The sequence below is a fragment of the Salmo trutta genome, chromosome 35 (genome assembly GCF_901001165.1).
Source record: "Salmo trutta chromosome 35, fSalTru1.1, whole genome shotgun sequence".
Classification (NCBI taxonomy): Eukaryota; Metazoa; Chordata; class Actinopteri; order Salmoniformes; family Salmonidae; genus Salmo; species Salmo trutta.
In genome coordinates this window covers 16674607-16746695 of record NC_042991.1, presented here as the reverse complement: position 1 = coordinate 16746695, position 72089 = coordinate 16674607, and the positions used below count along the sequence as shown (strand labels likewise).

The 72089-nt window shown below is 42.2% G+C and overlaps 1 protein-coding gene across 1 annotated transcript; it reads left to right on the top strand.

Moving 5' to 3' along the window:
- The first annotated feature begins 35110 nt into the window (after positions 1–35110).
- On the top strand, positions 35111–71850 carry ptchd4 (patched domain containing 4). The gene is made up of 3 exons (XM_029733542.1): positions 35111–36010; positions 38438–38918; positions 65517–71850. The coding sequence occupies exons 1-3, from the start codon at positions 35411–35413 to the stop codon at positions 67196–67198; spliced, it is 2763 nt and encodes a 920-aa protein (XP_029589402.1). The 5' UTR covers positions 35111–35410; the 3' UTR covers positions 67199–71850.
- Positions 71851–72089: the final 239 nt, after the last annotated feature.

Sequence of the window (72089 nt, the reverse complement as noted above, 5' to 3'; positions counted from 1 at the left end):
TCACGTTGTACCTCTCTCAGTGACACTATTAGCTATCTCAGATAACCCTCAAATGACTTCTGAAATGCCTCACTTCTCTAAAGAAGCATGGAAATGCTCTGTTAGAAAATGTATGAGGCCCTGCATCCCCTGATGTGTACATACTCCACTGATTGATGGTATTAGGAGTGCTAATGTATTATAGATAAGGCCAGACGCTATTTGTGTGTGTTTGTGCTTCAGCGGTGATGGACGCCCCTGTTGTGATGGTTTCTGATCAACGTGCACTGAGAAAGATAGTGCATGCACTCAGGACAAGCCATCTTGTACTCCCCTATGTAGAGGCGGGATGGACATTACCTCACTCACCACTGAACAATACTCTCACATTTAGTCTGGGAATGATGACCTTTATTGGTTCATAAACCAATAGTCTTCACAATGGAATTACGGTATATTGTACTGGATGGCAAAACTGCTGTGATGAATAATACTGTTTTGCGTTTGTTTGAAATTGCTTTAGTTTAAGTTTTCTGTTATCACTAAGCATTGATACTGTGCTGTATAGACTACCCTACTGTATGTCCTTGTTTAGGACCCAATGTCCGTAGTTCAACGACTAGGTCACCCACTAATGAAAAAGAGATTAATGATGCAAATGATCGGTTAAACCCTCCCTCCAGAGGATGGCATAGAGAGGGTAATAGAAAGTCCTCCATATACAGTATTTCTATGAACCGCACACAGCATCTCTAGCGGTGATTCTTAGAAGTGCCCAGAGATAGGTCAGAGCCAACGATATGGGGAGCCAGAGGCACTTGCTGCCCGGAAATGGGATAAATAGCCCATGATGGCTTTTTTATTGCAGTTTTATCTGCCCATGATTGAGTCAAGATGACAATTAGGATTCTGGATTTGTTCTAATTTATCCCCAACATTGATTTTCTTGAAAACATCCATCTCCACTGGCAGGATTGGTTTGGTGCAGAGTGGAATATCATATGGGAATGTTATCTGAGTATTGTAGGCTAAAGAGACTGAGTAGGATGAAATTGTGCCATAGGCACTGATTTAAGGCTAGTTTCATCCTAATCCGAATACCCCCTCAAATAGGATTTGGAGATGGTAAACTGATCCTAGATCTGTGCCGAAGGGCAAGCTCTATCTGAAGCATGTGGTCCTCACCTTCGATCCAAGTTATGCAGCAACTAATTTTGAACAAGTGTCTTTACACTGTGATGTGTTTTTGTTAGTTTTAGTACACAGTGGCAGAGATGTGGACTCGAGTCACAAACTTGGCGACTTGAGACTTGATTTAGAAAAAAAACACTTGCCACTTGACTGCGACTGGAGGATCTATGACTTGTGATTTAATAACTTGGACTCGAGCTGTATGACTCAAGAGACTCGATTTGCCATCTCGCGCACTGTGTAAGCCTATGTACAGTATTCATATCGGAGCGCTGCATGTTCTGTGCGTTCTGTTCTGTGTTTGACAAATCAGATTCACGGAAATCACAGGTTGCGCAGGCAAAGCACATCATCTTCTAGCAAAGCGTACTGCTCCACTGTCCTCTGGTATTTATTTAGCAAACGTGATAACACATCACATACTGTACACAAGCAAGAACTCTTCGCAGAAATGTTGCAGCAGCCTACATCTAAACTGCATGGGAAGAAAACAAGACAATTTCTCAGTCTGATCAACTAGGCTACAGATAACAACCTCAACCAGTAGCTTCATAGGCTACAGCTAATGCGCCATGTCCCCTCTTGCCCTCTGGCCAGGGGTATGTAGCCAATTAATAGTCCACTTATTTGTGTTAGGAGAAAATGTGAATGTGCTCAAATTTGTTTTGGGCTACCTTGACCTTTTCAATCCAAAATTATTAAGTGAACTGAATCAAACAACACAATACTGATTACAGTGGTGGAAAAAGTATGCAATTTTCATACTTGAGTAAAAGTACTCAAGTAAAGTGAAAGTCACCCAGTAAACTACTACTTGAGTAAAAGTCTAAAAGTATTTAGATATACTTAAGTCTCAAAAGTACACACCAACACTCAGAGATGACCAGGGTTTTTTCTCTTGATAAGTGTGTGAATTGAACCATTTTCCAGTCCTGCTAAGCATTCAAACGTAACGGGTACTTTTGGGTGTCAGGGAAAATGGATGGAGTAAAAATTACATGATTTTTTTAGGAATGTGGTTGAGTAAAAGTAAAAATTTAAAAAAATATAAATAATTATGTAAAGTACAGATACCCCAAAAAACGACTTAAGTAGTACATTAAAGTATTTTTACTTTAGTATTTTACACCACTGGTAAGTTGCTTTTTAATTGCAGTTGCAAAGGCCTATACAATGCAAACCTCCATAAAGCAAGCACAGCACTGTGAGTACTAGAGTGCAATTCCAATGGTTGTGTCTGTGTAAAGGAATGTCAAATTTGAAAATAAAATTAATATTAACAAGTACAAGGTTGCTGCAGTCTGACATAGTTTTCAACCTCCATAGGGCCAGGGTTTTTTTTTCAGAATTTCTTTAAAAGCATTTGACCTGTTTACAAAATATCTCTATATCTAGGTGGCAGGTAGCCTAGTGATTAAGGGCATTGGACCAGTAACCAAAATGTAATGGTTTGAATCCCAGAACCAACTAGGTGAAATATCTGTTGGTTTGCTCTTGAGCAAGGCACTTAACCCTAATTGCTCCTGTAAGTTGATCTGGATAAGAGTGTCTGCTAAATGACTAAAATGTAAATCTGTTCACATTTTATTTTATTAAGGATCCCCATTAGCTAATGCCAAGGCAGCAGCTACTCTTCCTGGGGTCCAGCAACATTAAGACAGTTACTCTACAGTTTAAAATATTACATGACATTACATTTCATAACACTACATTTAGTGTGTTCCCTCAGGCCACTACTCCACTATCACATATTTACAATACAACATCCATGCGTACGTGTGTGTAGAGTGCGTTTCTTTTCATGCCCTTATATTTACCTTTTTACAACTACTAATTAATCACTGTCAGACCCTATAGGGTCCTGATTCGAACCTGGTTAGTTTACCAGATTAGGAAAACTCCGGGCCCCAGAGAAAACAATTTGCCCCACCACTCTGGGACCTGTGGGGCCACCTGTGCGTCAGGGCTTCATTGGTCCCAAAAATCATTGCATTCGGTTTCAAAGACTATGTGGTAGTGGGGGGAAAAGGGATGCAGTTTGTAAAACGTGCGTCCAAAATCAAGGATGCATCGCAATTGCAATGAAATTGGCATAAAACACTTAACCATTGACATGAAGACTAGAAACCTTAAATTAGGGACTTGTGACTTGACTCGACCTGAGCTGTGGAACTTGGGACTTTACTTGAGACTTACCCATTATTACATGGGACTTACACTTGACTCGAAATACGAAGGTTAAGACTTGAAACTTGCTTAGGACTTGCAAAATGGTGACTTGGTCCCATCTCTGCACAGTGGTGAGGCATCATAATAGATGTATGGCCACCTAATGTAAAAACATCTCGAAGCCACAATGTCATCATCAATCACAATGAAGGTGCATGCTTGTCACCAGAGCTCAAATCACAACTGACATGTTGACAGTGGCTCACTGTATTTATTGATCAGCAGAGATGACAAGTTTGTCACATGGCTGTCGCTGTCATCTGAAATTAACCTCTCGTAGTTTCACCTGCACAGTCATTATAAACTAAAATATAAAAGTGTGACAATTCCCCTCAAGTTTCAGGTGAGTTTTTGCATGGTTTTAATAACGTAATAAATCAAAATTTTAGCCGTGGCCTTGCTCTTGGCAATGTCATCTATCAATGGCCAGGGTTTAACTAGAAATGGCATAACTGTAATGGCATAATGGGATGTGTGAGGCCAGGACCCTCTACTGTACCGTACTGTAATTAGAAATGTCCGATCCACAGCACCTAGCCTGGCCACCAACAGACCTTCACCTACACAGGACAGCCATCTGCACCACACTCTATGTGCTGATGTAGCATATTAGAAACATCGGCTAAAAATAAGTAGGATGATCAAGTTACTATTGACTATGTCCAGTACAGTAGGCCCACTCCGTTTAAACATCAGCCCGAAATTCACACTCTTCATGGATCAAGTCACTGTAGTAGAGTATACATAGAACACCTTGTGAGGTTTAACAATGGAGTATATGATGTTGGTAATATCAGCAGCTGGCTGCCTCTGAAGGGTATTTCCCTTGCTTGCTGTGTCAGGGGAATGTTCAGGTGCATTTTCAAAGGACCCAACATTATCTTGGCGGTTATGATCAAGGACTTAGCTATAATGGTGTTCATCATTACCAACTTTCTGCTCTGTTGCCTAGAACTACAGTAGTTACACTTATTTTCCAATTAGATGAATAGGAGCAGGAGCGACCTTAGACTCCACTCCTCCTCAATCTGGTCTCATACCATCCATTAGCAACAGTTAGATCTCTGCTAGGGGAACAGTACTGTTGTTTTGGAGTTTAATAATCAGCATCATTGGCTGCAATTACAGAACACTTTCTCGGAAAGTCTGCCATCCCTATTTTGATTATCTCCCAAGAGTTATCAGGTGAGGGGGTTCAAAGAGCCTCTTTCAGCCACTCTAGCAAAGAAAGGCATTATTTCCTGAGTGAAGTTAATGGAGATAATTTAAATGAGTGGTGGACTGATGATTCAGTACAGATTGAAGTAATGTTGGAGATGATTTGTCATGTGCCCTGAACGATTAACCTCCACAATGCGAATGTGTCACATCGCTAGGCTCGCACCATGCTGCTGTAGCTTGTGTGTGTGTGTGTGTGTGTGTGTGTGTGTGTGTGTGTGTGTGTGTGTGTGTGTGTGTGTGTGTGTGTGTGTGTGTGTGTGTGTGTGTGAGAGTGTGTGTGTGAGTGTGTGTGTGAGTGTGTGTGTGTGTGTGTGTGTGTGTGTGTGTGTGTGTGTGTGTGTGTGTGTGTGTGTGGGTTGGGGGGCTTGTTCATGTATTGTATGATAACGTAATTGAGAAAAGCAACCGGTGCGAATAGAGAGATACATCTCATTCTCCAGCTATTGACTGAGTAAATGACTGGCGGGAATGGTTTGTGTTATAGACACTCAGACAACCATGTCATTGTGTTTTACATCTATGTGGTCCTTATTAATAGAGCTGGGAAATTCACTGGATGGATGCCCATGAAGACCAAAATGAAGAAAGGGCCTGCTTTCATAGGTGTGTGTGTGTGTGTGTGTGTGTGTGTGTGTGTGTGTGTGTGTGTGTGTGTGTGTGTGTGTGTGTGTGTGTGTGTGTGTGTGTGCGCTCATCTGCGTATGTCTGTTTGACGGTAGGTCTGATGCTAACACCTGTGAAGTCCTAAAGCTCCTGAAACTCTTGGCTTGTGCTGGGATGTACAGCAGCTCCATGCAGCAGATGAATCAGCCCACCAGTGGAGTCTATGGGGAGCCATCAAGCTGCTCCTGGTTGGCAAGGACATGAGCGAGCACAGTAGCACCCGAGGCTACAACGTAATGACAAGAGAGGAAACACGTTCTGCAGGAGCAACAACAAAGCATTTTAATGTACAAAAGCAAATTAAATCAGTCACGTGATGTGGACCTCAAATGGAAGACAGTAGGCTAATATGTGTCATTCGGCAGCGAAAAGTGTCATTTGAGGACAAGGTGCTCGTCTGCATAAAGGGATTACAAAGCACTGGGCTGGTAGCTAAATGAAAGAGTTGTGTTAATCAAGCGTTTTATGGGATTCAGCCCATTCACAGCCCCAGTCCCATAACTCCAGTAGAATTAGATCTGTGGTCCACAGAGACTACCATCAGCTGTGTGTGTCACATTCATAACACACAGAACACAATGAGAGAGTGTGTGTGAGTCTGTGTGTGCGTGTGTGTGTGCCTGCCTGCCTGCCTGCCTATGTGAGTGTGTGTGTGCATGCATCAGTCTCATTGTGAACCATGTTGAAGTGCATAGGGAGGCCACTCAGTATCAATCCTGTGCATGTGAATGAGGCAATGACAGCTGGGCGATAATACGAATCCACACCGGCACAACCAGTCTCTATGGTAACCAGATGCCACTATTGTAACAGCACTGTTTGTGTATGTAGACTACATCATAGCATGCAAAGGCCTCATCTTATATACCGAGATTAGTAGCAGGGAGAATGTGTTAGAAACTATTGGACCAAGAACAGTTTGGGGAAATTGCTAAATGCCAGAGCGACTCCAAAAGAGGAAAAAGTAGGTTGCACTCAGTTTAGCTCATTGGGGCTGTTCATTTGGATAATCCCCAGCTAAATCATAGGAGAATCAGCCCTTAACACACCTCCGTGCTTCTCATGAAAAAGAGTGGGGAAAAAACAGATGCTGAATGCTCTCTCCTACAGTTCTCCTCTTATATCTCCAGGCACGTAATGTTTCATGTGGTGGCATTGCTTTCTTTGTGCTACAGAGACAAAGCAATAGGAGCTCAAACACATTTACATACACCCATACACTCACACGCATATACCCACGCACATAAGGGCTGCATAGAATGCTCTCCCAGGAGACCCCCATAGCATCTGGAATCATTCTCCATGTGCATTCTATCTATCTGGGCTAATTGTCATCCACACAGACCCAGATACGCTCTTTCTTCCATCTGATCTCACACAGAATGGAATGGCTGATGCACAATCACAGCCGTAATTAATCTGAGCAAGGTTTTGCCTTGGAAAGCACTCCACTAATTTCCAAAGGAAGAATCTGCCTGGTCCCAGTTTATCTTGGCATGAAGTTAATTTAATGTTTGATGTCCAGAGTCCATGCATTGTATCTGACTCGACTAGAATCTATCTGCTTAAGTCTCAAGGCATACAGCATATATTATTTCTGTCCGTTCTACCTATTGAGGTTTTACTAACAGTTCTGACTCCTGCTCATTCATATTCCTGTGTGTGTGAGTGAATTTCCACATTGTTGATTAGTACAGCCACTCATTGTATTTTTTGTGTTCCATGCCAGAGTTGTCACCATGGAACACTTATAAAGCCACGTACGGAGGCCGACCCAGCCGAACGAACCTTGCTCGGAAGAGCCGAACGAACCCTGCTCGGGAAGAGCTGAACTGTCACGCCCTGACCTGAGAGAGTCGTTTTTCTCTGTTTGGTTAGGTCAGGGTGTGACATGGGGTGGGCATTCTATGTGTTGTATGTCTATGTTGTTTTTCTTTATTGGCCGAGTATGGTTTCCAATCAGAGGCAGCTGTCATTCGTTGTCTCTGATTGGGAATCATACTTAGGCAGCCTTTTCCCCACCTGTGTTTGTGGGTTATTATTATTTCTGTGTGTGTACGCCACAGTTGCGTTGCGTTACGTTTCTTGCTGTTTACCTGTTTATTGTTTTGGTTTGGTTTTCTTCAAATAAAGATGTGGAATTACCGGCACGCTGCGCCTTGGCTCATATATGACAGGGAATTTGAGGAAAGTGAACGTGACACGAACAAACAAATGAATGTCAACCACATCTCTGAGTGAGGGAAGTGACTCTGCTGCTGTAATTTGTTCTAACTGGGCTCATAGTAATATTGTGTTATAGTCCTAACCTCTAGCCTCGATATACATTTCAATTTGGACTCTTAGTAGTTCTAAACCGAAACAATATCAAACAAATGCTTATTAAGATAGTGTACCGCTGTAAACTGAATTTATAATAAAGAACTTTTTAATTGTACATTTCCTCTTCCTGTGGTTGTGATTGCTGTGGGATCTTAGAACTATCCATCCCCATTTTCACAGAGCGTCCGTTTACCAAAGACACGCACCTCCAAACTATTCCATCCTCCTATAATGTAGTATCAACGGCAGATTTTTCAGAGCATCTGCCTCGCACATAGGCAACTTTGCAATTGAAAGGAGCCTAGTATTTTGTATAGACATGCACATGTAATGTTAAGCCTGCGTGTGCACACAGTGCCATGACACATGAGAAGCAATTTATGATATCATGCTTCTGACCCGATCCTATTTAGAAATATTGTTGTTGTTTTAAAAAACATTGTTTTTTGTTTAATTAGATTAAAAAACACATTTATTAGAAAGATTCACCGACCATGGGTTTATAGTGAGAACTTATATGGCTTGAATGCAAAGCAATTTCGTTTGTTATTTCTGGAGAAGTGCGTGTAATTACAATTGTACACTGTCCTTTTTAGGCCTTATCAAAAGCCTAGTAAATGTAATCTTTCTTATTGACTACATTTGGCATGTCCATGTCCAGACTTCAGTGTACACTAGGCTTAGCCCCAGGGCTTGACATGGACTGAAATATGTTCCTCTACACATTTTGGGTGCCGGCACTGTTTATATTTAGGTGCTGGAGCTCCTCAATACAAGTTAATTTATTTTTATCTCCCCAATTTTGTGATATCCAATTGGTAGTTACAGTCTTTTCCTGTCGCTGCAACTCCCGTGTGGACTGGGAAGAGGCGAAGGTCGAGAGCCATGCGTCCTCCGAAACATGACCCCGCCAAGCCGCACTGCTTCTTGACACACCGCTCACTTAACCCGGAAGCCAGCTGCACCAATGTGTCGGGAGGAAACACCGTACAGCTGGCGACCAGAAGTCAGCGTGCATGTGCCCGGCCACCACAAGGAGTCGCAAGAGCGTGATGGGACAAGGTCATCCCATCTGGCCAAACCCTCCCCTAACCCGGATAACACTGGGCCAATTGTACGCAACCTCATTGGTCTCCCGGTCGTGGCCGGCTGTGACACAGCCCGGGATCAAACCTGAATCTGTGGTGATGCCTCTAGCACTGCGATGCAGAGCCTTACACGGAACCCAAACCGGCTGCGCGCGTGCGCCATCGTGCATAAATGTATTTTGTTCCCCCACACAAAACGTGATCACGACATGCAGGTTAAAATATCAAAACAAACTCTGAACCAATTATATTAATTTGGGGACAGGTCAAAAAGCATTAAACATTTATGGCAATTTAGCTAGCTAGCTTGCACTTGCTAGCTAATTTGTCCTATTTAGCTAGCTTGCTGTTGCTATCTCATTTGTCCTGGGTTATAAACATTGAGTTGTTATTTTACCTGAAATGCACAAGGTCCTCTACGCCGACAATTAATTCACACATAAAACGGTCAACCAAATCGTTTCTAGTCATCTCTCCTCCTTCCAGGCTTTTTCCTCTTGACTTTATATTGCGATTGGCAACTTTCATAAATTAGGTGCATTACCAGCACTAACCTCGTTTGTCTTTCAGTCACCCACGTGGGTATAACCAATGAGGAGATGGCACGTGGGTACCTGCTTCTATAAACCAATGAGGAGATGGGAAAGGCAGGACTTGCAGTGCGATCTGCCTCTATTTTAGCCCTTGGCAACGCAGACACTCATTGGCGCGAGCGAGCAGTGTGGGTGCAATAATTGAATAACATGTTTGTCTAAATTTATTTTGTAGTCAACCTGTTAGACCGCTGCGCCACTCGGGAGGCCACTCCACAATACTTTTGAGCTAATATTCTATAAGTGGAACAGGAGCTCAAGCAGTAAAACATTTGAGGTGCAGGTACTCAGCTCTTGTGAGCTCCTACACAAGTCAATCACTGCCCAGCCCCTATATCAGTGTGAATGCTATAGCCTACGTTTTATAATGTATTTCCATATTGAAGCAATGCCATTGGAACAATGTGACATTTGAATGGGAGTTAATGACAATGTAATATACTATATAAAAGACTGTATGTACACAGCCACATATTTAACCATGGAGCCTGTTCTAATTGGCTAATTGTTAATTCATCAAAACCCAGGCCTTTCGTGCCACCGCCAGCTACTGCGCCCATAATTCCGGTAGTGAAAATAGCAAAATATTCCTGACACAGCCCCGAACCTATAACGTTACGGCCAGTACTAAAATCAACCTTTGTTTCTTTAACCTTTATGAAAGCATTGAAACCGGTTCCAAATAATGTATTAGAGAGTGGACATTTCCTAATTTGTTTCTGAGTGACCTTATGTCCATAAGCTGACCATTATGTACAGCAAAGGCTAAAACATGTGCTTTTAGTTTTCTATGAATATTCATGTATTCTCATGGAGAGACAGTGTATGCCCCATTTAACACTACTCAGAGAATGAACTTCATTAGGGAGATCAAAGGTAGTTATTTATTCCCTTGTGGTTTTTGCAACAATTTTTTTTTACACCCAGTCTCTGTGTGTGTGTGTGTTAGAGAGAGAGATGATGATGATGATGATGTCAGACCAGCACAAAATGAATCATAAATACATTGCTGATATTTGTGTTTAAAATATACTGCTCAAAAAAATAAAGGGAACACTTAAACAACACAATGTAACTCCAAGTAAATCACACTTCTGTGAAATCAAACTGTCCACTTAGGAAGCAACACTGATTGACAATAAATTTCACATGCTGTTGTGCAAATGGAATATACAACAGGTGGAAATTATAGGCAATTAGCAAGACACCCCCAATAAAGGACTGGTTCTGCAGGTGGTAACCACAGACCACTTCTCAGTTCCTATGCTTCCTGGCTGATGTTTTGGTCACTTTTGTATGCTGGCGGTGCTTTCACTCTAGTGGTAGCATGAGACAGAGTCTACAACCCACACAAGTGGCTCAGGTAGTGCAGCTCATCCAGGATGGCACATCAATGCGAGCTGTGGCAAGAAGGTTTGCTGTGTCTGTCAGCGTAGTGTCCAGAGCATGGAGGCGCTACCAGGAGACAGGCCAGTACATCAGGAGACGTGGAGGAGGCCGTAGGAGGGTATCAACCCAGCAGCAGGACCGCTACCTCCGCCTTTGTGCAAGGAGGAGCAGGAGAAGCACTGCCAGAGCCCTGCAAAATGACCTCCAGCAGGCCACAAATGTGCATGTGTCTGCTCAAACGGTCAGAAACAGACTCCATGAGGGTGGTATGAGGGCCTGACGTCCACAGGTGGGGGTTGTGCTTACAGCCCAACACCGTGCAGGACGTTTGGCATTTGCCAGAGAATACCAAGATTGGCAAATTCGCCACTGGCGCCCTGTGCTCTTCACAGATGAAAGCAGGTTCACACTGAGCACATGTGACAGATGTGACAGAGTCTGGAGACGCCGTGGAGAACGTTCTGCTGCCTGCAACATCCTCCAGAATGACCGGTTTGGCAGTGGGTCAGTCATGGTGTGGGGTGGCATTTCTTTGGGGGCCGCACAGCCCTCCATGTGCTCGCCAGAGGTAGCCTGACTGCCATTAGGTACCGAGATGAGATCCTCAGACCCCTTGTGAGACCATATGCTGGTGCGGTTGGCCCTGGGTTCCTCCTAATGCAAGACAATGCTAGACCTCATGTGGCTGGAGTGTGTCAGCAGTTCCTGCAAGAGGAAGGCATTGATGCTATGGACTGGCCCGCCCGTTCCCCAGACCTGAATCCAATTGAGCACATCTGGGACATCATGTCTCTCTCCATCCACCAACGCCACGTTGCACCACAGACTGTCCAGGAGTTGGCGGATGCTTTAGTCCAGGTCTGGGAGGAGATCCCTCAGGAGACCATCCGCCACCTCATCAGGAGCATGCCCAGGTATTGTAGGGAGGTCATACAGGCACGTGGAGGCCACACACACTACTGAGCCTCATTTTGACTTGTTTTAAGGACATTACATCAAAGTTGGATCAGCCTGTAGTGTGATTTTCCACTTTAATTTTGAGTGCGACTCCAAATCCAGACCTCCATGGGTTGATAAATTGGATTTCCATTGATTATTTTTGTGTGATTTTGTTGTCAGCACATTCAACTATGTAAAGAAAAAAGTTTTTAATAAGATTATTTCATTCATTCACATCTAGGTTGTGTTGTTTTAGTGTTCCCTTTATTTTTTTGAGCAGTGTATATTCCTCCTCTTGTTTAAAAAAAATATATATATATTTTTTTTTTCATTTTTCGGGTGGATCAGCTTAATATTGCGGAAAGAATGTTGCTTCCATCAATGTAATTGTCTGCATCATTTCCAATCCCTCATATATTTTTTGGGTAAATATATCCATATACATACACGCATGCATTCATATACACAAATATACATACACATACCTATATAGACATACATACTTTTTTAGAATATACCTTTATTATTCCCCGCAAACCTTACCACCAATCCCCCAATTGGAGTAAACCAATAATCACTTAGGCTTCTACCTTCAGTTTATATATCTTATACACATTTTACAGACTCAATCTATTTTACAATAGTTATATTTTGTTTGTTTTTACTCCTTCCTCTATTTCTGATGTCCACCTCCTCTTGTTAGCTTTACACAAGATATGCATGGAGAGTAGGAGAGAGATGCGACACAGAAACGATAACATCTACAGCTTTCCCCTTCGCTAACCATGTCACTCCCTCAGATACACATGATCAGCATGGTCCTAATCGACATCCTGAATGAAACAACTCAACTGTGAACTGTGGATTACATTCATTTCCACATCTCCAAAATTCCGTTCATGTGTAAGGAACAATGAGGCCTTCCAGGTCATCCTGGTCTCATTGACAAGACGCATCATAGTAGATGTAAATTCGGGACACTCAAATTAGTATGATATTTTCCGTTTGGTATGGTTACATAAGACAAGTGGTTACTTAAGGAAAAAACAAAAGGAGGGTGGGCCTATAACGCGAACGTCTAGCAACCCAAAGGTTGTGAGTTTGAATCTTAACATGGACAACTTTTGTATTTTAGCTAATCAACAACTTTTTAACTACTTACTACTTTTTAGCTACTTTGCAACTACTTAGCATGTTAGCTAACCTTTCCCCTAACCCTAACCTTAACCCTTTTAGCTAACCCTAACCCTAACTCTTGAATTTAATTCCTAAACTTAGCCATATGTTATATGATGCACATAGTATTGAAACATCTTGCGTCTGAGTATAATATGCTTAAAAATGGACACTGAAGCAATGTACTGCAACATACAAACAAAAGGTGTTCCTTTTACAATGCAAATAACCTTTTCTCTAAAGCTTACTGTGTGCTTCCCAGTCGAAACAGTTTGCGCATATATTATGACGTTTTTGTTTGTTTTGGTGTTCGGAAGCATTCGAGTGCACTTTTTTTTTCTTGAGGTAAACCAAACTTTGGTAGCCAAAGTCTACACCCCTTTAAGTGTTGTCATTCAACAAGTTTTTATGCAAATGTTTTCACTTGAGAAATAATGCACCAAACATCTTAGTTAGATGTAAAATTGCGCCGCTAAGACCTCCATGGCAAAAACGTCAAAATTAATGACTATTCTGAGGAAATGTATGTATGTTGTTGCTACGGCGTCTCAAGAGTGACAAACAGTAATATTGCTGCTTTTTTCTCATTTTTTGTCTTTTAATGCGAGGCACAGACGTTTGCTTCGCCTAGCTGAGTTCTGCTAGCATGAAACTAAACCGAGTATGCGGACACCTTAAGTCTCATCTCTTTGCGCTGCCTCTCTTTCTCTCTCGCTATCTTTCTGTCTGTGCTTGTACTCAATACTACTGCTATTATTTCATGAGCAGCATCCTTCTCATTGGGGACAGGAGCTGGGGTGAAGTTCTCTTCAGATGACATTTCAATGATTTAATCCACAGCTGTCATTTCCAGCCCCCCTCCCTCCACCCCCTCCGTCTCTAGTTATTTGACAGCATAATGATTGTGAATGCCCCCTCCTCCAGAGAGAAATTCGAGAGCCTCACAGCGCCAACAAAAATAATGTAACAGGACTTGACTTCTATCACACAAGGTTGTGCATACAAAACGGACCCTGTTTCAAAAGTATTTTTTCTTATCGATTCTCTTGACACTCCAGTTCTATCTTTATGTGTTGTAATTTTCGTAAAGAACTGTTGACAGAAAAAGCACCATATATCTTCTTGGGTCTGAGGAAATAAAAAAAATGGCAAGTCTCCTTTACATCATCGGTAGTAATGTTTTTGTGTGAGCCAGCCGGTTGCTCTTGGCTCGCTGGAGTGCTGGGAGGGGTTATCCGCCATCAAATCACTCACTATCCCTCCAAAGCTCTTACATCTAAAGGACTCATTTGACCTTCACCTACACCGATTGTTTCAGCAGCATTATCTAGCCTAGCCAGATGAGTCAGAAAGAACTGGGATGAGTCCCACATGGCACCCTATCCCCTATATCGTACACTACTTTTGACTAGGACTTTGACTTATTTATTATTGTAAATAAGAATTTGTTCTTAACTGACTTGCCTAGTTAAACAAAGGTTACATAAAAAAAAACAAATTTGACTAGGGCCTATAAGGCTCTGGTCAAAAGCAGTGCACTTTATGCAATAGAGTGCCATTTGGGATACAGACCTGGGTTTGGGGGAGCAGAACAGAGCAGGCTCACAGGTAGGGAGGGGCCAGGGGATGACGGGTGGCCCTTTATACCAGTCACACAACTGCATTAGTCACCAGGAAGAGACAACATGGGAAAACCCTCAGCCAACTAATTACAATCACTCAACTTGGGAGAGCACCGAGGGGGAGGGAAATGAGAGGTGAGGGGAGAGTTGGTTATGGGTAGGATAAGGAGGAAGGGGAGGAGTGAAATCCCCTAACTTGGGGTGATATATATTCCAGAAAAGCTATGTCAGCTCGGTGGCGGTATAATCCACTGTGACAAGTGAAATGATTAATGAGATTTGAATGGCTGCAGCAGAGGTTTAATGAGCGGAAATATTTTCAATGAAGATGCTTTGCAGTACATTTGAAAGATGGTTAAAAACCCCATGCCTGAAAATAGTAACCTTTTTAACACCGCAACCCCCTACCCTACTCTTTCTTATTTATGTGATGTCGTTAAGAGATATTGCATTACAATCACAGCAGCACATCACTACAGTACCTATATAGCAGCATACTACTACAGTGTAGCAGAACCAGTGTGGACCGGGACTGGGCTTGGCCTGTCTCTGTTTGTTACAGGAGGATTCACGCTCATGTGCTCGACGAAGACGTTCTCAGGGAAATGACCGTCAGATTTCCACGGCAGGTGGTGCTTCCTGTTCCTCTGACCGGGTGCCAAGGCCATTCATGACTCAAGGTTGCTCTGACTCAGTGGTGGGAGTCAGCACGAGACAAGGTAAGTACTGTATGTGTAAAGCCCATTGATAACACTGGATAGAAACACAATGGCAACGGACACTGTCCTTCCTTGGCTCCATGTTCGATTGAACGGCTGTTGCATTGTTTGTGATAAATTGTTCAAAAGATCAAAACAACAATGAGAGGCCTGTGCAAAACAGCTCTCTTTTTATATACTGTAGTGGACCTCCCCCTCTGTCGCACTCTCTGTCTGTCTCGCTATGTCTGTCTGTCTGTCTGTCTGTCTGTCTGTCTGTCTGTCTGTCTGTCTGTCTGTCCTCTCTGTCCTCTCTGTCCTCTCGCTCTCTCTGTCCTCTCGGTCTCTCTCTCTCTGACCTCTTTGTCTCTTTCCCTCTTTCTCGTTCTCTCTCTCTCTCTTTGTCTCTATCTTTCTCCATATACTGTTGTGAGCTAGTATGATGTTTAACAGAACCTATAAATGCAGTGTCACACTTGGCCACCCAAGTGATGTTATTACCCTATTGTATTAAAGCTTGTCACGTTAGACCATAACAGACATAATTTCAGACCCTTCAAATCGCCATTGCCCCCTTTGTAGTTTGTAAGTAGCAGCAAATCAAACTACTGTACATTACGCCATTATACATTTGATTGCTGAATACATCATATTGCGCTGCAATGTTGACTCGCTTTCAAATGAGGGTTGTTGATCTTCGACAGTCAAGATTAAAGGGAAAAAAATAAATAGCCTAGAGCGCAGTTTGAGTACACTTTTCCAATATCTCCAGAACATATATATGATCACACCCCACATGGTTCACACCGCATTACACAAGTAGAGTATTAAATAATGCCGCAGGTTTCGTATTGATATGGTATGAATGTATTGACAGCACAGGTCAATGTGGGTACCTTAAAGAAGCTCTGTCTCAATGCCCGTCTTAATCAAGGAGGCACATTCATTTTAGCTAGGATGTTATGGTGGGCCCAGTGGTGATCTAAACGCATTAGTGTCAGCTCGTGTGGCTGGTGTGCTCCTAACCAGGACACATGTCAATACTTCTGTATTCATAGAGACAAGTATGGCAATATAGCACCTGCTTGATTTAATTCTTGCATTTTATACAATGACATGAATATGTATTTATATTTTGCCACGGTATAGAGAGCATCAATCAATAGATACGAATTAAAAGCAATTTACCACCAACAATAACAATCACAAATTCTCAGCTGATGTCAATTATAGGTCAACATAGTGAGATCAAATCACATTTTATTGGTCAGATACACATGTTTAGCAGATGTTATTGCGGGTGTAGCGAAATGCTTGTGTTTCTAGCTCCAACAGTGCAGTAATATCTGTCAAGTAATATCTAACAATTTCACTACAATACACACAATACACACAAATCTAAAGTAAGTAACAAAGAATATATACATTTTTCGATGAGCAATGTCGGAGCGGCATAGATGAAAATACAGTAGAAAAGAACAGGATACAGTGTACACATATGAGATGAGTAATGCAAAATATCGAAACATTATTAGTGACTTGTGTTCCATTACTAAAGTGGCCAGTGATTTCAGGTCTATGTATATAGGGCAGTAGCCTCTAATGTGCTAGCGATGGCTATTTAACAGTCTGATGGCCTTGAAATAGAAGCTGTTTTTCAGTCTCTCAGTCCCAGCTTTGATGCACCTGTGCTGACCTCGCCTTCTAGATGATAGTGGGGTGAACAGGCAGTGGCTCGGGTGGTTGTTGTCCTTGATGATCTTTTTAGCCCCCGGTGATGCGTTGGGCAGTCCGCACCACCCTCTGGAGAGGTGATACAGCCTGACAGGATGCTCTCAATTGTGCATCTGTAAATGTTTCTGAGGGTTTTAGGTGCCACACATTTCTTCAGCCTCCTGAGGTTGAAGAGGCGCTGTTGCACCTTCTTCACCCCACTGTCTGTGTGGGTGGACACTTTCAGTTTGTCAATGATGTGTACGCCAAGCTTTCCACCTTCTCCACTGCGGTCTCGTCGATGTGGATAGGGGGGTGCTCCCTCTGCTGTTTCCTGAAGTCCACGATCAGCTCCTTTGTTTTGTTGACGTTGAGTGAGAGGTTATTTTCCTGGCACCACACTCCCAGGGCCCTCACCTCCTCCATGTAGGCTGTCTCGTCATTGTTGGTAATCAGGCCTACTACTGTTGTGCCGTCTGCAAACTTCATTAATGAGTTGGAGGCGTGCATGGCCAGGCAGTCATGGGTGAACAAGGAGTACAGGAGGGGACTGAGCATGCACCCTTGTGGGGCCCCTGTGTTGAGGATCAGTGAAGTGGAGGTGTTGTTTCCTACCTTCACCACCTGGGGGCGGCACATCAGGAAGTCCAGGACCCAATTGCACAGGGTGGGGTTCACACCCAGGGCCCCGAGCTTGATGATGAGCTTGGAGGGTACTATGATGTTGATTGCTGAGCTATAGTCAATGAACAGCATTCTTACATAGGTATTTGTCACGGTTGTCGTAGTGATGAGACCAAAACGCAGCAGGGAAATGTATACTCATCTTCTTTATTATAAGGAAAGAAGGAAAACCCAAAATAAACACGTATACAAAAAGAAACACACTGACGATAAACAGTCCTGTAAGGCTTGACACTATACACGGAACAATCTCCCACAAACTACAAACAAAACACATACCTATATATAGGACTCTCAATCAGAGGCAACTAAAAACACCTGCCTCCAATTGAGAGTCCAACACCCAAAACCTAGACATAGAAATACAAAGACCTAGAAAGAATATAGAAATACAAAACATAGAACATAACCCAAAACACGGAAACTAACTAAACAAACACCCTACTAAATAAACCACCACCCCGAACCACATAATCAAAATACCTCTGCCACGTCCTGACCAAACTACAATAACAAAGAACCTCTATACTGGTCAGGACGTGACAGTATTCCTCTTGTCCAGATGGGATAGGGTAGTGTGCAGTGCGATGGCGATTGCATCGTCTGTGGATCTATTGTAGCAGCAAGCAAATTTAAGTGGGCATAGGGGTCAAGTAAGGTAGAGGTGATATGATCCTTGACTAGTCTCGCAAAGCACTTCATGATGACAGAAGTGAGTGCTACGGGGCGATAGTCATTTAGTTCAGTTACCTTTGCTTTCTTGGTTACAGGAACAATGGTGAACATCTTGAAGCATGTGTGGACAGCAGACTGGGATAGGGAGAGATTGAATATGTACGTAAACACTCCAGCCAGCTGGTCTGCGCATGCTCTGAGGACGCGGCTAGGGATGATGTCTGGGCCGGCAGCCTTGCGAGGATTAACACACTTAAATGTTTGACTCACGTCAGCCACAGACAATGAGCCCACAGTCCTTGGTAGCTGGCCGCGTCGGTGGAACTGTGTTATCCTCAAAGCGGGTGAAAAAGGTGTTTATCTTACCCGGAAGCAAGACGTTGGTGACTTCGACATGGCTGGTTTTCCCTTTGTAGCCCGTGATTATCTGTAGACCCTGCCACATACATCTCGTGTCTGAGCCATTGAATTGCGACTCCACTTTGTCTCTGTACTGACTTTTTGCCTCTTTGACTGCCTTACGGAGGTAAAAACTACACCGTTTGTATTCTCAGTCACTTTGCTATGGTTAAATGCAGTGTTTTGTGCATCCAGTTTTGAGCGAATGTTGCCATCTATTCACGGTTTCTGGTTTGGGTAGGTTTTAATAGTCACAGTGGGTACAACATCTCCTATACATTTCCTGATAAACACAGTCACCGTATCTGTGTATTCGGTGATATTATTTACAGAGGCTACCCGGAACATATCCCAGTCTGCATGATCAAAACAATCTTGAAGCATGGATTCCGATTGGTCAGACCAGCATTGAATAGTCTGTAGCACGGGTACATCCTGTTTTGAGTTTCTGCCTATAGGAAGGGAGGAGCAAAATGGAGTTGTGATCAGATTTGCCGAAGGGAGGGCGGGGGAGGGCCTTGTAGGCATCTCGAAAATTTGAGTAGTAGTGGTCCAATATTTTCTCAGAGTGAGTGCTACAGTGAATGTGGTGGTAGATTTTCGGTAACCTTTTCCTCAGATTATCTTTGTTAAAATATCCAGCTACAATAAATGTGCCCTCAGGATATGTGGTTTCCAGTGTAGTTCTTTGAGGTCCGTCATTGTATCAGCTTGAGGGGGAATATACACGGCTGTGACTATAACCCAAGAGAATTCTCTTGGGAGGTCATACGATCGGCATTTGATTGTGAGGTATTCTAGGTTGGGTGAACAAAAGGACTTGAGTTTCTGTATGTTATCACAATCACACCATGAGTAGTTAATCATGAAACATACACCCCCGCCCTTCTTCTTCCTGGAGAGATCAGTCGATATCCATACGTTTATATCATATATGACTATGGAAGCCCTATGGATGCCATAAGCTAGTCTTTATCTAATAACCCTATACTGAAGTACAGTCCTATTGAAAATCCAATATACTGTCAACTCCCTGCTTTTCACCCTCCAAAAGAAGCTCAGGCCAATTTGTTGCAATGGACATGGGCAGATTTGAGTGTTATGAAGCGGATTGATGTTCTGACAGTAGTGATAGTGGATTCTGTCTTTTGCAATGTGATTTATGAACGTGAGAGTCATTCTGGTCCCTGTTTCTAAGGCAGAGTAGTGGGCCTCCAGAGTGCAGCACCTGGTGTCACCTGTGCTGGCACAGGTGATATTTAAGAGTTGTAGAGCCAATGCTCCAGTGGCATGAGAGATGTTGGATGAGCTACATGGCTGTTTAGCTCTTCCTCTTTAAATTGTTAACAATGCCTTTTATCTTGCGTCTCCCCTGTTTGGTTTGATTCCCTAACCTAATTTGGTGGAGGTTTTCTTTTCCTTTTCTCTGATACCATTCAACTCTAGTGGGCGTTCATGGTGGGTGTTAAGACCCAACTGGAGTTTGCTTGGTCAGCACCCAGTCAGTAGGAACCCCATGGATGCCTTTCAGGAACCATTTTAAAACCCCACCTGTTTCATTTTGGTTGTCAGTGACTTATTTATCAGTTCCTTTTTTTCTGTTGAGCGATGTTTTTTGATTTCTTATTGTCGAACTTAACACTCTAAATGCATTAAGTCTTTCTCTCTCAATATGCTCTCTCTATTTCTCTCTACCGAGACTCAGTCCATTTCTCTAAGCGCTGAGCATGTGCTATTATTCTTTTGGGGATCGATCATATTGTGTGCTTCCGGAGATACACAGAATAAAATGTTGCACTTCCAAATAAAGCAGCAATCAGCAGTTGAAACAATAACAGAGCTCCTGTTTCAGTAAAAAGCTGAGGGATGGGGTAGAGAAATGTAGCCTCTCTCAAATTCATAGACAGAGCTATGGATGCAAGGACTGACCAAGTGACCATCCATGATATCACAATTACCGTTCTAACCATGTTTTGAGGCTATATAGGGTTTGTTTACATTTACTCTGTTAATTGGAGTAAAACAAGCTCATATTTTGGGTTTTGATGGAGTACGACAGTTGAACTAAGCTTATGAGACATTTACAGTATACGTTATATTCTTAAAGAATAAATGGGTACATATCATTCATTTATAAGTCCAAACATGTATGCAGCAACTGCATATTGCCCCTTTAGAGGAAAACAGTGTGTACTGTACTTCCAACGTATATAAGTACAGTTGCGGCCAAATATATTGGCACCCTAGCACTTTTATAAAATGATTCACTATTTCTTCTAAAATAAGTTTAAACTGAATTTTCTAAATTTAATAATTTGATTTAACATTGCAGAACACATTTTATTTTTGTAAACTTAATTTTAGAATTTTAATTTAGAAAATAAATACTAAAGGCATTAGGAAAATGATTGGCACCCTGGAGCTAGTAAATGCAGAAAAATGCTTCTTGTAGCCAACAAGGAGCTTACTGCACCTTTCTACTGGCAATTTGTCCCACTCTTTAGCAGCAAGCTTCTCTAATTCGTCAATGTTTGAGGGGTGCCCTCCACCAACTGCTGTTGTCAGATCTCGCTATAGGTTTTGGATGTGATTCAGATATGGACTATTCGCTGGCCACTCCAGAACAGTCCAACGTTTCTTCTTTGAACCATTCCAGGGAGACCCAGTTTTTGGACACTGGGTTGAACATTGGACTCCAAAACACCTTGATAATCTGCTGATTTCATGATCCCTTGCACATGCTCAAGGCCCCCAGTACCAGAGGCAGCAAAGCAACCCCACAGCATTAAACCCATGATTGATTGTAGAGAGGTAGTTCTTTTCATTGAATGCTTCAGTTGGTCGTCCTTAGAGTCATGTATAAAAATGCCCAGTTGCCCATTATTTTGGCTACCATGGCTGGAAGAAGAGATCTCAGTGACTTTGAAAGAGGGGTCTCAAAGGAGCATAGGGTGTGTGTGTGTGTGTGTGTGTGTGTGTGCGCCGCACGCGTGCGCACGTCAGTCACCAGATCTCAAACCAACTTGAACGCTTATTGGAGATGCTGGAGAGGCACCTGAGACAGCGTTTTCCAACACCATCAACAAAACACCCAATGGTGGAATTTTCTCGTGGAAGAATGGTGTCACGTTTGTGGTTGAACAAATGCAAAATCATCTCTCAACACACACCATTGTGATGTACTTTACAATATGCTTGACAAAACCAACCTCCCTTTTGAGAATGACCGTCATCTTTCATAGAACTCCACAACAAAGGAGAAAAATCTGTGCTTCAGTGTGTAAACGTGTGTACACTCTCTCTTTCTCTCTCTCTGTGTGTGGGTATTTTGATGAATAGTGGTGATTATTTGTGAGAGCCTTAAGAGTGGTTTACGGGATTACAGGCCATCACGGGGGTGGAAGACGATCACCGAGGCAGAAAATAACTTTCATAAAGTGTCTCCATTTAAATAATACACAACAAAGACAAACAAGACCTTACACGCCCAGGGTGCTACGTTGAACAAAGATCATTGTGGACAGCTAGGAACAAAAGAAACCCCACTGCTGGTTTCCAACAAGAAATATAAAGCAGATAAAAAAACTATTCTATGTTTCAAATCAAAGGAAACACTTGCAACAAGGAGCTGGTCTGGTTGTCACTGAATTGGAGTCACAGCTGAAATTAGATAACACTGTCCAATACTGTTAAAGAAGTCAAAAAATATATATACTGCAATAACTGCATAATTACAACTGGCTGCCTTGAATGGCACCGGTATGTAAGAAACCCATATGCAAGACTTGCTATCATTTATTCATCCAATGCAGATCAGCATGCAACAACTTCTACTACGATATGGTTAAATTCTCTCTAGAGTAAGATGGAGAACCTTTCCTTTCCCAGTTTTGTTTGTGCATTAACGTCTTCTCTGATGATATTGTGACTATTTATTTCAGGTGCATGACTTCACTGCCATGATGGATGCCTTGCTGCACTTTTCAATGCCGTGCTTTTTTTATGTGGACTTTGGTGAATACATCACCACATTTGATCCTTTCTCTTATAAGTGTGAATGAAGAGAGTTGAATGAAAAGAGTCATTAGTGTGAAGCAAGGCAGGCTAGAGGATTGTGTTACACTCTTTCACAACACCATTCATCAGAAAGCTTCACAAAATCAATTCATTACTTCGTTGACGTGGCAGGACTGGGATTGAGTGAATGGAGAGTTAGCTCACATTAGCCTACAGGTATTACATGACATATTTTATCATATTGCAGCAACTAGGGCGGTCTCGGCAAATTAAGCTTACACTTTATCCACTTGAGATGTTTTCCTTTTACTCATTATAACAGTAATGTGCATGTGACCATCCCACTGACTTTGATGGGAAGGATTTTTAAAGGAAATACTTGTCACATATTCAAAGGCAACAAGGAACTGGTCTGGCCAGTCACTGAGGGGAACAATAGTGAATATGTTCTCGAAGGAGAGGGCACAGTGCACAATGCAATGCATAGCACACAAGGAACAAGCATGACTTTATTAGCCACTGCGACCTGGATTCAGGGGTAGACGTAACATAGTAAATTCTAATCTGGGACACTGAAATTAATAAATGTTACGTATGGTATGTATTAATTTGTGGATGTCCATCATCCATTTCTTATGATATGTTACAAATTACAATTGGTATGATATGCTATGGATTGCTAGGCTAGTGGTTAGGAGTTAGGGTTAAGGTCAGGAGTTAGGTTAAAGAGTTACAGTTAGGGGAAGGGTTAGCTAACATGCTAAGTAGTTCCAAAGTAGCAAAAAAGTAGTAAGTAGTTGCAAAGTTGGTAATTAGCTAAAATGCTTGTCTTTCTTATTATATAACCATACTAAACGTAACATATACTCATTTTTGTGTCCCGGATTTACTTTCGCTATGTTACGTTTAGTCTATGAGAGCAGGCTGAGACGAAACACATGAGCGTTTTTAAATCTTTGTTCTATTGAACATGCCATATAAATGAAGCCATTTTAATTATATGAAGAGTGCCTTGTTCCTCCTTTCTTTTTAATATGTCAATGTGTCTGAATGTGTGTAGCCTAGTGGAGGTAGTTACAGCTAGAGTCATGCAGAGTTCATTGGGGTACCTTCCCAGGCTTAGTAATCTCCTTCATGGATAGACCTTGTCCCATGTATCCTGGCCGGGGACTCTACAGTGAGCAGTGACCTCGTGGGGCATTTAAGCCCTGAACAGCACCTGACAGGCAGCCTAGTCTCACAGGCTGCATGCCGCCCCCGAGACCAGAGACAATTGCATGCAAGGAACATCAAGCCATCGAGACAAATTCAAACAGAGACAGAAAGCTGAAGCCTAGAGGAAAAAAGGTAATATAACTTACTTCTTTCAAAATTAAGGCAACTTTATACTGATATATTTTATCACTGATATATCAGACTGATTTGTTGTAGATAAGCAAATGTTTTGTGTTTGTTAGCTAGCTTGCTCATGTGGCTGCTTAGCAAGCTCACTTAGCTAGCTAGTCTTGTAAGCTAGCTAGCTAGTTAGCTAGGTAGTCTTGTTAGCTAGTTAGCTAGCTAGTTAGCTATGCTGGTTGTTAGCTTGCATAACTGATATGTGTATAATTATAAGGGACACTTCATGTTTAATGGATAATATTTACATTTACAGAGCTCCATTCCTGACAGGCTGATCAGATTAGCTTTCAGCATCAGAGCTTGATCAGATTCAATAGCAGCCTTAGAGGCTGACAAGTCAGGATGCTGCCTTGTAGGCTGTTTCATAAGGAAAGCTCCTTGAAGGCATATTAGCAGTCAAAGTGCCTTATAGGCTGATGCATATCTGATCCAGTGGGTGAGCCCTATTCCTGAAAGGCTGATCAGAGTCAATAGCAGCCTCAGAGGCTCAAAAGTCAGGATGCTGCCATTTATGGTTCAATGTCTGCCAGCTCCCTATGCCAGACTAGACAGGTCTCTAGGCAGCATGCATGTAGCAGCCAGTGACAGAGAGCAAGAGTGCTGTGAGCCCAGTGGCTGCCATAGAGACACACAACAACACAGTAAACGCACGTAGCCCAGTCAGCACAGGTAACCTGCCAAACCTAAACATTCCGCAGGCCCCTTAGAAGGCAAGCCCACCTAGCCCCTCCTCAACCCCTTTCTCTGGGCTCAACCTCACTCTCTCCCACTCTGTAGGGCCCCCACACACCAAGGTGACTGGGTTTTTACAATCACTTAACCTCTTACATCTAGACGTTCCGCTAGCGAAACACCTGCTCCAATAGCCAATGATGGGCGTGGCGCGAATTACAAATTCCTCAAAAATACAAAAACTTCAATTTTTCGAACATATGACTATTTTACACCATTTTAAAGACAAGACTCTCCTTTACCTAACCACACTGTCCGATTTCAAAAAGGCTTTACAACGAAAGCAAAACATTAGATTATCTCAGCAGAGTACCCAGCCAGAAATAATCAGACACCCATTTTTCAAGCTAGCATATAATGTCACATAAATCCAAACCACAGCTAAATGCAGCACTAACCTTTGATGATCTTCATCAGATGACACCCCTAGGACATTATGTTATACAATACATGCATGTTTTGTTCAATCAAGTTCATATTTATATCAAAAAACAGCTTTTTACATTAGCATGTGACGTTCAGAACTAGCATACCCCCCGCAAACTTCCGGTGAATTTACTAAATTACTCACGATAAACGTTCACAAAAAACATAACAATTATTTTAAGAATTATAGATACAGAACTCCTCTATGCACTCGCTAAGTCCGATTTTAAAATAGCTTTTCGGTGAAAGCACATTTTGCAATATTCTAAGTAGATAGCCCGGCATCACAGGGCTAGCTATTTACACACCCACCAAGTTTAGCACTCACCAAAGTCAGATTTACTATAAGAAAAATGTTATTACATTTGCTGTTCTTTGTCAGAATGCACTCCCAGGACTTCTACTTCAATAACAAATGTTGGTTTGGTCCCAAATAATCCATAGTTATATCCAAATAGCGGTGTTTTGTTCGTGCGTTCAAGACACTATCCGAAAGGGTAAATAACGGTTACGCGCCCGACACGTTTCGTGACAAAAAAATTCTAAATATTCCATTACCGTACTTCGAAGCATGTCAACCACTGTTTAAAATCAATTTTTATGCCATTTTTCTCGTAAAAAAGCAATAATATTCCGACCGGGAAAGCGTGTTTACGTTCAAAGAGAGAGAAAATAAAAACATGGGATCCCCTCGTGCACGAGCCTCAGTCTGATGGTCCGCTAATAGAGCACTTACCAAAGGCGCTAATGTTTTTCAGCCAACGGCTGGAATTACATCATTCAGCTTTTTCCCGGGTTCTGAGAGCCTATGGGAGCCGTAGGAAGTGTCACGTTACAGCAAAGATCCTACGTTTTCAATAAACAGAGCCAAGAAGCTCAAGGAATGGTCAGAGAGGGTACTTCCTGTTTGGAATCTTCTCAGGTTTTTGCCTGCCATATGAGTTCTGTTATACTCACAGACACCATTCAAACAGTTTTAGAAACTTTAAGGTGTTTTCTATCCAAAGCCAATAATTATATGCATATTCTAGTTTCTGGGCAGGAGTAATAATCAGATTAAATCGGGTACGTTTTTTTATCCGGCCGTGAAAATACTGCCCCCTAGCCATAACAGGTTAAGCAAACACCTATCTTTATTTGTACTACTGCTACAGTAGGCTTTAACACTTTCAAACTCCCTTCAACACTCAAGCTCAAATACTTGAACACTCTCCAGCTCTTTACGCTCCCTATTGTTCCCTATGCCTGCATGTTCTATGCCTGCATGTCTTATTGGAATGAATGATTCAGGGGTACGACTGGCTATAGCTTCTTTCGACATTACTTCTCACACTGTGTCTCATTGCTTTCCAGACACCGGTAACCTGTTATTGGCTCTTTGTGAATCATTGTTCTACAACGGGAATCACATAATACCTCTTTGGGGTCTTTATTGAAAAGAAGACATTTGGTGTTTCTCAAAATGTGTACTACCGTGCTCCGAGCACGCAAATTGGAGCATGGTAGGGTCGGAGTATGAGTCCAAATCCAAGTATGCGAAACGGAGGGACGGAGGGCACTTCTCAAAAGTGTACTCCGTTTGTACATATTTTAAGCATGCATTGATGCAAGCTTCAACTGAAAGTATGCAAAGAAATATAACGCAACCACATAAAAAATGATGCAACATTTCTTGAAATCAATGGTGGCCATTATTTGAGCTAAAGCGAGAGAAAATACACTCCGACTTCAAAATAAAATGTTGCCTATTCACATGTTGCCTATTCACACCTCATACGTTAATAAATACATGTTGTGTTAATTTTGGCATGTTTACCTGCCTACGTACTGTAGATCGCAAGCCCATAATAAGTCAATTGGGCTAACTGGCTTATTACTAATACTGTTAGCTAGCCAGATAGCAACAAAGAATTGTTAGCTAGCTACCCATGAAGAATTAACATCTATCTTGAATAACATTAGTTTTAAGTGTTTTTTTCCTGTTAAACTATCTGGTTAGCTACATTATTTTTACGATTCACATATAGCTAACTGATAGTTATGAAGTAAAATGTTTGTTTTCTGTGTATCTTGTTTCGTCTCTATTGTTGTCCTGGCTGGAAGATGGTTCAGTGAATGGGTACTGTAAGTCCATAGTATTAAGTCATTAGGGCTAACTGGCTAGCTATCTAGCCACAAAAAATGGTAGCTACCCACAAAAAATGTATATCTACCTTGCATAACATTAGTTTTAGGTCATTTTACCTGTTTAACTAGCTGGCTAGCTAGATTATTACAATTCATATATCTAGCTGATAATTTTGAAGTAAACCATTTGCTTTGTGTATATCTTGTTTTGTTTATTTTTGCCATTGTCTTGGCTGGAAGAAGGTTCAGTGAATGGGGAAGTGAAGCTTGAGGTAATACAGTAAGGGGAGTGCGAGTGCTTCTCAAATGTATTGCAGTACGATAGTATGCATATTGAGAAACACCCAATGTAGTATTATTGAGGTTTTGCGGTATATTATCCGTATGTCCCGTATGTCTCTCTTCCTGAGTGTAACTGTGTGCATTTTGTCCCTTCAGTCACTCCATACACAAAGCTAGCGCTCCTCTACGGCGCTTAGCCTGTGGTTCCGGAATTGTAAAGGAGTTCTATAAGAGTCCAGTCTACCTACAGCTGCTGCAAATTATGAGGTTATGTTTTCACTTCTTAAAAGCGGGTCTGGGTTTATTTTACTTGACCAAACCAGTCCAGTGAATAGTTTAAGGGAAGATGTTGATATGGAAATCTGATGTCTCAAACTGTGAATTGGAAGAACGACTTATCAGATATGACTAAGATGTAAAACATGTGGAATTCATTTCCCAACCCTTGTTGTCACAAGCTAGGCACTTATTTTATATATTTCACTGTTTATATCATGGAACTAAAGTATAACGTAAAGGGTGTGTGTGTCTTAAAATGACACTTTATTACCTGTATAGTGCACTACTAGTCCTGACCATAAGTAGTGGGAATAGAGTGCTATTTCAGATGTACTGTGCCTTCATAAAGTATTCACACCCCTTGACTTCTTCCACATTTTGTTGTGTTACAGCCTGAATTCAAAATGGATTAAATAGATTTTTTCCTCACCCATCTACACACAATACCCCATAATGACAAAGCGAAAATATGTTTTTAGAAATGTTTGCAAATGTATTGAATATGAAATACAGAAAAATCTAATTTACATAAGTATTCACACCCCCGAATCAATACTTTGTAGAAGCACCTTTGGCAGCGATTACAGCTGTGTCTTTCTGCGTAAGTCTCTAAGAGCTTACCTGGACTGTACAATATTTGCATTATTCTTTAAAAAAATCTTCAAGCTCTGTCAAGTTGGTTGTTGGTCATTGCTAGACAGACCTTTTCAGGTCTTGCCATAGATTTTCATGCTGATTTAAGAACTGTAACTAGGCCACTCAGGAACATTCAATGTCATCTTGGTAAGCATCTCTAGTTTATATTTGGCCTTGTGTTTCAGGTTACTGTCTTGCTGAAAGGTAAATTTGTCTCTCAGTGTCTGTTGGAAAGAAACTGAACTCGGTTATACTCTTGGATTTTGCCTGTGCTTATCTCTATTCTGTTTATTTATTTATGTGAATAAAGTCAAGGGGTGTGAATACTTTCTGAAGGCACTGTATTTACTTGAGGCCAGACTTGGACATTTGTCATTTATAGAAGTATGGCAACAACCCGTGCATGTGCTACACAAGAACCAGTTGAATTTTCTGTTCATCGACACCCCTTGCTAGCACCATTCACTAATCACGATTTTCCAAGCTTTGTTCTTTTAATCTTGTAAACTTACTTAATTGTGCTAGGTTAGCGCAACGGAGAACATAAACTGGATAGTGGTTGCTGGTCACAGGAGAGTACATATTTCATGTTCTTAGGCTGTCTACACAGGCAGCCCAATCAATTTTTTTGCCCAATTATTGGCAAAATATCAGATCTGATTGGTCAAAAGATCAGAATTAGGCTGCCTGTGTAAACGTAGCCCTAGTGTGTACTGTGGTGAGTGGTCTGAATGTTCAGAGTCTGCAGCTGTACATCTATGAAGTCACCACCGATGGACATAATGTAGAACACCCCTAACTGTAACTGGTAAGACTCAAGTGTGTAAATGACAAAACAGACCAACACGAACGTCAGCTGTGCGCAGTAAGATCACTTGAACAGTGGCCATTCAACATGTAGAATCATTGGGAAATTATCCGAAATTACTGCCAATATTCTGTGGTCTGAGGCTGCGCAGCCGCTATGCAAGGCTGATGTAAGTGATTGGTCTGTCATGTCCTTCATAGGGAACAAAGTAAGACGAGACAAGCCATCATGTTCAACAGTGCATTTGTTGTCAAAGGTCTAATTGAACCAGAGGAGGCTGGTGGGATGATCTATCGGAGGATGGGCTCATTGTAAAGGCTGGAATGGAATAAATGGAACAGTATCAAACACACCAAACATATGGAAACCACGTTTCACTCCGTTTCATTTATTCCATTCCAGCCATTACAATAGCCTATCTTCCTATAACTCCTTTCACCAGCCTCCTCTGAACTGAACATTGCCTCTACAGTACTTCTATAATTACACAAGCCAGGAGGAGAAATAACACCAAAATGTACACAAGAACCAGTCTTATAAAATAGAAAAAAAAACAACGACAGTGCTTAAATAAGAGTTAAAGTGCAACCCATTTCACCAGGAGGCAAATGTAAACAGGGGGCTAGGACATAAGCCTGGAGAGAAGTACAATAGGACATATGAACAAAAGTGGTGTTAGCGATAGGATAGGATTCTAATACCGATTTTGTTTCTTCACCTCACAATATGGTCCGATTTTTTTATGGTTGTCTTGTCATTATCGTTATTGTCTTGACTGTATTTCGTTTAATATATGTATTTTTTTATTGTAAAAAAAACTTTACCAGCCATGTTCACATAAAAATACAACTGCTCTGCTCTCTATAAAAGAAATATAAAAACCCTCTACCCTAATGTAGTTGGTTTCCAGCATCATATAAAGGAGAGGATACCTACCCTCTGAGTGTTCTCTGCTCTCTCAGGGAAACTAGTTGTTCCCCCTTCTCTCCCAACTGCCTTGTCCCCTCCTTCCTCAAGGGAGGGGACAAAAATACAAAAGACTGGGGAGCTACAGGCTGCCAGACGGGAAGTGATGTCATTGGCAGACCTGTGCAGACTTGAGAAGTGGCTGTCCTCTTCCTCCACAGACTCCCCCTTACCGTTCTAGTGGATGAATTGCCAGGTATGAACATGAATAGAAACACATCAACTTTAACACAACTAAATGCCAAATTGTTTATCCATGTATGGGTCCTGCCAAAGATCAAGTCCTAGTGATGTGATGGTCCTGCTATAATCGGAAGGGGTCACTCACCTCAATGCGTTTGGACCGTGTCCTTAAAGGGCATCATGTTGTCTGGCTTATGGAGGTTAAACTGCGCCTCAGCTCCTGCATGGCTTCCACTTGTCCAGACATATCTCCATGGCAACCTGGACCACCACCTCCCCCTCCACCTCTGATGGTCTGTGATGAATGGGAGGGATATATAATACAAACATTACCACTACTAAAAATATAATTATACACCTGTTGCACTTTGCATCTTCCCAGTATCAATCAATGTTATTACCTCCAAAAAGTGTTGTGCTGTGGTGTGTGCGTGTGTTGTACTCCAATCTATCTCTTGTGTGTGTGTGTGTGTGTGTGTGTGTGTGTGTGTGTGTGTGTGGTGACTCACTGATTCTCCACCTCCACTGGCTGTTGGCTGCCCGCAGGAGACCATAACCATGCTAAAACCATCCATCACATCACTAGGACTTATGATAAAAAATAATAAAAAACACGTTTACTTTTTTAACTTATCTCCATGTGGTACTCACCCCATGGCTACAGGGTATTGAACAGAGCCCCAGTTCAAGGGTCCACGGGCACCACCTCTTCTTCTCACAGGAGATGCCTCTGAAAGACAGGAAAACAACTTTACATTTACCATGTGGTAAACAAGGATGACACATGACTTGTACACCAAGTGTACAAATCTCTTTTGCAAGATTGATAAGCACTCACATTCCACTGTGGTGTTCATATTCTCTCTTGCCCCTCAGGTTGAAGCTACCTGTAGTATCTGTTTCTCTATGCTCTTCTCCCCCCCTCTCCCCCCTCGGACCCGTCCGTCAGAGTCTGCGTAATAGGCTGGCCTATGGAGAACATCAGTGGGGGTAGAGTTAATCACTGTCTCACTGATGGTCCATATAATAAGACTATTTTTTTACAAGGCGATGAACAATAAAAAGTTTGGCGTGAGCACGAAAGTTTCAAGCTCATACGACAACCATTAGCCTGGGAGGTGATGAAGCAAGAGATCCATACATGTCCACCTACTTCTGGATGGAGTACTGCTGTGGGTGCTCCTCTTGGTTGGTCCTGCATTCCCCGAGGATGGCTCGCCTTGTGCCCCTCTCAGCCTCCTCTCACCCCTCAACTCTCATTCTGGACTCCTCCCCCTCGGGCAGAATGTTTACCACCTAAAGAACATGGAGATTGAAATGGAATAGAGTCATATAACTTGCTGTCCATGCATCTACAGATACAGTGCCTTCAGAAAGTATTCACACCCCTTGACTTTTTCAACATTTTGTTGTGGTACAGCCTGCATTTTAAATGGATTAAGTTGAGGTTTAGTGTCACTGGCCTACACAATACCCCATATGTCAAAGTGGAATTACGTTTTTAGAATTTAACATGATTTTTGAATGACTACCTCATCCCTGTACCCCACACATACAATTATCTGTAAGGTCCCTCAGTCGAGCGGTGAATTTCAATCTCTTTGACATCAACTCAACTTGCCGTGTTTGGAGGAGGAGGAATGCTGCCTATGACCCCAAGAACACCATCCCCACCGTCAAACATGGAGGTGGAAACATTATGCTTTGGGGGTGTTTTTCTGCTAAGGGAACAGGACAACTTCAGCGCATCAAATGGACGATGGACGGGGCCATGTACCGTCAAATCTTGGGTGAGAACCTCCTTCCCTCAGCCAGGGCATTGAAAATGGGTCGTGGATGGGTATTCCAGCATGACAATGACCCAAAACACACAGCCAAGGCAACAAAGGAGTGGCTCAAGAAGAAGCACATTAAGGTCCTGGAGTGGCCTAGCAAGTCTCCAGACCTTAATCCCATAGAAAATCTGTGAAGGGAGCTGAAGGTTTGAGTTGCCAAACATCAGCCTCGAAACCTTAATGACTTGGAGAAGATCTGCAAAGAGCAGTGGGACAAAATCTCTCCTGAGATGTGTGCAAACCTGGTGGCCAACTACAAGAAACGTCTGACCTCTGTGATTGCCAACAAGGGTTTTGCCACCAAGTACTAAGTCATGTTTCGCAGAGGGGTCAAATACTTATTTCCCTCATTAACCTCTCTGGCGCATGTGGGACGAACTCGTCCCACCTACGTAACAGCCACTGAAATCCAGTGGCGCGATTTTTTAATCGTTAGAAATACTATTACTTCAATTTCTCAAACATATGACTATTTTACAGCTATTTAAAGACAAGAATCTCGTTAATCTAACCACACTGTCTGATTTCAAAAAGGCTTTACAACGAAAGCAAAACATTAGATTATGTCAGCAGAGTGCCCAGCCAGAAATAATCAGACACCCATTTTTCAAGCTAGCATATCATGTCACATAAACCCAAACCACAGCTAAATGCAGCACTAACCTTTTATGATCTTCATCAGATGACACACCTAGGACATTGTGTTATACAATACATGCATGTCTGTTCAATCAAGTTCATATTTATATCAAAAAACAGCTTTTTACATTAGCATGTGACGTTCAGAAAAAGCATAACCCCCGCAAACTTCCGGGGAATTTACTAACAGTTTGCTAAATTACTCACGATAAACGTTCACAAAAAGCATAACAATTATTTTAAGAATTATAGATACATTACTCCTCTATGCACTCGATATGTCCGATTTTAAAATAGCTTTTCGGATGAAGCACATTTTGCAATAATCTAAGTACATAGCCCGGCATCACAGGGCTAGCTATTTAGACACCCACCCAGGTCAGCCTCCACCAAAATCACATTTCCTATAAGAAAAAATGTTCTTACCTTGCTTGTTCTTCGTCAGAATACACTGCCAGGACTTCTACTTCAATAACAAATGTTGGTTTGGTCCCAAATAATCCATCGTTATATCCAAACAGCGACGTTTTGTTCGTGAGTTCTAGACACTATCAGAATGCTACATCACGGTCTCGCGCATGGCGCATTGGCGTGACAAAAAAATTCTAAATATTCCATTACCGTACTTCGAAGCATGTCAACCGCTGTTTAAAACCAATTTTTATGCCATTTATCTCGTAGAAAAGCGATAATATTCCGACCGGGAATATGCATTGAGCCTAAACAGCCGAATTAAATTTCTCCTCAGGAGCGAATCGTGCAAGCGCCTCATTCAAAGGTCCTCTGATCCGCCACTTACCAAAGGCGATAATGTGTTTCAGCCTGAGGCTGCCTCGTCAACCTTCAGGTATTTCCCGGGTTCTGAGAGCCTATCGGAGCCCTGGGAATTGTCACGTTACAGCTAAGATCCTTACTTTTCAATAAACAGATGCAAGACGCACGACTCCTTGTCAGACAGGGTACTTTCTGCTTGAAACCTTGTCAGGTTTTTGCCTGCCATAGGAGTTCTGTTATACTCACAGACACCATTCAAACAGTTTTAGAAAATTCAGAGTGTTTTCTATCCAAACCTGAACAATAATATGCATATTCTAGCTTCTGAGTTGGTGTAGGAGGCAGTTAAAAATGGGCACATATTTTTTCCAAAATTCTCAATACTGCCCCCTAGCCCAAACAGGTTAAAATGCAAATTAATTTATAACATTTTTGACATGCGTTTTTCTGGATTTTTTGTTGTTATTCTGTCTCTCACTGTTCAAATAAACCTACCATTAAAATTATAGACTGGTCATTTCTTTGTCACTGGGCAAACGTACAAAATCAGCAGGGGATCAAATACTTTTTTTCCCTCACTGTAGTTATATTACCTTTTTCCTTTGGGCTTCGGCTTTCTGGCTCTGTTTGAATGTGGCTTGATGGCTAGTTGTTCCTTGTATATGCGATTGGCTCTGGTCTTGGGAGCGGCATGCAGGCTGGGAGACAGGGCTGCCTGTCAGGCTCTGTTAAGGACTTAAAAGCCCCATGAGCGAAGAGACTGTTGCTGTCCTGGGGCTGAACTTCCGAATTCCGATTGCGTTGCTGTCCACTTCAGTGGTTCCGAATCGCCTCTATTATTAGCTCCTTTGTTTGTTTTTTAACATCCGACGATTGACAATACTTGTTGTGAGGCATCAAAAATTACCAACAACACAAATACTTACAATATATAAATGCTGCATTAGTGTAGTACCTAGGCTACTGTAGAAATGTGACCCCAGACGATGACTTGAGGCCCTTTGTCACTGAATCCCAACAGATAAAAGTGAGCTAGCCTACTGTAACCCAATGATGTCACTGACAGTATTGTCCCAGGTTGGGTGGCAGATGTAAACAAGTGTCGCATTGAGAGGCAATCTAGTGTGTCTTTACTTGACTTTGAAGCATAAATCTCCTGAGTTGCAAAAAGTACTTTATCAGTAAACTCCCCATGACTTTGAAAGGCTTTGTAGGACACGCTGTCTCCTTCTCTCAAGAGGCTAATCTAAGTTACTGGCTATTAGATTTACGCGCAACTGTATGGTTTCCCCATTCATGAGGTGGGAGTGATTTCAGGAAGTGCATTTGGCCATTGTGCCACCAGTGAATATTTCACGACTCTCATATGGCTATTGTGCGTGTTTCTAAAATAACCCACCATCAGCATTACCCCGTCTTCCCCCTTAATCCCAGCACATGGTTACAGTCAAGTAGCCTACATAAATCAGGCGCCACCGATAGAGTAGTTAGAACTAGGCACACATGCACATCAGACGGCCGCGGCTTGCTGCTATTGCAGCAGGGGCAATAGGAATAGTCACTGGTCCGCGGTTAGTAAACGAGAGGAATGGCTTGAAATGAAACAAAAAAAGCAGAGATGATAAGTATCTGACAGTTCTTGTTGCAAATTGCTGCAGTGCTATTTTTATAGGTGTAGTGTATTCTCATTCGGATTGACTAAACTGGGCAACGGAGCCTCATGTCACATGTGCTTCATAGGAAGAAGCTGGGCATCTGCAAGCTGGATCTGGAGGAGGATGCTGCGGCAAATGATACACAGAGGGCTCAAAGCTTCTTTCTACTGGCTGGGCTTATTTGTTAGTAGGCATCCGGTTTTTTTCCTCACCGTTCCCGCAGTCTTAACCATCATTTTCGGATCTACCGTCCTGAGCAGATTCAAGCCCGAAACGGACATCGAGATACTGGTTGCCCCGACACACAGCTTTGCTAAAGTAGAGCGGAGTCTTGCGAACAGCCTTTTCCCCATCGACCAGTCAAAAAACAAGCTGTATTCCGACCTGCACACCCCCGGCAGATATGGGAGACTGATTCTGCTGGCCAAGTCTGGGGGAAATATACTGGAGCTAGCCGACCAGGTCCTGCAGGTTCACAAGCAGGTGCTGGATTTGCGGGTTAATTACAAGGGATTCAATTACACTTTCGCTCATCTCTGTGTCTTGAGCCATCGGGATAAGCGATGCCTCTTGGATGATATAATTACGATATTCGAAGATATCCGCTTAGCCATTCTATCGAATCACACTTTTTCAAAGGTGCCCGTGACCTATCCAAATACAACATTAAAGGTAAGACGGCGAGGATTTTGTTTTATAACACGATAGTCTACTATGTTTCCGCCGGCCGCGGGCATCAATTACCGATTTGAGTATCGTATGTGGTGGCAGTTACCCTTAAAGAGAACATGACCGACGTGCTTTGCTACCCCAAACTCCGAATGACCTGGATTAGCAGTGGGACAATGTATCTGCAATGAGACCATAACCTACTGTCTGAAGCCTGCATTCATTTCTCAATGAGCAGTGGTTGTATTCGCTCAGCCTATTATGTAGACTGCGGATGTCTTCATATATCAGGCAGGCAAGGCAAGGAAATACTCAGAATGGATTGAACAGCCAATGTAGGCTAGTTGTTAGCTGCAGGTCGTGAATTGTCTGCATTGCCCTGCACTGCTCCAATATAGAGGGATTGTTCCCCATCTTATTCTGATGCAGTGTAGTTCTCCCTCTCCTGCACATATAGAATGACATTGCTGATCGACTAGTATGGAGCCTGCATCCTCTCGTCCCCTGTAAGATGTTGCTATGCCTCCTAAGTGTGTGCTGTGGTGCAGCCCTCTGCAGATGTATAGCTAGGCTACCTCTGCTCATGTCATTTTAGACAGTAGGCTATACATTAGGTTCATGTTTTAATCGGATGTTACACAATTACAACAGGTAGCCTAATTTTACAACAGGTGACCAGATCTGTTGATAATACCATGACACATTGAGCAGATGTAATGGATGAGTGTAGAAAGTAGAATATTGTGCATGATCTGCCTTGAGGAAGACTCACTATAGTGGGTGACATGGCTCGTTACTGAGTTGAAAACTGTTCTGTACTAAGTTAGGTCTATGCTTCACAGAGTATCTTAAATTGCAAGGCACCAATCTAGCTAGTGTTGTATATCCTCCAATTAGAGAATCTCTAGTGGGAGGTAGCTAATCCTCCTGCACCAGGCCTAGCTGTGAGTAATGCACTGGGCCTGCTCTTTTCATTCAACCTGGGCTGTCCCTAAATCACTTCTAGATTGCACATCCGACCACTGTTCATTACTCTACATCCAAGGCCACTGTCTTCAGTCACTCTGAATTCAGGCAGTTAGTTGCCTTATTCCCTATGGCTCTGGCCCTTGTGCGCCCCTTGACACCAACCCCCAAGTTCCCGCTTTAAGGTTAGAATAAACGGACCTTCTTTTCCACCCCTCTTGGCAGATACTTCTACAGCGCCGTTCATTCGCCGTGTTGGGTCGCCTGCATCATTGATATTCCCCGTCTGTCTGTGCAGATTGTCTTGACATGTTTTTTTGCTCTTCATTCAGTGCTTTGATGTCAGCTGGTGGCTTTATTCATTTGTTTACTAGTCTGATGCTAACCCAAGCGACAGCGCTGCACTACTAATGTTAAATCCCTGGATGGTATGTCAGAATTTCATAGCTTCTGCTTGTATGAGGAATCCTTGTGGTGTAGGGTTGATACTATGAATGTTCAGGCCCAGTGTTACTGAATATTGCATTTACATGATAATGATAGGGAATAAATGGCAATGATATCATGCAATTCCCTATTGTGCTGACAGTGCAAGTGATATTTAATTACAATACCCATGGAATCCCTCACTTGCTGATGTTACAATTGTACAATCAACATACCACATTGCATTGAAGAGATTCAGGATTGGCTGTACAGTACAGTAGGCTACAGTACAGTGCAATAGCTGCAAACATTGATCAAATCAGACCAGCTAGGGCCCTTGTCTGAAATGAACAAACAATGCGTTATTACATTTGCATCGTTTCACTATTGGCTGACAAGTTAGCTGTTCATCCACTTGTCCAAGAGATCCATCTTCTCTGGAGGGTAGTCAAGTGGTGTCATATATCTCATCGCCACATATCAGTCACCTTCTGGGAGAATTATTGTCACTGCATCGCTATACTAGTGGAGCTCCGATCTAATAGGACACCTACAATATGCCAGTCTAAAAACAACTAGGCAGCCAGTGATTGGTTTAATGCATTTTTTGTTCAACAGTGTTTAAGTAATCATACAGTACAGTGCATGTCGTCTGATTATTTAGTAGCCGTAGTAATGGGACATTCTCAAGTATGAATCCAAGATACACAGTTCAACTTACTATAGTAGAAATAATGGGAATAGTTTGCCATAGCACCCATTTACTATTGCTTGGTAAGTATGATATAGCATTTATCTTAACGTAAAATGTATCAAATATGGGAATTCATGCGTATTGTAATGGTTGATTGGTGGGTCACAGTGTTCAAATAATTTACAAGATTTAACCATAATCCACAATGAACTACAAATTACAACTGTTGCTAATATCAGGTAACAGAAAGCAAACAGCATATCTCCAGCTATGCTCTGTAGGGACTTGAGATCCCTCTCTCAGTGTGTCTGATAGTAACCTGTCTGTTGTGCTCCCTCCCCCAGGATGGTCGTGTGTCCTTCATCGGCCACCAGTTGGGTGGAGTGGCCTTCTCGCCCAACAGCCGAGACCAGCAGGTGAAGTTTGCCCGGGCCATCCAGATCACCTACTACCTTCGCAACCATGGCCCCGTGGTGCAGGACGTCATCGCAGAGAAGTGGGAGAATGCCTTCTGCACCCTCATCACACGCCTGTCCACGCTCAGCGAGGACCTGCACATCCAGTCTCTCACCTCCTTCAGCCTGTGGAGGGACTTCCACCAGACGGGAGTGCTGGCTAAAGGGGAGGTGCTGGTCAGCCTAGTGCTCCTTCTGCTGGCGGCCACCATCTCCAGCTCAATGAGGGACTGCCTGAGGGGAAAGCCCTTCCTGGGTCTGCTGGGTGTGCTCACAATAGCCATCGCCAACGTGACCTCCGCTGGCATCTTCTTCATCTCCGACGGGAAGTTTAACTCCACGCTGCTGGGGATCCCATTCTTCTCCATGGGTGAGTGTGGAGCTGCTTAGCCTTATCAGCAGTGGCCATGTTGCCTATTGGGGAGGGGATTAGGGTAATTGGCTGTTGGGGGCTTCCTCAAAGAGGGGCGCCCCGTGCTACGCTGATTGTTTTCGGTTTGTTGTGGCAGTGTGTTGTAAATGTGCAAGTGTGTGTGTGCCTGCATATTTGTCTGTCTTACAGCACGTCCTTCAGGACAGTACAACAATGCTTGATATTTCCCAAATAATCAGAAAGCTTCTCATGGACACCATCTTCAGCTCCCAGCACTCCGTACAATTACTGCTATCATCCTCAGAGTTTCATCAGCACTTAAGCATTCAATCATCAATCAATGTATTACGTTTTAATCAATATTCTTATCATTTCTGGCCAACACACAAAATACATACCTAGGGAAGCATGCCATGGGAGAAGGGGAACGGTACCAGCGGTTACGGGCAACCTTGCCATAAACATACTCACAATCCATTGTCATCACTTTGATCTAGGCCACAGTCACCACACCCGTCCTCCCAAGGGATCCCAGCCTGCACATACTGTAGTAGGGGGATCCCCTGAATGAAATAGACAAGCATTTATACCCATGCTATGCCCTTAATTACAACGAGGCAAACCTGGGACTTGCAGAGAGGAAAATACGTTCAAGAACAATCTCACCAGTTCAAACAAGTTACATCTACAAACATCACTGTCATACTTGTCCCATTGTCGGTGGAGGGTATAAACGTTTCCCAGCAGAGTTGTCCTCTAATTTCTACTCAAACCGTTCTAAGCCACAGTATCACGAAGAGATCTCCTGTGTACGTGGCTTTCTGCCCTATAACCTATTTTCCCAGTCTGAAAGGTTCAGAGGTCAGTCAAGCCCTGTAGGCTGAGACTACTCTAGTTTGAAGTAAATAAAGTTTAAGTAAGAAGCAGGAACAGGAGGCAAAGGCATCTTGGTGACCTCGGTTGTGTCTCACCAGGGAAGGAGAGACAGAGTCAGGGAGGAATGGAGGAGGACGAACATAGGCGGGGAGGAACTTAAATACATGTGACAGGTCCTCCGAGACAACAGATGTCCACCACCCACCTCCTGGAATGACACTATAGTGTAAAGACTGTACTTGAGTCCATCCTGTAGTTATCCTCAGAATGAATAAAACTTCATTGTCACCAGACTCAAAGTCCAAAATTATCTTTTAATTCTGTAATATTAAATCATCTGACAAACTGTACTAGAACCAATTTCACTTTCTCTTAGAGAAAATCAGACCTCAACCATTCAACAATACTTTTTGGACTGGGATAAAACCTACAGGTTGGCAGTTAACTCTCACCACGTCAGTGGACAACCGTAAGATGAGACAGCCGGACAGAGTCTTAACACAGTGCACCTTTTCATGTCTTTCCCCAACTATGTATATCTGGGATGTCATCTTAGTGAAGCCAATTACTGTAGCGCTGAGCTTGTCAGTTCTCCTCTCCCTGGGTAGCTGGAGGAAAACAGGGAGGGGGCTTTGTACCAGGACTAATGAAACATATATGACACAGACACATTGGCAGGGCACTGCCTGCCATTCTATCTCTCTGCTCCAAATGAGCTGTGGATATCGACCGCACCTACTGTATTCTGTACCTCACCCACACACTATTTACTTTACTGCACTGTAAATGAGTACTTACTTTCTGAAGTTCTTCTAATGATTCCTCTGTGTTGGAAAATATGGAATTCTTTATCCCAGAAAGAGTTGACTCACAATCCTAGAACATAAATCATGTCAAGGATGTTTTTTTTAATGGAGCAAATTAAAATATGTTGACGCTGTGTGTATGCTAAACAGAATTGTTCTGCAGGCAGGCACAGTGGCCTTTGTGGGAGTTTCACTCCATTTCAAAGTAATTTCTCCCGTTTCATGACTACTGAACACCACCCTGGAAAAATTGGGCCTTAGTAAATGCCTATACCTAGTACTTGTATCTAGGGCTGTTACGGTGACTGTATTACCGCCACACCGGCAGTCACGAGTCATTACCACAGTCAAATTCCACGTGACTGTTTAGTCATGGTAACTAGGCTTTTTCAAGTTCTGATACTGCTGATGGTCATTCGTAGCCAACCAAACTTTAAACTGCCGGGTACTCAGCACTCTATTGTCCCTCTGATCACTCTGATAGCAATGCAAATGTTTTCGAAAATCAATTCAAACACTTCATGACAGCTCATGAGCTCATGTTGCGCAACATTTCTATAGGCTATGCAATTGCGTGAGAAAACAGTGATGGCCTCTATTAAAAAGAGGAGGATCCCATCAGCTTGTGGGATCCTGTATTAATTTATCAACTTTCCTAATATTAACTTCTTGAGGACCCCTTCGAGATAAAATCCCGTTAACGGGATTGGTTGGACAACAACCAGTGAGATCGCACGGCCCCGAAATTAAAAAAAAATATATCTCAAAATTACAATTTTAAAGATACTCTACTCGTTATTCCAATCACATTGTCCGATTTCAAAAAGGCTTTACGGTGAAAGCAAAACATTAGATTATTTTAAGATAGCACATTAGCAAAAAAAAAAGCCATTTTCCAAGCACGGATAGCCGTCACAAAACCAGATATACAGCTAAAATTAAGCACTAACCTTTGACAATCTTCATCAGATGACACTCCTAGGACATCATGTTAGACAATACATGCATTTTTTTGTTTGATTAAGTTCATATTTATATCCAAAAACCCAATTTTTACATTGGCGCGTGACGTTCAGAAAATGTTTTCTCCCATAACTCACGGTGAATAGGCACATTCATTTACAGAAGAACTCATAAACGTTGACAAAATTTATAACAATTATTTAAAGAATTAGAGATAATCTACTCCTTTATGCAACCACTTTGTCAGATTTCAAAATAACTTTACGGAAAAAGCACATTGTTCAATATTCTGAGTACAGAACTTAGCCTTCAATGCTAAGCTATACAGTCAGCCTACAACCACGGCGTCGACAAATCTCTAAAAATATGTTCGAAATATTTTCTTACCTTTGCTGATCTTCGGCGGAATGCACTCGGAAGGGCTCCCACTTCCACAAGAAATGTTCATTTGTTCTGCAAAGTCCATCATTTATGTCCAAATACATCCGTTTTGTTGACCCATTCAGAACACTTTACAATGCCATGTGGCGTGGACACAAATCCATAGACGAAATGTTCAAAAGTTCCATTACCGTTTGTAGAAACATGTCAAACGATGTTTACAATCAATCCTTTAGTGTATTTTTTTACGTAAATTTGCGATAATTTTACAACCGGGCAATAGGTATTCACCCCAGAAGGATAATAACAAACAGCGAAGTCACGTGCATGCGCGTCACGAGACACCTGTCCTCAGACTGGCCAGTGATTGACTGAGCCACAATTTTCTGCCCGGTAACAGGTGACGGATGAAACCAGTTCCTAAAGATTGTTGACAGCCAATGGAAGAGTTAGGAGGTGCAACGTAAATGTCACTGTAGTTTTTCAAGGGATTCAAAAGAAAAACTACATTTCTAATTTCTCCCACTTCCTGATTCAAATTTTCTCAGGTTTTTGCCTGCCATATGCGTTCTGTTATACTCACAGACACCATTCAAATCATAGTTGCACAGCTCATGTAGCCTTGTCAAATTGTGAATGAGAGACTGATGAAGTGTGTGCAGCATGCACCAGAATCAAATCAGAGCTCATGCCTTTCATGCAACTTTTTTCAAATCATCATTAGAGTTTCATCATGCAGCCTTGGACTGTATTAAAAATCTAAACATATAGCCCAACTTTTGTATCACAACTAAAGTTGCATAAATAACTCTAAATTAGGCATATAGGAGGACCTGTTCCGTTGATAACTGCTCAACACAGAATACCCGCATGTATGCACTTCCTTGGAAATTGTTTGGAGAAAATATCCTTTCTATTTTATTCAGCTATGTTCAATTGTATTCTTCATCCTACAAAATAATAAAAAAATAATGCCACGGAATTCAAAGCAAATCTTGTCTGCTAAATGAACTAGTGTAGTCTACAGCCATATGGCATTGCCAGATCAGGGCCAAACATAAGGACAACTCAGAGTATGCTATTCTGTTCTTCTGAAATAGACTACATTTTCTTCATATCATGTTTCTTTAGACCTGTCTAAAATAAATTATGAATTTATTGTGATGGTGTAGGCTATATCAAATGGATTTATTTGGCTTTTTAAAATGTGCCTAATTTCAGGAAATTAGGCGAATGTTGCACGTCACTACATCACAGGAGCAGCATTTGAACGTAAACATTTATTTTTTATCAAAATACTTTCTGGAACATGTGAATTTTAATGTGCCTTAATAACAAACATGTATCCCATCCATAAATACTAATACAATTCTTACATTTCAAGCCTAGTTAGTTTAGCCATGGAAAAAGACAGGAACCTTCCCGTTAGCCATGATTGGCTGAGATATTGGATGGTCTGGACATGCTGGGAGATAAGTTTGGATTAGTCTGCCATGTAACATGCTTCTCTCTATAACGTGAGCTGTTCGGTATGTGTTGACAGTCCTTTCTACCGTGATGTTTTTGAAAGATATAACATTTGCCATCGAGATGTACAAAAATTGTGCTACTTTTCTCAACAACATTGGTACCTTGAATTTAGCAGGTGCTGTCGACAGATCAGTTTGAGAAATTGAACGGGCTATTTTCTGCGCAGTGTGAACCGGAGTGACTCGTCACAACGCTGGCAAAACAAGATGAACTATAGCTACAAACAAAGCTGAGTTAAATGGTTCCAGTCTGCCGTGAAGTGTTCATCCATTTCAGAAAGTCGTTATTATTGCAAGTTAAAGCATACTGTTAGTTAGCTAGCAAACGTTAGCTTGCTGGCTTGCTAGCTAACGTTACATGTATGATCTGTGTAGTAATATTATTTGAATCAGAAATGCATTTGCATTGCTAGTTATAGCCTAATGTTAGCTAGATGTGGCTTGGGGGTGGTTATAGAATTTCCTTCACATTAACCATCAATTTAGACAAGTGTGTTGGGTAAGCGTCATCTAATAGTTATTAAATATTTATAAAATATTTTTATCTCTACACTTTCTTTTTTTGATATTGCTACTATGCAAGTAACCACTTCACTGTACCATTTACACCTTCTGTATCCTGTGCATGTCATAAGTAAACTTAGATTTTATTTGATATAGGGTGTGTTTACCACATGGCCTCACATGTGAATCCTTAAAGAGATGGTTGGGGCTAATGCTTAAGAGGATGTGAACAATTCTGAATGGGTGTAGACAAAGAAGAGCTCTCCAGTAGGTGTACCAAAACATTCAAGGGCCAACTTTCAAAGTAGAATTACTTTCACATTGTTCCTCAACTGCAGTGTATGATATACCATTTTGTAGCTCTGAGTCTCTACTTTTATCCATTGTAAAAAAACACAACTTCAAATTTTGCTACATAAGACCAAATTGAGGCTTTCGGTCACAAATGTAGATGTTCCAAAAGTCTGCATCAGTGGCTTGTAGGCTATGCATGGAAGCAAGGAGATGCTAAATAAGTTTATGTTAATTAACAGTCAATTACTGTGAGACCGGCAGTTATTTGCTTGACAATCACCAGCTGACAAAATTTCATGACCGCCACAGCCCTACTTGTATCTCATTCCCATCTTCATTTTGAAAGTGCTCCCCTGCACACGCCATGCTTCCTGTCCATAGTCCACAGTCAGATCAATCACAGTTAATAGTTCTCTACAGGAGGTCCTTTCTGATTTACAGTGTTTTGCATTTTCCTTTCTGGGCAACACCATTCTGGAGGCATTGATTTTATCCCGCAGGCTAAGAAGAATAGTGACACTGGACACGGCTGTTCATAGGCTTCACACAACGTGGTGAACAGGGCTCCTCTGGGACCCAGCCGGCCGCTGATGGACTGGAACAACTGATGACACATTCATAAATATTATTGTCATGAACGTAGGATGATTATTATGATGTGACATGTGACAACTTCATAGCCGTTGTGATTATTGCCATAGGGAATAAGATATGATTTAGGCCTTGATTAACAAGAACCAATTAACTGTGCTCAGAGGAGTGTCCCGGAACAGATGTCCAATCAGAGATAGTGAAATAGGTATGAGAAACATTCTGACAGAACCCCATGGTGAATAACTTCAGGATGAGGGGATGGTCATTTATTTAAGTAATGTATGTCAATGGAGACAATTGGTTGTTCTATCTACAGTATATAGTCAAGTTAGAATCATTTTAATTTTCCAGTAGCGACACTGAAGATATATGTTTTGTTGGGAAAAGCCAGTCCACCAGGACCAATGAGAATGTAGAAGGAAGCAGTGGGAAATGCTATAGCTAATGTGTTTGGTTCCTAATGATCACACTGATTAATTACCATGAGTGAAAGTGGGATTTACAGAGTAGAGGGAATAACACTGTTGCATGTCTGGCTGAGGATTGATTTTTATTAGTAGTGTGGTGGTTATTATCATTCATGATCAAAAAGTCCATGGAATGAATTAATAGATGTCCTATATCAATACACCACTAAAGAGAGCCACCACATTTACTCATTCCACATAAACACATTCATTCCTAAGAGCAGTCGAAGCAATAGAATAATGTAGGTTTATAGGCAGCTATTTCACTTCTTGGGCTAATTTGTCAGTGCTGTTGCGTCAAAGACGAGTCATTCGTATTCACTGCTGTGCTACTGCTGCCACCAACCTTGAGTCAGTCGCCTCATCCAGGATGTGTGAAACAGACAGACACTTGGTGGGTGTATTGTGCTAGTATAGACGGTCCAGATAGCTCTTCCTCAGTACGTCAGCTCATTGATCCAACTCATTACAGTTACAGGCCTTAGACCGGGGATGAACGTGTGCTGCATGTACACAAAAATGGACCTATTCCCTCGAGGACACACACACACACACAGACACAGAGACACACAGACACAGAGACACACAGACACCCACAAACACATACACACCAGTCGTGACCCATCTGGGGGGGGGTCCTAGCTTCAGGGGGAAGTTGGTTCCACAATTGGGGTGTCAGGACAGAGAAGAGTTTGGAGTGTGCTGAGCGGAGCTGTCCTCTGCTGGGGTGGGAGGGCCAACAGACCGGAGGTGGCAGAACGGAGTGGGGTGTAGGGTTTGAGCATAGCCTGAAGGTAGGGAGGGGCAGTTCCTCTTGTTGCTCTGTAGGCAAGTACCATGGTCTTGTTGTGGATGCAAGATTTGACTGGATGCGAGTGGAGTGTGCGGAGGAGCAGGGTGACATGGGAGAACTTGAGAAGGTTAAACACCAGGCAAGCTTCAACATTCTGGATAAATTGCAAGGGTTTGATGGCACAAGTGGGGAGCCCAGCCAACAGCATGTTTCAGTAGGCCAGATAGGAGATGACAAGTGCCTGGATTAGTCCATCATTGTAAATCAGACTTGCCTAGTTAAATAAAAGTTACATTTTTTAAATTACATTTAAATATCTAACAAGTAATATCTAACAATTTCACAACATATACCAAATCCACACAAATCTAAGTAAAGGAATGGAATCAACTGGTTGATGGACTGTGAATAATGTTATGTCTATCTCCCAGGAAATTACAAAAAAAATAGCTCATACTAGAAGATCTCATGTCAAGTGTTATTGAAGTGTTTTAGTTGCAGGTTCACCTGCCTCATCTAAAGCCTATTATTTTAGGGTTTTGCTATATGCCACCAAGTGCTAACACTTATCACTCATCCAACTAGAGTGCTTACCAATACTTTTGGATCTTTGACATCCACTTGTATTGGTCATATCTTCACTAATGCTGCAGAGCTTAGCTCTAAAGCAATATCAGTTCCTATTGGCTGTAGTGACCATAACATTGTAGCAATAACAAGGAAAGCCAAAGTGCCAAAGATTGGGCCTAAAATCATTTATAAGAGTTCATATGAAATGTTTTCTCGTGACTCTTTTGTTGAAGATGTAAAAAAAGGTATGTTGTTCTGATGTGTATGAGGAAGTGAATCCAGATGCAGCACTGGAAGAATTTCTAAAATGATTCATGACAATTTTAAGTTAGCGCCTGTTAAAAAATTAACTGTGAGAACAGTTAGAGCCCCCTTGATTGATGATAAATATAAAAATTGTATGGTTCAAAGAAATTATGCAAACAAGTCAGGCTGCTCAGCTGATTGGTTGACATACTGACTAAATTGGATAAAATACATTCCCAATCCAAGATACATGTCATAAAACAACGGGAAAAGACTTTGGAGCAGGGTTTCCGTTATGAAAATGTGGCGAGACATTTGACCGGCAGCATTTACATTTAGCAGACATTTGAGAAATGTACCGGACCCATATGCATTGGGTGCATAACCTGATTAGGGCGTCCACCCACGATGCTCAGAATGACAGACATAACATTTAGATTATGGTCATTAATCTTAGCAGAACATGCAAGTCGAAGAGGCAATGATGTGTGATTTAACCGCGCACTTTTCCTCATTCAAGAAGACGTCTAACGAACAGCAAAATCACTAGCCTATACATAGGCAGAGCGTGTTTCAAGTTTGAGGAAGCACATTTTCACCATAAAAATCCTCCTTTATAATAAAGCATTCCATGCATCACATTTTCAGATTTATGTAAAATAGCCTAGTATTCGTAATGTGAGGAGTAGATTGGATAGTCATAATTTAGCATAGTAATACAACTCAATCTTTGTTCGCAGAAAGACCGTTCAATGCATGGCTGAGTATAGTGTAGAGGCTGTTATAGGTGTAAGATGATATAGGCAATATCAGATATGTTTATTCTTTCTTAGCACTGGAAAAACACATTTCATGCAATTTTACTGCACTTTATATGACTGGAGACATTAGCAGAATATTTTTTAACACAACAAATTACAGTGTAGCCTACTCTCCTGATATTGACAAACAATCAATAAAAACGACATTGTCCATATAATAGGCCTACGAGAAGGGTATATAATATAGAATATGATATCCATCTAAACTGGAAAATGAAATTATTGTCCAAAAACAAACTTTTAAGTGGCACTGACCCAACAATGACAAAGTGAATATGCGTGGTGCGCACTCACTGGGGACATCGCCGATGAGCTCCGTTGGTACCAATAAGATAGGCCATATGACTAGTGCTGTTCACTCAATTAAGGTGAGCATTTTGATAACTAAAAGACAGATTAGAGTCTTTTCATTGCTTCTCTTATTTTTCGTTGTCTTCTCTTATTTTGAAATATTGCAAAATACCTGGGCCTCTACTTTTCACTGACAGTAGCAACTCAACACTAATCTCATTGGTATTTGCTTCGTGCAGCCTTTCCTTCTGACTGTCGGCAATGTGATTGATTTAATACAATGCAATATTTTAAGGCTAGGGGAAGCTAACGATCCTCTGTGGCCAAATCATGCTTTAGTAGCCTATTTTGAATGATTGTATTTATTTATGTATAGCCAGGAGTAGGCTAATTAGGCTATATAATTTTGGCAATTGAATTTACTTAGGGAAAGCTTAGCTTCTCCTAGCCTTATAGACGCGCCGCCTATGAGCCTATATGTCAATCTGCTATACCCCATAGTAGAGAAGTTGACCTATTTTATTGGTCAGCTTTTTGAGAAAGAAATATCCCAAACAGTAGAATAGATCCCAAATTCATACAACCAGTAGGCCTAGGCTACATAAAATAAAACATTAAAAATCAAAGAATCTGATGCAACAGAAACTATTATTTCTTAACATTCTTAGCGCAGCAATGCGCACAAGGCAGTAGGCTACGAAGGAATGTGCATTTGGCTACCGGACAATGAAAGAAAGTTGAAAACCAATAGAACATGAGCTAAATAAGCTACTGGTTTCAATGGCATATGGACGTCTGTATAAATAATTGCCTCCACGGATATTGTAGGATTTTGCCTAGGCGACTTTGATGTAAGGTAAAACATGACTCATAATATGTAGCAAAACGTTCAGGTTTCAAACAATTAAGTAGCTATATGTTTTCAAAATGCATACTGCCTCAAGCATACTGCCTCCAATTACCAGTTGAGAAATACAAATATTAGCTATTAATCGAGGCCCCAGAAATATTTTGAACACATGATTGCATTAAGAATGACTGCGCAATGACAGGGCTTATAAAAGCGCTGGCTGACAGATTTTCCGCTAGAAGGCTCTGTACATACCGAATATACACACACAGTTTCTCTAACATCAGATAGATACAGTGGGATGTCCATCAGCGAAGTTGCCTTGGGCGTTACTCTTCTCTATTTTTTTACAAATTATTTGCCACTGGTCATACACAAAGCTAGAATGACTACACCACATGACCAAAAGAATGTGCACACTTGCTCGTCTAACATCTCATTCCTAAATCATGGGCATTATGGAAGTTGATTCCCCTTTGCTGCTATAACAGCCTCCACTCTTCTGGGAAGGCTTTCCACTAGATGTTGGAACATTGCTGCGGGGACTTGCTTCCATTCAGCCACAAGAGCATTAGTTAGATCGGGGCCCTGATGTCGGCCGATTAGGCCTGGCTCTCTGTCGGTTTTCCAATTTATCCCAAAGTTGTTCCATGGGGTTGAGGTCAGGGCTCTGTGCAGGCCAGTCAAGTTCTTCCACACTAATCTCAAAGCCATTTCTTTATAGACCTCCCTTTGTGCACGGGGGCATTGTCATGCTGAAACAGGAAAGGGCCTTCACCAAACTGTTGCCACAAATTTGGAAGCACAGAATTGTCTAGAATGTCATTGTATGCTGAGATTTCCCTTCAATGGAACAAAGGGGCCTAGTCCGAACCATGAAAAACAACCCAAGACCATTTTTCCTCCTCCACCAAACTTTACAGTTGGCACTATGCATTGGGGCAGGTAGCGTTCTCCTGGCATCTGCCAACCCCAGATTTGTCCATTGGTCTGCCAGATGATGAAGCGTGATTCATCACTCCAGAGAACGCGTTTCCACTGTTCCAGAGTTCAATGGCGGCGAACTTTACAGCATTCCAGCTGATGCTTGGCATTGTGCATGGTGATCTTAGGCTTGTGTGCGGCTGCTTGGCCATGGAAACCCATTTCATGATGCTCCCGGCGAACAGTTATTGTGCTGACGTTGCTTCCAGAGGCAGTTTGGAACTCGGTAGTGAGTGTTGCAACCGAGGACAGATGATTTTTACGCACTACGCCCTTCAGCACTCGGCGGTCCTATTTTCTGAGCTTGAGTGCCCTACCACTTCACAGCTGAGCCGTTGTTGCTCCTAGGCGCTTCCACTTCATAACAACAGCACTTACAGTTGACCGGGGCAGCTCTAGCAGGTCAGAAATTTGATGAACTGACTTGTTGGAAAGGTGGCATCCTATGACTGTGCCACGTTGAAAGTCACTGAACTCTTCAGTAAGGCCATTCTACTGCCAATGTTTGTCTATGGAGATTGCATGACTGTGTGCTCAATTTTATACACCTGTCAACAATGGGAGTGGCTGAAATAGCGAATCCCATTCATTTGAAGGGATGTCCACATAAGTATATATAGTGTATATACTGTATGCGGATGATTCCACACTCTACATGCCAGCACCCAAGCCAGTGTGCTAACTGAAAGTCTAAATAAGGAGTTACAGTCAGTATCAGAATGGGTGATTAATAATAAACTGGTCTTAAATACATGTAAAACGAAAAGCATTCTATTTGGTTCAAAACATTCTCTAAGACCCAAACCTCAGCTGGAGTTGTACATAAAGGGTGTGAGCATTGATCAAGTTGGGGAAGCTAAACACCTAGCTACAACATTGGATGATCAATTATTATGGTCAAGTCATATTGACAAAGTTGTGGTGAAGATTGGGAGGGGTATGTCTGTTATTCAGGCTCTGGTCTTGTCCCATCTGGATTACTGTCCAGTAATATGGTCAAGTACAACAAAGAATAGACCTAGCTGCAGCTGCCTCAAATAGAGGGCAGCACGCCTTGCCTTTAACTGCACGTGCAGAACTAACATCAACAACATGCATGCCAGTCTTTCCTGGTTGAGGGTTGACGAGAGATGAACTGTTCTCTTCTAGTTTTCATCAGAAGTATTGCTGTAATGAAATTTCCAGATTGTCATAATCAAATAAAATTCAGCTCAGACAACCATACATATGCCACCAGGGACTCTTCACAGTCCCCAAGTCCAAAAGGAATTCACAGGAACGCACAGTGTTATACAGATCCTTCCATCTCCAATTACTCAGGAAAACAGCAAAATTGCCTTAAAAAAAAGATTAAACAACATTTCATGGAACGGCAGGGACTGTGAGCACACACACACACACGCGCGCACACACACACACACACACATACAGACACTCCAACACACACATTCTTTTGCTGTTGTTGTATTGTTTGTACTCTTATTATTTCTGTTGTTGTTGTATTGTTTTTATAGTGTTCTATTAAAAAATGTGTGTGACTGTCCTTGTCTCAGTGTTTTGTTACTTGTCATGTTTTATGTTTTGTGTGGACCCCAGGAAGAATAGCGTCTGCTTTGGCAAAAGCTGGGGATCCGAATAAACCAATGAACACACTCTCTCTCTTTCTCTTCCACTCTCACAAACACACACACACTCTCACAAACACACACACACACACACACACACACAGAGAGAAAGATTTACACAAACGTAATTTATCTCGCAGAGCAAACCAAAATATATACATTTAGTGGATAGAAAAGTGTATGTGTTGAACAAAACCTATTGATCTGCTCCAAGGAGAGCGAAAAATATTCAGGAAGACAGACACATTCTGATAGAGCTGCTTATCACTAATGTCCTCAAGCATGACATATTACATGTCATTAAGCTAGCAGCTATTTAATTTCCCATTGCCGTGTTGGACCAGGAAGCAGAGAGATTTCAGGGCAATGCGGCAGCAGCCTAAGTTAGAATGGCATTTCCATGTTCACCCAGGCAGAGAGAGAAACCACTCACCATGCAATATGGTTAGATGATGCATACTTTCCTCTACCTGAACTTTTGCCAATACAGTACTTGGGTCTGTATGTTTTGCCCAAATTCATTCACGTCATCTATCTTAACTTTGGTTTTATGTCTGTCTAAAAACATAATCAATTCAGAGAGAGGAGCATTTTGTCAAATGTCTCCTTTCTGTATGTTCTTACCAGTTACTCTAGTTTACAGCAGTAAGAATTAGCCAGATGCTGTTTTAAGTCATCTGCTTTGTGGTAAGTGAGAAGACGAGTATTGACTGGGGAGGAAGCCACTTTATAGATGAGAATCAATGCAGTGGTATGTTAGGGTAATCCGTCTTTAATTGAACTATTAGCAGGAAATGTGCTTTGACTTCACAGATCTGTTCCTTCCAGGTCTATAGTTCTATTGGCCTCTCAAGACAGATTGCCAAGTTCATAATAAGAGAACAGCTTCCATGTTTTGTGTCTAGATGTCAATGGATAATAAAGTTATATTCTGTTCCATTCTATTCTAGACAAGTAACTGTGTTGATACTGTAGGTTTTATAGTCCGTTTCACCAATTACTTTTTGAGAACATTTCGAACAAGTCATCTTAATTAAATCCCCCATTGTTCCCACATGTCACTTGCTGTGGTAAAATCATGTAATCTCTTGTGGATATGTCTGAATAGCTCCTTTATTTGGTCATCTCAGAAGTGAAAGCTTTAAATTAAAAGCAGTAATTTAACCAGAGACTGCTGAGACAATCATTAAGACTCTCCACCCCATGCAGTACAGTATGACATCTTAGAGCACCAGTTTCAATAAAACTGCATCCAATAAATTGCTCTTACATTTTTATGACCTAAACACTCTGTCCAATGGCCCATAACTGGACTACTTTTTTCAGTAGCTCCATAAAATGTATGCAAGTGAGAAACTGTTTTGAGTGCTATAGTCCATTATCCATTGTCCTAATCAGGTTTGATGCTTAGCTGATATTGTCACTGTTACTGTAACGCAATCTTATGACCCATAGTTGCACATTTAAGGTGATTGTCTGTCTTACCATAAAATTATCAGATAGGTCATTTACACAGGCATGCAGGCACACTCACTCACTCACTCACTCACTCACTCACTCACTCACTCACTCACTCACTCCCTCACACACTCTCACAATTCAAGTGTTTCTGGATTGGTGTATGGCTGGAATGAAATTACCGGAATCAAATGTCCATTATAAACTGGGTGGTTCGAGCCCTGAATGCTGATTGGCTGACAGCCGTGGTATATCAGACCGTATACCACGGGTATGACAAAACACTTAATTTTACCACTCTAATTATGTTGGTAAACAGTTTATAATAGCAATAAGGCACCTCGGGGGTTTGTGATATATGGCCAATATACCACGGCTAAGGGCTGTATCCAGGGATTCCGCGTTGCGTCGTCACTAAGAGCAACCCTTAGCCGTGGTATATTGGCCATATACCACACCTCGGGCCTTATTGCTTAAATAGAAACTGATATACCTTGTATTCCCTCAGGAATGTAATAACCCACTGCACAGATACTGAGATATTTTCTAATTGCACACAAATACACAGACCCAAAGTAAAGAGGGTTTCTTCTCCTCCTGTGAAATTCTAATTCAGCAGCCAGGAACACAAGGCTTAAACAATTCATGTTAAGTAGTGTTCTTCCAGGAAGAGAAACTTCAAAATGCAAATGACTAAATTAGCTGTTCCATTCCTCTTGGAATGTTTCAGAATCCATTTCTGCAGAACGCCACTCCTGGTGCTATTACTGAAATGACATAACTGGCTTTACCGGATTGATCTGGCTCATGTGTGTGCTCACATTTGTAACAATCATTTATCACCCTTAATCAAACTCAGAGACACAAGTCAGAGTAATTGATTTAGGATGATCTGGGTATGGATCAGAGTCACAGAAGTATGAAATGGATTCGATCCATCCAGAGAAATAATGAATATAAATGTATCTATGTTTGACAGATACATGTTGATATGCATAGACAGAGATCCACCATTCTGCCCCATATACAGTACGTTATGTTATAGAGCAGTTCTATGTTCATCGAAAGCAGTCTCAGTCAGATCAATAGAACTAATTCATTGATTACAATGAGTCAGTTACTATTTGTATTATGTTCTCCCCTTGTTAATTAACACCCCAGTTCAACACTTTGATGAATACCATACATTTCTAATGTTGTTTCTCACTCAAATAAAGTTCCATAGCCAACTCGTGCAGTTTTCCCAGGGTCCTATTTATTCCCTCTCTTCCGTTTCATTTGTTTTTATTCGTCTCCCATTTAAACTCCAACATTAATTCCTGATTTCCTTTGCGTTCCTGAAGTATCATAAATGCAGTTCTATCTTCCCCTATTAGGAATCTGAAGATCCACTGCAGAAACACGGTCTCCAGCTGAGAAAACTTGGCCACCTTTGGGTTTTTAGATTAGCTCTCGACGGACAAACAGAAAGAAACAAAAAGAGCCACAAAAATAAAACAATATTCTCAGATTGTCTTTTGTGTCTCGTACATTTTAGCAAAGGAGTTGGGAATTGTAGATGATTGACGAACCAAATGCAGCGAAAGCTCATATCTTTATTTACCCATGGTGGCTGTGTTACAGTCAGCGGGTGACACACGTTTTCATATCTTTCATGTGTTTTCCACCATGCTGCATGTTTAAGGAATAGACTGGTATTAGTACCTATATATGTGTGTGTGTGTGTCTCTCACATCCTTCCACCTCGGACCATTAGCGGTGAGTTTCTCCAGATGGCTGGGCCTCCCCTCTCCATGCCTCAGGGCAGGCAGTGGGTAGATTAGGCTGTGCTGTACTATGCTGTCTGGAACCACATGTGATGCCCATGTGTAGGCTAGCTAGGCTGCCTTGTGTTTGTGTGTCTGTTATCAGGGCTTCCCTCTCTCATTTATACAGTATTGTAAGCTATACTCCTTGCATCTGTAATCCACTGCAGAGGGATTAGCTCACCTACAGAGAGAACGACTGCTGCTAACTAGGCCAGGATTTGGAAAAAAGGCATATTTCAGAGTAGACAGCATTGGCAAATCAGTATCTGTAGCTTAACGAATTCCTATTGAAAGACATGTTTCAAAAGTCTAGCAAGAGCTAGTTTGTTGCTCAGAGAGAAATAAAATGATACAAACAGATTATAAAGTCGGTCATTATCTAAACACCTGGTTTTATTTTAGATTTTGTCAGGATATTGATTTGACATTAGTTTACTTTGATGTAGGTAAGCTATACTCCGCAAAGCCACATTCTTTATTACATACCACTACTCATCTGTCTTTTTATCAAGTTTGATACATTCTGGAAGAAAACAGAACTATCTTTCCAATATTTGCTCTCTCACATCACCTGTGAAAAATGTATGCGAATGAAAAATCAATGGCGAGGTGTTTTCCTCATCTGAGATTGATGTGTTTTCTGCCTGTGTGCCATTGAAGTTTAAGAGCTGTAATTTGGTTTAATGACTCGGGCCTATGCGACTCAGGCTCGGGGATGAGGCCTCCCTCCTGCCAATAATTGTTCCAAGTCCTTTGTCGCGCCTGAAATGGTCCACCAGAGGCCTTTGACAAACTGCCCCCTCAAGCTCAGTGGGATGTTGTACCTGTCTGGGAGCTGCAGTGGAAATGAGGTACAACCTTTCATCTAACCGCCTCCTCCTGAGACACCATTGGCTACTGCCGCATGGCACGCTGCTCCGCTTCGGAGATCGGGGACGGCAGGTAGCCTAGTGGTTAGAGAGGCAAGCCAGCAAAGGGTTTGCCAGTTTGAATCCTGCGCCTGGAAGGAACATTCTGTCAGGAAGTGAGCTGGCAACCAGAGGGATGCAAGTATCAAATCCTAGATACCATTGCCTGAAGTTTTGCAGTTGAGCAAACCCCCCCCGACCCCCCCCCCCCCCCCCACCCCCCCCACCCCCCACCCTCTCCACAACAACAACAGCTCTGATTGGGCCTCCCCTCAACAGATAAGGCTGTATCACATCCGGCCGTGATTGGGAGTCCCATCGGGCGGCGCACAATTGGCCCAGCGTCGCCCAGGTTTGGCCGGGGTAGGCCGTCATTGTAAATGAGAATTTGTTCTTAACTGACTTGCCTAGTTAAATAAAGGTTAAATAAAAATTTAAAAAATCCCTGGTTGCCCCGTGTAGCTGCCCCTAGCACCTCTCCAAAAACCTGTCCTTCGAAGGTGTTGAGCTAAAAGTGGAAGTCACATTTCGGTTTGAACTGACAATTGACCAATAAAGTGATCTTATTCTTAACATGAATGTCCTCTCTCCATCCGGAACAGAACGTACGGTGGCAGGCAGCATCGTGAGAATGGGATGTTTAGATAATGTCTGGGATTACAACAGAAAGTGCCATGGCAGGTGTGCCTCCCTATAGCCCAGGGAATGGCAACTTTGATGGGGGTGGGAGCCAGTTTTACAGCATATTTCCTGCAATTCTACACATTTTGCCATAGGGTGGAGGCAAATGTTTGCAGTTTTTAATATGATAACTGATGATCAATGGGCCCCACCCCGGTCGGTAGTTCGACCATGCTTACTACAAGTTTAGATAGCTGGCCGCTAGACTAACTTACCAATATGAAAGGTTTTTGCTGACATAAGCTAATTAAGTGACTGATGATGCACGACCAAATTTTGAAATTGAACCTTGTGTATTCTATTATTCTAACTCTCAACAGTAAATTGTATTGGTCCGCAGGCCTACAAAAGGGTTGCCCATCCCTGCTGTAGCCTATTCCTCTTGACTCTAAATGTACTGAGATGGCTGTCCTGACGGTCACAATGTGTCCGACTGTATGGCTAACGGTTGTCTGTCCCTATGGCCATAGGACAGTCATTAAAATGAGATTGTGAAGGATCAAGAGGCACTGGTTTTGCTTTATTGTTTTATTGGCAGAAGCCATGCTAGGCCTTCCACACATACTGCACTGTATGTTCTGCCAACAGTATGGCTCTACAGCCCACGAGGGACATGGCTGGGAAGGCCTGTGGACTGCAAATCAACTCCTCTCTCTGAAGCTTATGCAGTTGCAAGTGTGCTGTAAGCTACAATTTGGCTTTTCAGTTTTGAACAGTCTGAGAATAACATTCTCTGTCTAGGCGAAAGCTGATTTAGCATTGAACAGTCATGGTTTCAGACTTGTGTATTTGGTTTTTCACCTCATGTTTGATTGAGGAGTTTGGGTTCTTTCAGACGTTGCTTGTCAGACATTGTTTGCATATTGGATGTGACAGTGTCTCCTGAACTATTTGCGGTTGCTCTGCCTGAATGAAGATCACAGTCATGAATATGTTGTTTCTGAAAGTTCTCTCATCCCTTAATTTGAATTCTGTTACATTCCCTGCTTTACTTTGTTGTTTCTCGCTAGCCCTTTACACTCGTAACCGAATTCTGGTTGAAAATGGCAGATTTTGGCACTGATAAGCACCTAAATTGGAACGCAGTGGCTATTAAAGAGGTTGCCCCCATCCCTCTCGGTAATTGGGCAACTTTCACATATTTTTTGTTGTCTGAGTAAGGGAAATGCTGGATATTAACTTTTGAAAGATTAGACTTTGAGGATTCTAATACATATCGCTTCGATGTCATACAAGCAAGCCAAACGCCCTTGAGTCCAAATGTGCACTTCACATTTCCATATCATAAAACTCATGTCATATACACTGTCAACAAGATAACATGGCGTCATACCCTGGATGATATGACAGAATGAGCTTATGTTTGTCTATTCTGAAGAGAATTCTCAGCGGAATGCGCACCTGAATGCACTCCTTTCTATGTGCTCCAACATGAAGATCTGTTTTTCTGAATTGCCCTGTGTAAGACTAACACTGTCAGATTGTATTTTATAACTTAGCTAGTCATGTTGGCAATCGAACAAGCTTTCAAATGATGCCCACGTCACACAGATTGCAATTTATAATGGGCAGTGTTTGGTTTGCATAAACAACAGAAGTGGATGCAGCAGAGTTGTCTTCCTAACAAAACAACTACAAGTGTGCTTGTTGTAGTTCCTCAACGGCACATTTGGAGAGATCCAAAAATAACCTTATAGTGGAAGACTCTTCTTTGAGTCATAAAAGTGCATTGAAATGACTTAGGAAGTGTGCACACTTTGGAGAGGTGTGTAGCCAGTTGGAGACACCAGTTAGACCTCTCACTCAAACCCTTGTCATTGTTTTGTCTTATGTTGCACCTACCCCACATTTTCCAGGGAATATTCTCATCATATTACTGAATGTATCAGATTTTGTTATCTAATGCGGTGTAAAGTACAGTAAATGTAAAATACAAATAAAATCAACAGTGTAATGTTTGGATCTTGTGTCAGGTGAACTGTTGTATCCTCAACTTTGGTCTAATGATTTCTCTATAATCTCCAAACTTTTCCCTTTCAATTGATACCATGGTTATGCATATGCTTTTCAGATTTCTTCTGTAAGAGATATTTCCATTTAGCCCTATCCATATAGGCCAATTCCCACAAGTGTAAAGGGTTTAAGTAGCCTCAAGGTAATCAAGGTGAAACTGTAATCTTCCAAGTGTGTATTCATTAAACAGTATTATATCAGTATCACGTTTTTGCCCAGAGGCAGAAATGGATCGAATGCAATCCCAAAACGGTCTTGTTCTTCACTTTGTTCATAAGTCTACCTGTACAGAATGATGAGAACAAAAAAAGAGCTATTCCTCATGTGCTCAATTATTTATTATGTTTTGCCTACAACCTATGTTACAGGTGAGCTACCAAATCAAATTGTATTGGTCACACAGACATGGTTAGCAGATGTTATTGCGAGTGTAGCGAAATGCTTGTACCAGCTTCCATAGTCCTGCATTCTGTGTTTCAAACAGCGAAGACAGATACCACCATACCTCAGAGCGAGTCACTTTATAAACAGAAAACTAGATAAATATATTATTGAGCATCTTCCTTACTGGGAGGGTGGATACCCTTCCCTCCTCTCCTTTCCCCATCCACCTTCCCTGCTTATTCTTCCTGGTGCTTTCCCTCGTTTGAGTTACTGCAACACAGGCATGCGCATTGTCCTCCCTCAAACTTCATCTCGTTCCACACACAGCAGCCCCAGTGAGCAGGCAGGCATGGTGTCAGAAGGAGGCAGAGCAGCAGACTTGTATGAATCAAGCAGCCAGCAGTGCTCCTGACTTCGGCCAGCCTCCCGGGGAAGGACTGCCCGTTCCATGATCTCGCCATCACGGTTGACAACTCCATTGTGTCCTCCTCCCAGAGTGCTAAGAGCCTTGGCGTGACCCTGGACAACACCCTGTCGTTCTCCACTAACATCAAGGCGGTGACCCGATCCTGTAGGTTCATGCTCTACAACATTCGCAGAGTACGACCCTGCCTCACACAGGAAGCGGCGCAGGTCCTAATCCAGGCACTGGTCATCTCCCATCTGGATTACTGCAACTCGCTGTTGGCGGGGCTCCCTGCCTGTGCCATCAAACCCCTACAACTCATCCAGAACGCCGCAGCCCGTCTGGTGTTCAACCTTCCCAAGTTCTCTCACGTCACCCCGCTCCTCCACTCTCTCCACTGGCTTCCAGTTGAAGCTCACATCTGCTACAAGACCATGGTGCTTGCCTACGGAGCTGTGAGGGGAACGGCACCTCCGTACCTTCAGGCTCTGATCAGTCCCTACACCCAAAGAAGGGCACTGCGTTCATCCACCTCTGGCCTGCTCACCTCCCTACCTCTGCGGAAGCACAGTTCCCAGGACAGCGGAGTCAATGAGCACCTTCCGGAGACACCTGAAACCCTACCTCTTTAAGGAATACCTGGGATAGGATTAAGTAATCCTTCTAACCCCCCCCCCCCCACCCTCCCCCCCCAAAAAAGATATAGATGTACTATTGTAAAGTGGTTGTTCCACTGGATATCATAAGGTGAATGCACCAATTTGTAAGTCGCTCTGGATAAGAGCGTCTGCTAAATGACGTAAATGTAAATGTAGAATGCAACAGTGATTCATAGATCCATGCAGGAGACAAACACATTTGTGTCCTCAAGCCTACTTATGGCCTACTTCACATTTACAGTAGCTAACGAATAAAGCATTTTAGCAGCATCTGAGGGGAGTGATAACATACACTGTATTTATCAGAGCCGCTGCTATTTCTGACTGATGTTGTTGTTGCATAGGACCGACCGGCTGAGTCACAAGCACCATTTTATACTGCGCCTGCCCTTCTAATCCCTCTCTGCATGTGTATTATTTAACCCAATCATTCATGTAACTGGAGTTTAATGATAACGGACCTGTCAGGGGTTCAGTGGAGTGGAAAGTGTGTCACTTTGGTCTGTGTATGGAGGCTCATTCAGTCCCGTTTCTGTTAAGAGAGAGTAAGAGAGAGAGAGAGCGAGAGAGCGAGAGCCCAGGGATGCCCCTGATGATGATGCGGAGGATTAGCCAGAAGTCCTATTGAGTCAGATCCTGTCTGTACCTGCAGGCTATTTCCTGGGTATTAGGCCACAGAGTCTCTAGCCTACAAACTCTGTCATGTAATCTCAATGTACAGTATATACCTAGTATTCATATATTCATGGTAGGCATGAATTTCTGTGCTGTACAGCTCGAATTCAAAATAGCCCTAACTATATCAATTTTTATTGTGTCTGAGTGGAAACCCTGTCCCTGTCAGCCTGACTGATGTTGTATGTTGTATATGCACATAATAATAATATATTTATTTTAGATAGTGCTTTTCATTACAAAGAGAATCTCAAAGATGCTGTAATTTAAAAAAAATAAAATAATGTATTTTTCTGGCAGGTCTTAGGTGACATCAGACCAAGGCTTTGGTAACAGAGTTTGTTTTCACAGTCATTCTAGTGGCGATATTATCTGGGGATATTTTACCAGATATGCAGGAATGAAGAATGGCGCTGGATGGGATGGTTGCTGATTTACGCGTTCCTAACCAATTGTGCTATTTTGTGTCTTTTGCTTTGTTTGTAACTTATTTTGTATATAATCTTGATGTTACCTTCTCTTATGACCGAAAAGTGCTTCTGGATAGCAGAACAGCGATCACTCACCTCGAACTGGACAAAGATTTTTTTTTTATGAGTCTGATGCAAAGGATATGGTGTTGCTCCCAGACAAGGCCCAAATCCCTGTCATTTGTATGAAGAAAATAAGGAAATACAGTGGGCGGAGATCAGGGTGCCTTGTGAGAATTCGTTGGCGAGTGGGCCAAAGTGCAATCACTGGTGAATAAACTGGATCAGCTCCATTCGAGACTATCCTACCAACAGGACATTAAAAACTGTATTATCTTATGTTTCACTGAATCGTGGCTGAACAACGACACGGCTAATATACAGTTGGTTGGGTTTTCCGTGCATCGGCAGGACAGAACAGCTATGTCCGGTAAGGCAAGGGGTGGGGATCTATTTGTCAATAACAGCTGGTGCGCAATGTCTTATATTAAGTTAGTCTTAATGTTTTGCTCACCTGAGGTAGAGCATATCATGATAAGCTGTAGACCACACTATCTACAAAGAGAGTTTTCATCTATATTTTTTGTAGCTGTCTATTTACCACCACAAACCGACGCTGGCACTAAGACCGCACTCAACAAGCTATATAAAGCCATAAGCAAATAAGAAAATGCTTATCCAGAAGCGGTGCTCCTAGTGTCTGGAGACTTTAATGCAGGCAAACTTAAATCTGTTTTACCTCATTTTTACCAGCATGTCACATGTGCAACAAGAGGCAAAAAACTAGACCACCTTTACTCCAAACACAGAGACGCATACAAAGCTCTCCCCTGCCCTCCATTTGGAAAATCTGACCATAATTCCATCCTCCTGATTCCTGCTTACAAGCAAAAACTAAAGCAGGAAGTACCAGTTGCTCGCTCAGTACGGAAGTGGTCAGATGCTACGCGACCGAACTGTTTTGCTAGCACAAACTGGAATATTTTCCGGGATTCATCCAATGGAAATGAGGAGTATACCACTTCAGTCACCGGCTTCATCAATAAGTGCATCGACAACGTCGTCCCCAAAGTGACCGTACGTACATATTCCAATCAGAAGCAATGGATTACAGGCAACATCCGCACCAAGCTAAAGGCTAGAGCTGCCACTTTCAAGGAGCGGAACACTAATCTGGGCGCTTATAAAAAATCCTGCTATGCCCTCAGATGAACAATCAAACAGGCAAAGCTTCAGTACAGGACTAATATTGAATCCTACTACACCGGCTCTGATGCTTGTCGGATGTGGCAGGGCTTACAAACTATTAAAGAATGCAAAGGGAAGCCTAGCCGTGAGCTGCCCAGTGACGAAAGTCTACCAGATGGGCTAAATGCCTTTTATGCTTGCTTCAAGGCAAGTAGACCACCATAGTCCCTGTGCCCAATAATGCAAAGGTAACCTGCCTAAATGACTACCTCCTCATAGCACTCACGTCGGTAGCCATGAAGATCTTTCAAAGGCTGGTCATGGCTCACATCAACACGATCATCTGGGAAACCCAAGACCCACTTCAATTTGCATACCGCCCCAACAAATCCACAGATGACGCAATCTTAATCGGACTCCACACTGCCCTTTCACACCTGGACAAAAGTAACAGCTATGCGAGAATGCTGTTCATTGACTACAGCTCAGCGTTCAACACCATAGTGCCCTCAAAGCTCATCACTAAGCTAAGGACATTGGGACTAAACACCTCCCCCTGAAACTGGATCCTGGACTTCCTGACGGGCCGCCCCCAGTTTGTAAGGGTAGGCAACAACACATCTGCCACACTGATCCTCAACATGAGGGCCCCTCAGGGCTGCATGCTTAGTCCCCTCCTGTACTCCCTGTTCACCCATGACTGTGTGGCCAAGCACGACTCCAACACTATCGATGAGGCAGCCTATAGGGTGGAGGTCAGAGACCTGGTGTGGTCCCAGGACAACAACCTCGCTCTTAATGTGAGCAAGACAAAGGAGCTGATCGTGAACTACAGGAAAAGGATGACCGAACACGCCCCCATTCACATCGACATGGCTGTAGTGGAGCGAGTCGAGAGTTTCAAGTTCCTTGGTGTCCACATCACCAACAAACTATCATGGTCCAAACACACCAAGAAAGTCCTGAAGAGGGCATGACAACGCCTTTTCCCCCTCAGGAGACTGAAAAGATTTGGCATGGGTCCCCAGATCCTCAAAACGTTCTACAGCTGCACCATTGAGAGCATTCTGACCAGCTGCATCACCTCCTGGTATGGCAACTGCTCGGCATCCGACCATAAGGCTCTACAGTGGGTAGTGCATACAGCCCAGTACATCACTGAGGCAAATCCTCCTGCCATCCAGGACCTATATACTAGGTGGTGTCAGAGGAAGGCCCAAAAAATTGTCAAACACTCCAGTCACCCAAGTCACAGACTGTTCTCTCTGCTACTTCGTGGGAAGGCCACCCGGGCTATTTGCATTGACACAGCCCCTTTATTTATTTATTTTTTGGTTAACTGCTGCATGTACTGTATGCAGCCTGAATTTCCCACACACACCTTCTAAATGAACTGACAATAACTAATTGACTTGTACCACAGCTTAGTAAATCTAAAAGCAAGCAAATTCAATCCACCTCACTCATTATTTCGGCGTAATCCTTTATAGTTACGTTTATTTTTTGTATTTTTTTTCCTTGTGTCAAATTAGTCAAAATGTATAACGCCGTTGAGAGCAAAGGACCCAACCATGGAGATTTTGAAGGAAATATTTAAAACAGTGTGGAACACATCATGTAGATGGGCCAAATCCACCACTCCCACTGAAATATTTAGGAGATGGAAAAGTGTTACATTTATTATATTGTTCAAAAGCCAACACATTCCCGGCAGGCAGCTCCCAGATAGTAATATGGCTGTGACCCGTCACTACAGAGTGTGTGTGTGTGTGTGTGTGTGTGTGTGTGTGTGTGTGTGTGTGTGTGTGTGTGTGTGTGTGTGTGTGTGTGTGTGTGTGTGTGTGTGTGTGTGTGTGTGTGTGTGTGTGTGTGTGTGAATATGGAGCATATCCCCTGAGTGCGTCTATTTACGGCTCTTTTTATAGCTCATGAGCAATCCCACAGATTTAACTTGTGTATTTTTGCATTTAAAGGGGCAATCTGCAGTTGCTACATCATTTTTTGGATTTGTTAATTAATGATATGTACCAATTGATTTTTTAAGAATATAACTTAGAAATGTCTCATGAGCTAAGTTCAACTGTCGTACCCCATCAGAACCCCAAATATAAGCTTGTTTTGCTCCAATATTTGTAAACAAAGAGCAGTGGGGGAAATAATGATCATATATTCATATTATATACACCTCACATGCGGCTCATAATAAGACTAAGCAATTAGCCTATTGAAATGTTTATCCGATTCCATAAAATAAATAGGAAAATGCAAGGAGACTATCGTTGAGTTACAGTAATAGGCAATCAAGAAATGTCTGAGAATTTAGTTCTAAATACAAGTATCTTTAATTAATTTGTAAAATGAATGGATTCACATACAAGGCATAAAGATTAAGTTACAAACCATGAACAAGCATTACTAGGCATTATTCTAAGAATGATCAGAGAGATGCCTACTATGCCAGAGGCCTAGAAGCCGAGGAAATGAGAATTGATCATACAACCTTCCTCCATGTACTTGATACAGTATAAGAGACAGAACAAAGGCATTTCATTCCATTTATAACATCTAAAGGTGTAACCTTTTCAACCCAAAACCAACAACCATTGACCAATCAAACAATATCAAGTTTAACCTGACCACCAATGCCCAATCTCCACAGGGTGTCACACCATCTAAAGGCTTGTGTGGGGGATGAGACCAATGTAAATAAGACAGGATTCCTTTTTTATAGACTAATTTAGAGTTCACCCTGTACAGAAATATAAGTTACCACAGAGATCATACGTAGATAGCATCAGAGTTATCCTCAGTGAACACGTTTCAGATACCAGACATGAATACTATAGTACTTTTCTATCACACATACAGTATCCAGAGGACTGACTATTGAAACAGAGAGATACATTGTGGCCCCTCAGAGGTGGAAAGGCTGACTAGTCCTTGGGCATTGTCCGTTATGTTTTCCTTGTTGTTCCTGGACCGTTTGCCATGTATCACCAGGTAACAGAGTTTAGGGTCGAGCCTACAAAAGTAAATGTAAACAAATGCTTTAGAGCATCAAAACATGGTTAAAACTATAATTTTGATATCGTGGATAGTTAATTCTTGCATCCATAGCTGTGTCTAAGAATTTGAGAGTGGTTACATATCTCCAGCCCCATCCATCTGCTTTTTACCGAAACAGGGACGAAATAATGCTTTGTAATTGTTTTATCTGCTGATTGCTGCTTTAAATATTTTACTTCAGTATTAAAATGCATATGGTATCATTTTAAAACTGATAAACAGAAATTGACTAATGTGTATTCACTGGCATTGGCATTGACAAAGTATGTGTTCCTGTCATTTCAGGTCATGGAACCAAAGGAGTGTTTGAGCTCCTGGCGGGCTGGAGAAGAACTCGAGAAAGCCTTCCCTTCAAGGAGCGCGTGGCAGACGCCTTCGCCGACGTGATGGTGTGCTATACCATGACCAGTTCCCTCTATATCATCACTTTCGGCATGGGTGCCAGCCCCTTCACCAACATCGAGTCGGTGAAGATCTTCTGCCAGAGCATGTGCGTGGCCGTCCTGGTCAACTACTTCTACGTGTTCTCCTTCTACGGCTCCTGCTTGGTGTTCGCTGGTCAGCTGGAGCAGAACCGCTACCACAGTGTGTTCTGCTGTAAGATCCCCTCAGTGGAGTACCTGGACCGTCAGCCCACCTGGTTCAAGACCATGATGAGCGACGGCCATGACCACGTCACGCACCACGAGGTCGTGCCCTACCAAAACCACTTCATCCAGCACTTCCTGAGGGAGCACTACACCGAGTGGATCACCAACACCTACGTCAAGCCCTTTGTGGTCATCCTCTACCTGATCTACGCCTCCTTCTCCTTCATGGGATGTTTACAAATCAGTGATGGATCCAACATCGTCAACCTCCTAGCCAGCAACACGCCCAGTGTGTCCTACGCCACGACCCAGCAGAAGTACTTCAGTAACTACAGCCCTGTGATCGGCTTCTACATCTATGAGCCCATCGAGTATTGGAACTCCACAGTGCAGGAGCACCTCACAACGCTGAGCCACGGCTTCAACAAGATCTCCTGGATGGATAACTACTTTCAGTATCTGAAGGTGGTGAATGTGAGCGCCTCGACCAAAAGTGATTTCATCACCATCCTGCAGGGCTCCTTCCTGCGCAGCCCGGAGTATCAGCACTTCATGGAGGACATCATTCTGTCCAAGACAGATGGCGATGAAATGGAGATCATCGCGTCCAGGATGTACCTGGTGGCGCGGACCACGGAGAAGACACGGGAGGAGGTGGTGGAACTGCTGGAGAGGCTCCGCCCCCTTTCGCTCATCAACAACATCAAGTTCATCGTCTTCAACCCCACCTTCGTCTACATGGACCGTTACAGCTCCTCTGTGGTCTCACCCATCCTCACATCGGCCTTCAGCGTGCTCACCATCCTCATCCTCACCTTCTTCCTGGTCATCAACCCTCTGGGGAACTTCTGGTTGATCCTGACCGTCACCTCCGTAGAGCTGGGGGTCCTGGGCCTCATGACCCTCTGGAATGTACATATGGACAGCATCTCTATCCTGTGCCTTATTTATACTCTCAACTTTGCCATGGATCACTGTGCACCCCACCTGTACACCTTTGTACTGGCCACGGAGCACACCAGGACCCAGTGCATTAAAATCTCGTTAGAGGAGCACGGGGCGGCCATTTTGCAAAACGCCTGCTGTTTCGTTATCGGGATGTTGCCCTTGGTGTTTGTGCCTTCCAATCTGACCTACACGCTGTTCAAGTGCTCCCTCCTCACCGCAGGCTGCACAGTGCTGCACTGTTTTGTCATCCTGCCTGTGTTTCTAACGTTTTTTCCCCCATCAAAAAAAAGGCACAAGAAGAAGAAACGGGCAAAACGGAAAGAGCGGGAGAGGGAGCGGGAGATGATGGAGAGGGAGAGAGTGAGGGAGAGGGAGGAGATAGAGTGCATTGAAGTCAGGGAGAACCCTGATCATGTGACTAACGTCTGAGAAGCCGTGTGTCGGTGAGCGCGAGCAGTGAGCGGCAGCGGGACAGTCTTCAGTGATTGTTGGGTGAGGTGTTGGAAGCATGTCCTAAAGCGAGGATGGCCATGTGTTGTAGCCCCTCAAAGGGCCAGAGAGGTCAAAGCTGACCAGTCCTCAGAAGGAGGAGGGAGGGAGGTAGAGATAGACCAGCAGCCATGACCCAGCTAGACAGCCAGCAGCCATGCTGTCTAGAGTAGAGACCAGACCAGATCAGACCCATAGATCAGCTACTCCTTCAGACTGGACGGGACAGTGTATCTTATCTGCACAGTCTGCAAACGGTTCCCTCTGCTGTTCATACAGACACTTGCACACAACCAGGATGAAACTACAATATCATACATTTACTTACAGTGTAATGTGTAAGGGGATAATATATCTTATTCTAACAATTGTAAATCTACAGTATCGTGAGCAAAGTATGGTAGCATAAGAATGAGAGCAATGTCTACCTCTAGGATGGTGGTCAAAGTTATCTAAATTGTTTTCTACAATTTGTCATATTAAATCCTTTTATCATCTACACAGGCTTATACTACCCCATCACAAAGACCCCATTATAGTATGATTAGTATGATAACAGACAGACAGACAGACAGACAGACAGACAGACAGAAGGATGTATACATTTGAATTTGTTTGAGAGTACACAGAAAGAAAGCATACCCACAGTAGATTCCATTCTTTCTTTCCGGTAAACACTCGAGTGAACAGCTGAACTGGGCAGATGGCGTACACTGTGTCCATTATGAAGAGTTATCCTGCACATTGCATTGTGCGGATACAATTGTCAAGGTTAATTTTACAGGAAGACAGATATATCTGCTTTATTTCCATTCTCACATCTGTTCTTAGCCAACAATTAGAGTAGAACTGCAGCAAGGTACATAATCTAGGGCTTCATTCAATCTGTATCCCTGAAGTGTTACAGATTGCACCATAGAAATGTAAAGGTCATTTCAGATTGAGCTGACATATGCAGTGTTTACCGTGAATGCAGTCTCCGCTAACGCGGTAACATTGACTTTCAATTTCAATCACGCTGTAACTTCTGCGATACAGATTGAACAGATCCCTTAATAGAGTTAGGCATGTTCAGGAAATCATAGCAGATGGCTTAACTAGGAGGGAAAAGGCAACTTTGAACTAGTAAAACCAAAAGGAGGAAGTACTGTAGAGGTTGAAGATCATACTGCCTTTCTAACTGGGCTAAGATATGAGGTGTCTCGAGAAATCATCTGAACGTCATGGTTGGCAAGGCATCTTCAGTGTTTAACACGTTTCAGTGTCACACGTTTCAATGTCCCATGATTAAGAGGTGATTATGGATCATCATGAACAAAATAAATGATTGGGTGGGTTGGACACGACAGGTCATAATTTAATCAGAGATACATTGTTTCTTTTTGTTTGTGTGAAAGACTGGTGCCAAATAATTAGAGCGGGGGAAAAATATTGGTGTCGATTTGTTGGTACATGTGGATATTCTGTCAAATCAAATCATGATGTAAAAGACATCCTATTGGTTCAAACCTCAAAGTAATGCCATACATCACAATGATGCTTGTTTAAACAGCCATTTGGTGATGTATATTAGCATTCCAATGGCTTTCATGGTCCATTGCTTGATGTACTTTAGAAATCTCCAGAGAACATCAGTATTCTCCTCTAGTAGCTTCTCTACTATCCAGAATGGCCAGAGTGGAGTCCCTCTCCCTGTCGGAAAACCAAGCGCATTATCAAGCTAAGTCTGATGATGCTGGATAAGATCTCTGTAAGGACAGACACTCTCAGTCAGAATGCAGGAGATAATCATCACTGACCTCTGGTGTGTCACCTTAGGGTGGTTTGTGGCATGTAACAGAATGTCTCTCATGTAAAAGGATGTGGCTGTCCGTAGGTTATTCTTAATTGAAAGTTATGACCTTGAGAGGGCATTGCTGTCTTTATATGTTGCTTGAAAGGGCCAACGTACCTCTCAAAAAGGGCAATTAAAGCTATGAGGGCACCTGAAGCAACTTTATGTGTGTTTGGACCAAAAGTTAGAGAAGCTTACAGGAGTAAAATGGTCAGTACAATTAACCATCTTGAAAGCAACATATTGAAGTTAAGAAGCGAAAAGCAGTTTCTGCTTCCGTATGAAACAGTAGCTCACTAGTTATCAAGATAATGCCTTTACCTGCTCATGGGCTTTCACACTCCTCCTTTAGTAAAATAAATGGGATGAAACGGATCCCCTCCCTCATGCAAGAAATCACCCTCCTCACAAAAGACTAAAGACGGCCATTTTGTCTGAAAGTTAGCAATGAATGAATCTCTCACGTTAAAAATGATGGTAAGGTAAATCCCTAATTTCATTCTCAAATCTGTTATCCGTGGTGATGATCAATCCTAAGCGTTAAAGCCTAAATAGCAAGAGAGAATCTCATAACTTTTAACCAGACATAGTTTACTCCAAAGTGATGGGTATAGGCTAGCTACAAAACCTGCAACTGTTGGTGTCACTGCATTTTGTATATGTATAGTAAGAAGGTTTGAACATTTAATATAATGGTGACAAATGCCAATTGAAATCATTGACTTCCCAAAATGACTGTGTACGCATGGCACTGTAATGTATTGATGCATGTATTTCATTTCTGTATATTTAATCTGTGTATCCTTATTTTGCAACGCTGTGTTAACATATGTTTGTTGTTTAAATGCATATTCTATAACATTTTGTGCAACAAAATAACAAAATGTCCTTTATGTTCAACAAAACAAAAGCCAGAGGATCATATGTGTAATATAACTGTATATGATATTTTTAAAGGATTTTCTATGAAAAAACTCTATGATATTACATTTTTTAAAGCTGAAATGTTCTTATAAAAAAGCAATAAAGGAAAAAAGGGTTGAACACAGTAGGCCAGTAATAAACTGTGGAATGTCAACAGTAAACTGAGTAGATCAACCTGTTACACCTACAGTGGACCTACATGTTTGTGGTGCATCAACAAATGTAACACGTTCTCTATGGGGAGACTGTGGATTCTGCTTGTTTTCATTGTTTGTTTCTTTGTTTGTTTATTCCTCACTACTTGGCCATTATATTACAGGGAGATATTACAGCCTCTTTTTACTACACTGCAATTTTATCTAGCTTGGTTGTAGTTATTTTGTTTCTATCAGAATAGTATGCAAAACAACAAACAATAATGACAAAGAATTGCAATGGTATATGCAGAACACGTCTAAGACTGACCCGTACTTACATAACTACTGTTGAATATTCAGATTACAATGTCAGTATATATGATCCATGAACATGCATAACCCTCCAATAACTTTCAATGTTTTTTTTTGCTAGACACTCATGATACAGGATAGTCGATTCATCTTTTGAAACACTCAGCTTGCTGTACTTACTGTATACAAGTCATCTCTGATGAAGCTACGTTTAATGCTGTCTTTCTGAGTCTAGTATGTGTTCTAATGTGCAAATGATCATCACTTGTCTAACCACTTCACTGTCTGCTACACTGAGAAAGTCATTACCTCCACCAATGTTTAATTTACCAAACCCCTTGCTTATGGTTTTGTCTAACTCTTAAATCAGGCTGTCTGATGCAGTGGTTTGTTGATGCTTATTGTATGTGTGGTAGGTTGTAATTTTGTCAGTGAGTTTGAGTGTCAACTCACTGTTCAGATCAGAACATGGTCATTGATTGATGACATCAGTGATGAGGTCATTATCTGAGGTTTGGTATTGATGTGGTGTCTGATGCTCTGTGTGTGAATATAAAAACCCAAACACTGTTAACGAGTAGCAGGTCATAGGCGACTTTTTCTTATTTCACCTCACTTTTATACTAAGGATGGGCTTCAAACCTGATGCAGTCGTCAGGAAAACAATGTAATAAGAATATGTGTGAAACAACCAATGAACATGATGACTGATTTAGAATATTGCATAGCGAAGTCAGAATAACTCAAGCAGAAGATTAACTAAAGTCTCCCCCTTGATACACCAGCATAGTTAAGTTTGCATGTTCAGGTTTACCACAACACAACATACACACAGTGCAATAAGATTATGCAATTCTAAACTGTGGTTGAACAGGTATACTGTTCCAAAACCACACATCAGAAATGTCAAAACAGCAAGAACACACCCATGGCGTATTGTCTGTTATCCATTTCTACAATGGTTGTAGCCCAGACAATTTCTGCTCATTCAACAATTCTGTAGTCATCCCCTTTTATATTTGCAATTATCATACAGCATTTCAACACCACACAACAATGTCAACATTTGACTACCGCAGTAGGATTTCCCCCCTTACATTGAGAGAGAAGGAAAAATAAAACTATTGCATAAGGACTTGTGTCGTTTGGTGCTAGGCCAGTTTAACAACAATGCTACCAACATAGCGAACATGCATGTAAGGCATCTTTCAGAGACTGCATGGAGACAAAGTGCTCAGTGTGAAAGATAGAAAGTCTTGGGAGAATGATTTATGAGGATGTATTTGGGAGAAGTGTCTGGATTAGGTTTGAAAATGCCAAGGTCTGAGCCCTAAGTACTGTGGCTATGTACAGATGTGGGAACTTAATTTGAGCCAGTTTGCTACAGCAGGAACATAATCCTGCAACAGCAGGAAATGTCAGTTATTTTGTGGATTATAATTAGTGAACATTTTTGTAGGGGTTGATCATTTTTTTCTTAAGGTTAAGGGAAAATCAAGTCTGAAATTTGAATGTGGAAATTACAAACTTCAGAAGCCTTTTTAAACCTAAAATACACTACAAGATTTACTTTTCCTGCATTGTATGGAGGTTTCTGTGCAACAGAGTGACCGAGTTAAGATCC

Excerpts from the sequence above, each read along its gene's own strand:
- ptchd4 (XM_029733542.1), top strand. The coding sequence starts at position 35,411 with ATGTGCTTCATAGGAAGAAGCTGGGCATCTGCAAGCTGGATCTGGAGG. Across the intron at positions 36,011-38,437 it reads ATCCAAATACAACATTAAAG|GATGGTCGTGTGTCCTTCAT; the intron begins GTAAGACGGCGA and ends TCCCTCCCCCAG. Across the intron at positions 38,919-65,516 it reads GATCCCATTCTTCTCCATGG|GTCATGGAACCAAAGGAGTG; the intron begins GTGAGTGTGGAG and ends CTGTCATTTCAG.